A 60,948-nucleotide genomic window follows, 5' to 3' on the forward strand; every position below is an offset into this window, starting at 1 on the left:
GGTATTTATAAGGAATTTTTCTATAATTTAGCCTATTTTCTAATTAAACTAGTCGTTAACCCTGTGGTACTGCCATTCACAGAAGCACTATTAGCCTCTGTTACTGAAATTATTCCAATTTCTATGAGGAGTTTTCATGCTCTCTTGTTTGTTCTCTAACTCCTAAATATTTTTATTGTGTAACTCCCTTGCAGTAAATTCAACATGACAGGTTTATAAAAATTGACCTTTTAACTCCTGCTCGGAAGAAGGGACTTCCGTTGACCCGATCCATATGTAGAATGACATTACAAGACATCTTACTGAAGGCAATAGGATCTGATACAGTATATAATAGGTCAAAAGTTGTCGACTTCAGGGAGCATCAAAATAAGGTTAATATTTTCATCTTTTCTTTTGTTTTTGTGTATACAGAGTTTGAACTCGTCGAGAAGTTTATTTAGAAAGCATTAATATTGACTTATTATCTAAATAGGTAACTGTAATCCTTGGCGATGGAAGGGAGTACGAAGGTGATGTACTAGTTGGGGCTGATGGAATATGGTCGAAGGTACAGCTTCCTTCTTTCATTCTAAGTTTTATGATACTTAAAATGATGTTAGTGGACTTGTTATCATATTAGTTATATTTTTTATCGATGGCTTTTCGTAAATCAATCTATCATCTAGGTTCGTGCAAAACTATTTGGGTGGCAAGATGCTCAATATTCGAATTATACATGTTATAGCGGATCAGTAGACTATGTGCCTTCGTATATCAGCACAGTCGGGTGGGTTGTGATTTTTTTTCCTCCATCTATATTGGTTCCTCAAATTGTTATTTGATGACACTTATGGTTGTCTTATCTCCTTATTTGTTTGGAGGTATCGCGTGTTTGTGGGTTTCAACCAGTATTTTGTTGCTTGTGATATTGGATGTGGAAAGATGCAGTGGTATGGATTTCATAAGGAACCTCCAGGAAGTGCTGATCCTCCTACAGGCATTGTCTCTCTGCTAAACGTTTCTTTGCTTGCATATGTATGCTAGTGTTCTTTCATTAGTCCAGGCATTTTGTGCCTGAATGATCATAATTCTTTTATAAACCCCTATGCTTTCGCCCGGCATTTTTAGACTGTTTTTTAGTTTGTTGGATCTCTATTTAAATTGTCGATGGATTTTTACATCGATGTTCTTCACGTGAGAATTCTTTCACTTGGTGTATTTTGGCTTGGCTTTTGGAATGGTTTTTCTACTAGAAAGCGGCAGCAAGTTGTTTTTGCAAACAAATTGTCAGGACTTCTTCTGTGGTCCGGATATCAAAGGAGCAAATGCAAAAGAAGCAGCTCTAATTTGAACTTTTGGAAGCTTCGCTTCTACTGCAGCTGAATGCTGTTGAGGAGATTCTAATGAAAAAGAGTCTAGTGCTTTTTCCACAACTTTACTAAACGGTGCTGTAGAAGCTTCAGCTAGGGCTAGAAAGGATCTTGTTGCTGTGTAGAAATGTACAAAAATGCAGAAGCTCTCATGCTTGGCAATTATGACTTAATTACCACCACTGACATAAAGACACTTCTTCGTGATTGTCCAATCATAAATATCTGATTGAAGTGTGTAATGATGAAATTGTAGCATTAATAGATCTGTCTTGCAGTTGTAGACCTTTTCTTTTCAAATTGAATAAGAAAGTTGGCATCATTTTATAGCTAATGAAGAAACAGGCAATGGTTTGTAAAACCTCTAATTACAAAACTGGAAACCATCTTATCTTTTGTTGATGTTCTTAATTTGAAAACGGAAGCTTCTCTTTCATTAATCGTGTATAAACAAAGTTTAAAGTTTTTTTTTTTAAGGAAACCATCCTTTCAAAGATCACCATTTTTATGTATATTTTAGTGCAATTTTTTTTTTAATATATCTGTAAGTACCAGCAACTATAGTCTATAAACCTTCTGAATTTCATGCTAAAATCATCTCCAGTGCATGTTATTTTCTGCTCTATCCGATCTTTCTCTCTTTTGCTTCACGGTGAATGCGGTATCCTCTTGGGCACTCTGATGTGAAAGTTACCATATTGTTCAGGCAAAAGGAAAAGGCTTCTAGAACTATACGAAGGTTGGTGCAGTGAGGTGGTCGCTCTAATTTCACGGACTTCTGAATCTATGATATTGCGGAGAGACTTGTATGACAGAGACATGATCTATACTTGGGGAAGAGGGCGCATTACGCTTGTAGGTGATGCAGCCCATGCCATGCAGCCTGCTCTTGGCCAGAGTGGTTGCATGGCCATTGAGGTATTATTTATTTTCTTTTAACTTTCGTTGCTCTACAGAGCATTTTGCCTACTTGGAAGAAAGAATTTGCAGGATTGTTATCAGCTTGTACTTGAACTTGAGAAAGCTTATGTCAAATGTGATTGTCATGATAAACATGCGGATGAAATTGCCTTAGCAATTGCAAGGTATTCTTTTCTTGCTCATAGAAACCTTCCACATGGAACAATTTACTCAAAAGGACAAACAGTTTTCACAGGTATGAGAGGAAAAGGATACTTAGAGTTGGTATAGTGCATGCGGTGACACGGATGGCTGCCAGAATGTCCTCTACATACCGACCCTATTTGGATTTCGGGCCAGGATGCCTATCGGTAGGTCGGTAGGTCTTCCAATTTATGCTGTTGGAGTCGGCTATATATGCGTCGATCTTAGATAGCTTCTTACGATGCATTCCTTCGATTAAGGGGAACATCATTTCTGTTCTTGCAGTTTCTCACAAATCTGAGAATACCAAATCCAGCTATTTATGGAGCACAATTCGTTGTCGGACATATTATCATGCCTATTGTTATGACTTGGATGCTGAATGGCCATGGGTAAGTTTACCTTCCTAGAGCATGCTTGTTAGTTATCAATTATTCACAAGGCTATAATTAGCATTAGTTCACAAGCAGTTCCCCCAATTTTTCGGGAGAAACTTGATATGTTGGTACTTCTTGTTTAGATTTAGTTATGTTAAAAGAGAGCCTAAGCATGATTCCTGCAGCTAAACAGGCGTCGCACATCCATGAAAGATTTTATTGGTGTGATTATTTGCCCTATCTAACAGGGTCTGGTGATTGGGGCTCAGCGGTAGCAGAAGCGTTGATATCAGCAATGAGGAATAGATAAGAATAACAACATTCCTCTGCAAATCAATTGGTAAGTGATTGCCAATATATCGAAAAAAGCTATATTGACGCATGTAATGTAATTGTGCATGCACTGGTTCTGCCCTAGCCTACCTTCCTGCCTACCCCCCTGTATGTTATGGTGAGCGCAGGCTTCTTTTGTTTATTTATTTTTCTTTTCATGCTGAGCTCATTAAGTTATTTTAGCTGGTTACGTAACAATTTTATCAATTTTAAAGATTCTCATGAAGATTTGATCGACAATCGATAGTTGGTAGGTAATTCAAAACCATCAAATTAACTTGAATCTCAAATTCAACTGACAGAAATAATTTAAATCAAAGTTGAGGAGTGCAATAAGACGGTAAAATTGATTGATCTAGTTTCAGCAGGGGTGTTCGTACGTTTCTTCCCATATTTCTAAACACAAAAGATTCAATTTCCTGCAGTACCTTCCGATTATAGTTCCCTTCGAACGATAATTTGCAGCAAGAACCAAAACTTAGGAAACACAAACTGTATATGCTATATTTACAGCGTGATTATACTGCTGCAACAAACCTTAACTATATTCAAACTCAAAAATGGAAAAAGAAAAACAAACCTTAATGAAGTAACAACCATAATCTAGCACGTATCGACAAAAGCATCTCGTTCCTACCCCTAACATCTCATCCCGCTCATTTCGCGTTCCGGCGCCCTTCATCCTTCCCCAACTCGGGTCTCACCACCTCTCCGGAATTCTCCGGGGACTTCCTATTGCCCTGCCGATCCCAATTTTCCCTATTTCCCGACCCAGCCGGCAGCAAAGGCGGAGGAACTCCACCCTTACCACTGATGTCGGCAATGCCGGAGACCCTGCCTGCCACGACCGGAGCCATCTTCCGGTCGATGAATTTCGCATGTAGCTCCTCTAGGGATTGTCTCAGTGACCCGTGCTCCACCTGCAGCACCTCCAGCTGCCGCTTCACTGCCTCCGGAGCGTCGGATGGTGCAGTGTCAGCCTCAGAAGCCCTCTTCTTCTCCTTCTCCTTCTCCTTCTCCTTGCCTCTGTCCATCGCGTGCTCAATCGAGATCTTGTTCAGGACGAGGAGCGGGAGCTTGCTCAGCGACGTCCCTGTCATGGGAGCCCTCCTGCCGTCATCCGTGAGCACCGATCGGAGCTCGGGAGGCACCCTCACCCCCCACTGTAATTTCAATGCAGTCTCCCTCCGCAGCGGGAGGACGCTTCTCGCGATAACCTCCATTCCAGAAAACAGTCCGCCGATCCAGCCAATACCGCTGCGCCGATCGTTGGCCGGAAACTCACCGATTGCCTTCTTACCGGAATTGGAACTGAACCCGTTCTCAAGTGGCTGGTAGTCGACGATCGGCAGCTTGCCTGCTCCCTCACCGTTCGTAGTCGCCCCGAGGGCAACGGGGGAGGAGCTGGACCGAAAGGACTTCGTGATGGCGAAGTCGCCGAACCGGGGCTTGAAGAGGACGGAGAAGCTGGGGCCGGCGCCGCCGCGGCCGAGGGGGCTGAACTCGGCGGTCATGGCCATGGGAGCGGCGGCGGAGGGCCTGGTCTTGAGGACGAGGGAGAAGGGTCTCCAGGGATCGGTGGGGCGGTACGAGACGCGGAGGGAGGGGCCGAAGTCGAAGGCGGTGGCGAGGTCGACGCGCAGCTCCCCGGTGTCGCCGACGGCCAAGCCGGAGACTAAGGGGAGGCCGAGGACGCTGATGGGGACCTTGGTGCGCACCAGAGGGTTCTTCTCCTCTCGGAATTTGATCGACGCCTTCATGGCTCGCGCGCTTCCTCCCTCTCTTTCTCTCTCTCTCTCTGTATTTTCCCCCATAGGGTTTCGCTCCCCCGGCCTCTGAGTTCGAAGACCCTAGGCAGGTGGAAGAAGACACGGGAGTACGGAATTTTGAGAGGGAGCTTGAATTCCAACTAGGGTTAGGGTTTCACACAATTTTTTGGTGGAGGGAGACGGTGATTTTCGCGCGGTACGCTGTACGTTTGGAATTATTACTAGGATAGATTCGGAGGAGAGAGACGACGCGGAACTATATAGGGGACGTATCAGCCGGACCCTTTGATCTTTAAAGAAAATTTAGAATGCATAAATATCCAGTTATCCAATCAAATTATTATTTACAGATTTATTTATTCATTCTATCATAATTATTAAAAAAATATTTTCATTATATTTTTTTATTTAAAAAAATGGATATAATTGATTATTAATAGATGATGATATATTGTAACTGATATATTATATACTAGAATCTTTTTATTTTTCAACAAAATTACCATGAGATCTGGTTTTATACCAAGGCATGTTCTGGGCCTGGCCCTGTCTAGGTTAGGCTTAATATTCGGCTCAGGAGAGCTCAGCCTTTCTAAACCTATTTGAGCCGAACCCGATCCAAAATAGCTGTTTCTTGGGCCCAATCAACCAAATATGGTAACGCTGAGCTTGTTTGATTTTTCTCGGACCTTTTATTTGATATATCCTGGTGAACTAGGCCGGGCTTAATCAACCGTAAAAAAAAAATCAATGCATGGCCGTGCTAGTTGAGCCTAATATCTTTGGGCCTGATATAATTACTATACTTTAATACGTTTTACATCGTTCTTGATTTTTTTTTTTTTTTTGGAGATTAATTGACTCGAAGTATGAGTAAACTCGAGTGGTTTAATAAACAAGCCACCCCACTCCGTCGTCCATTACTGGAGATAGAATTATAAAGCTAGAGATGTGAAACAATATTTATATTTTTGAACTCGGAACCTCGGATACTGACGCTCAATCTCTTAGTATAAACAATTAGACTTCGAATTTGAGACCTCGAATACTGACAATAAAGTTATTAGTATGATGCGCTAGTTACAGTTGGTACCATCTCAATCCTTAATGTTAGCCATTTGTTTTGATTCATCCTTGCCAGCGCAGATTGATCTGGATCCAGAATTAAAAATGTTTTAATTGAGTTTCTGACGTTTCCTGCTCGATTATAATTTCTTTCTTTAATAATTTTCTAATATGAGTATGTGACGAGACAAAATATCCGTACTAAGTGGCCATCTAGGTGCCGCAATTGAACTTTTGAAATCTTCGTTAGTGGGATTTGTCGCTTTTGTGCGCGACATACATCATGCATGGTGGGTTTGCCTTTTGTTGTCCGGAGTGAGTGGCTTACAGCCATGCACTCCACTAGTCCGACGCAGCGAGTCTTCAAATTCTCTTGCAGTACTGCTGCTGTTGGACCCAAACGTAGAAAAGGCAACGATTAACAAAAAAGTTGGTGGCCTCGCTGGGCCACCTCCATTAGCAGGCCTATGTCTTAGTCTACAAAATTCTGTCACCCACTGAGACTTAGATTTCACCATCCTTATCCGTTCCGGTTATAGTGTTGAACTACTACACTATAAATAGAATAGTATATATTACGCATAGTAAATTTTACATATAATAAATTTATAGTAGATATTATTTTATTATTATTTCGCTTGTTATAATCTATTGTTTCTAGGGCTGTCAAATGAGCGAGCCGGCTCGCGTTCGGCTCGATATTTAGCCCGCTCGAGCTCAACTCAAAATTATAGTATTACTCGGCTGGCTCGAATTAGACTCGAAATACGAATTTAGTTAAAATTTGGCTAATATTGCTCGCCCATCAAAACAAACCCAATAGGTAAACAAAATGACAAAATTTTACTAAATTTACACATTCTCTCTCTTTCTTTTAGAACTCTAAATCTCTAATCTCTTTCTCTCTCTTTTTTTTCTCTGTCTCTCAGCCCAAGAGACTAGGTAAAAGCCCACGAGTTACCAAATAACAGCACGTGCCTGCCGTTGTCTATCTTGCCATTAGTTGTGTACTTGGAAAAATATACATAATATTTTTTAGGTAAAACATTATTGTTTACACAAAATTTTGATTTTAGTTATATATGATTGGATAGTTTAATTCAATAATTGGTTGTATAATTTTTTTTTGACCGCATAAATAAGAAAAGAATAATATGAAAGGCAAAAGAGAAGATATGCGAGGCGGAAAATGTTAGATATTTAATTCATAAGTTATTTTCTTTCGTATTATAATACCGTATTTTATATAATTATTTTGTATTTTGAACTATTAGATATATTTTTGTATCAAATTATAAACAAATGTTTTATACAGAATAAACTATTGATCGTACAATATTGAGAATTTCAAACCGCTTATTTAGGACTTGAGCTCGCTCGAATCGAAATTAAGCTCGCTCGAGTTCGAATCGAATTAATTTTAAGTCAAACTTAAATCTAAATTTAGACTCGCAATTAATTTCAAGTCGAATTTGAGCCGAGATCAGCTCATTTGAGCTCAGCTTGTTTCCGTGGGAAATTCGAGTTAAGTTAGGCAAATTATTAATTGCGTAATGATGCCGTGTCAAACCAGCTCAGCGAGACGTGAAAGAGAGGCGTCCAGTTAATTCAGTCACTATTTGAGTTAGGTAAACAACATCAGCAACGTTCTGGATTGTTCTACTACTTTCTAAACAGTACAATGAATCTGTTTAAAGTCGAAGATTACGGTACCGACCGTCTCTAGAGCAAGTAACAAAGAGTTTGATGGTTGGTACTCGAGACCTAAGTTCGAATCAGAATTGATTCACATTTTCAGTTAAATTTATTTCTAAAAAAGCGGGATAGCGTGCTATCTATCTCTCTCAAAAAAAAAAAAAAAGAAAAAAGAAAAAAAAGAAGTAGAAGATTACGGTGGGAGTGGTAGTAACAGTTTTCGTTATTGTCGCAACAGGTATTCTTTTGAATCTAATTAATTATGTTAAAGAAAAAAAAAATCAGATATGAGATAATGAGATAAATTCAAGTCGCATGGATAAAGAAATCTTTCATAATAGATTAAGATTATAATTGCTAAACGTCATACAAAATTATCCGCATAAATTGTTCAAATACTATCGGATATATATTCAAATGGTGTTGCTCACGTAAATCATTCAGATACTATCATGTATATATGTCGTTCATTTTACTCATCTATAATATTTCGAAAATATCAAATATTTTTTTATTTGCAATAACAAATTTGTTATAACCTAATCCATTTGGATTAGGAATTTCTAAGTGACTGTATATTATTGTTAATGGAATATTCAGAATTTCCATGAGTATATCAAAATGGCAAAACCTTCTATAACCCCGGCCATATGGTATTATCAAATTTCTACTCTTTGAGGTTTGTGATGATTTCATAATTTTAACAACACCTCTTATAATATTTTATTTTTAGTTAAATAATAGTAATTTGAATATTTTATATGAAAAATATTAAGGGTTTTTAAAATATATAAACTGTGAGATTCTCCCAAAAAAGCTATTGTGACTAGTACGTATCAACAAGGTTTAATTAATTACACTCTATTGCACTGTAATTTTATTTTATTTTTTTACATTATTGTTGATATATCTATTTATTTCAGACAAAATTTAACAATTTTATTACAATACAATAGTTAAGTAGTAGAAAAATATAAAATAAATTTTCATGATAGACTCCTTGAAAGCCTCTATTAATTTTTATTAATTATTTTATTTTATATATTTTATTATTATTCATGTCATAGTAAGTTAAATATATATTTTTTCTGCCTTTTTAACGAGTTTTTTTTTAATAAATTTTATATAAAATTACAGACTTATTATTTATTGTGTAGGGACTAAAAAGAAAAGATAGTTGGATGGTATCTTTGAATAAAATAGTACAATATTATAGAAAGCTAAAAAAATATGTAACTATAGTGCAATACACGGCATATTTATTTCTCGATAAAATAGATACAAATACATTAATATACACTTTAATTTCTCAAAAAAAAATATACACTTTATATAAGAGGATGTACATCTTATATCTTTTTATTTTAAAAAATCTGTAGATTATACATACATGCACAAAAATATTGCTCTAAACTAATACAGATTGAATTGAATGAAACTATAGATAGTGTATTATCTTTTCTCACAGAAAAAAGAAAAATAATAAGAATAATTTAAAAATAAAAAACAGATTGCGTATTGAATTAAATATTATTATCATTATCATTATCATTATCATTCATATATTAATACGAGCAATCAAGATTGCGTATTGAATTAAATATTATTATCATTATCATTATTATTCATACATTAATATGAGCCCTTTTCATAATAAAAATATGAAGGATTTTTTAAATATATGAACTGTGAGATTCTCAAAAAAAAAAAAAAGAAAAAAAGAAAAAAGCTATTTGAGACCAGTATCAATAAGGCTTAGGCTTAGTTTGGTATTGAGGTCTATCTAACGCTATTCAATAAAATGAAGTTGTGAAACAAGCATATAGGGATATGCTTCTGCGTTCTCCAGTGGGATCGCAGAAAATATAGCGTAACCGACTCATCGCGATATGCGCAATATTTCGTACGGAGCACGTAACGCAATCTCCCCGCAATCCCAAACGAAGCCTTAATTAATTATTTAATTACACTCTATTGCACTGTAACTTTATTTTATTTTTTTAATATTATTGTTGATATATTAACAATTTTATTATAATACACTAGTAGAAAAATATAAAATAAATTTTCATAGTAGACTCATTGAAAGCCTCTATTAATTTTTATTAATTATTTTAATTATTTTTATTTTATATATTTTTATTATCATTCATGTCATACAGTCATAATAAGTTAAATATATGTTCTGCCTTTTTAACGAGTATTTTTTAATAAATTTTATATAAAATTACGGACTTATTATTTATAGTGTAGGGATTAAAAAGAAAAGATAGTTGAATGGTATCTTTTAATAAGAATAGTACAATATCATAGAAAGCTAAAAAAAAATGTAACTATAGTATAATATACCGCATATTTATTTCTCTATAAAATAGATGCAAATACATTAGAGGAAACTAATATACACTTTATATACGAGGATGTACATCTTATATCTTTTTATTTTAAAATCTGTAGATTATATATACATGCACAAATAATATTGCTCCAAACTAAAACAGATTGAATTGAATGAAACTATAGATAGTATATTATGTTTTCTCAAAAAAAAAATATAAATAATAAAAATAATTTTTAAAAAAAAAACAGATCGCGTATTGAATTAAATATTATTATTATTATCATTATCATTATCATTATTCATTCATACATTAATACGAGTCCTTTTCAAATCAGCTGTTGCGGTCAACCAAGTGGGCCCGGTCTCACGGAGTTCCCGCTTCGCACGCGAACCCGATTCACGTAAAGCTGGCTCGGAGTTCACACCACACAATTGTATTTGCCCTTCACGGGCTGGGCTGGACTCAACCGCGCCCAGCTGGTGCGGCTCACACACGTGGCGGATGCTGACCCAACAAACTCGGATCTGGGTAACCGCTTTTCCTGCTGGTTCGCTCTCGCCTGCCACGTGGCAATATCCTTTTCCCTCGGAAGCGAACGTTTCTCTCTCCAAGGAACTCCGAACTCCAACATGATTTTACTCCTCGCCAATAAATACCCCAACACCCCCTCGCCCCCTGCTTAACAAACTATAAGCCCTCGCGAAAATCTCGTTCCGCTTCGTCGAGGAAACCCTAGGAGGAGGAAGAAGAAGAAGAAGAAGAGGGAGAGGAGGAGAGGTGTAGGCTGTGAGGAAAACGGATTGTGAAGGAGGAGGAGGAGGAAAAGGAGGAGAGAGAGACGAAGAGCCCCTCGCTCCCCCTGTAAATGTCTAAAGGGTTTGGGGAGGATCGAAGTGGTCGGTCGGTGGCGCACGAGGTGACGCCGACTTCGTTCCTTACGGCTCTCTCCGCTCCCTCGCCGGAAATCCGCGGCGGCGACGACGCTCGTGATCGATCCGGAGGGTTCATCAAAGAAGGTAATTGGAATTGATGTGAATATATCTTGTACGATCGTAAACTCGGAATCTCAACGATGGTTGTGCGAGCAAAGATGATGCATACGTGCATGCAGAGATGATGCATATTTGATGATAATAGGATGCAGCTTTGTCTCTTTTTGATTCACAAAATAAGTTTTTTATTGCTCCGATAAATTAATTTATGGATGCAGGTGATTTTTTTTTTTTTTTTTTTTGGGTTAATGATGATCGATGGTGAGAATAATCCGGAGTCGGGTTTTACTGCAATATCTACTACTTGATGAACATACATATGTGCCGTTCTTACAGTTTTGAACTAAATCATAGATGGTTGTGCAAGGGAACATACGATTACTCGCAGTAGGATATGCAAATAAGCTTTTGAAATCTACCTGTGCCTGTGAAGAACTTGTTTGATTAGATTTTTCTTTTTATCTGACCGACAAGTGTTTTGTCTGTCAGGGTAATCTTCTGGGCTAGTCGACCTGATAAATCAGGGAATATTGTTCAAACACTTGCTTGTCAGAAGAAGGTGAACAGGAACAATGGCAAGGAAGGTTAGTAAATATAACTTTACTTACAAATATGTTATTGCTATATTCATTACTACTATCATCAATGATCCAATACTTGTTGTACTCATTACTATGACTCTGTAGAAGTAAGCGATATTATATAGTTTAATATTTGCTATAACAAACATCAACCTGCTGATGGGATTTTGATGCCTTGAAAGTGGTAATAACAATCACTCTGGATTTTAATTTGATCCGGATTTGTAGTCTTTTTCTCAGCAGATTAGGATTAATTTATTTATTAGATTAGAAAAGATTTTATTATTCGAATAATTTGTAGATTAGGAATATCTTTGATTTATCGTTTCCACGTTTGGTTTTCTTGTCATACTAAAGCTATTACATAAATTTTAGGGCTATAAATAAGAGACTTTTCTTTTTCATATTAAATGGTCAATTTAATTGAGTTTTTCATAATAGCTTCTAGCGTAGGCTAAATTAGAAGCGGAGGTTCTTCCTTTTTTCCTGACAGCGTGGAGATGTCCGATAAAGACATTAAGTCTATCAATGGGTGTCAGAGCGATTTTAGAGGTGGTGGATCTTTTCAAGTTGCTGTCTATCTATGAAAACAGGCCATTTCTGTACATTATAGATTTGTTACCTGTATGTACCTTTTGACATACAGGAGTTTTAAGATGGATTGGAACTGTCGTCTCTGTAAATGTGGCCTTTCTTGTTTGTTAGATATTACTTTCAGGTGTTTGAGAAGGTTAAAAAACCTTCATTTCATGTGATAATGGATTGGAAGTATTGTCTCTATCGATGTGCCCTTTCATGTTTGTTAGATATTACTTTCAAATGTTTGAGAAACTAAAAACCAAGAAACAAGTTTAGATGGGAAGCGCCTTCTTAAAATAGTAGAAGTGAAGGTGACCTTTTCCTGTCAATATTATTTTGTGTCTAGCTGAAACTGTTTTTGTCATTTGAGTCATTTGCATGAACCAACTTTTGCTGATAATGGAAAATAACAAGTGAGAAGGCACATGTGTTCTTTTATTTTGTTTCTTTTTTTTGAGAGAGAGAAAGGTAGCATGCTATCCACTTCGTTTATTTTTTTAAAAAAATTTGAACTTAGCTAGAAATATGAAACAGCTAGGCTTCAAACTTAAAAACTTTGGGTACCAATCATCAAACCCTTTTACCACCTGTGCTAGGGACCGTCGTTTTTTTTTTTTTTTCACACTCACTTTTCTTTAAAAAAAATCTTACCTTTTTATTCAAGCTCTAAAACTATTACATGTCATATTGATAAAGCTTATGAATAATGAAGACTATTGCTGATGTTTACTGCATCACAAACTTATGTTATTTGAAATGTCTTCATAAAGATGAGATGCCACTTCTGATTTCTTTTCAGACTTTCTCATGTTTTGTTTTTGTTTATTATCATTATCTCTATGAGATAGGTGGAAGGCAAAGTTGCTGAGAACTCCATCGATACAGTGATATCTCCCATAACAGAAGATGAGTCGCTGGATAGAAATGGAAACCCTGTAATCAAAGCAAGAACTGGAGGATGGAACTCTGCTGTCTTATTGCTAGGTAAACTTTGCTTTTATCTGCATTTTTCGTCCCTTTTATATGAACTCGTTTTTAAGTACATTGAGAACAGTAGTTTCTAGGTCTTAAATTAAATTTCGTTTCTTTGCCAACAATATTTTCCCTCCCAATTAGGTCAATCCTAATGAAAACCAGAAAGCAATATTGTGATAAAACTCTTTTGGAGTGCTAAATCCTGGAACTAATAATGCAGGACTGCCTTTTTCATGTTTCTCTATTTATCGGGAGGGTAGAGGAGAATCCATGATTATCATGACGACAAAGTCAAATGTAATCTTTTTTCACAATAACTGATAGTGATTATTATCACTCTTCTTCCTAATATTGTTGTCTTTAAAGTTTAATCTGTCACTGGTTATTTTGCAAGCGCCTTGCAACAATTAGTCTGGAGTGCATATTCATGCAGCTGATTTGGAGTTCAAAGGACTCTTCATGAGGAGATGATGGTTGGATGGCAGAGCACCTTGCTGCATAAGGTTGACTTGCAGTATGGGAGGTTTTAGTAATAGTTCAGGTTTTTCGCCGAGTTGTTCCTCCAGTTATGTTTAAATTGAATTTATGGGGAACTCATGTTTATTAATGCGCTTGGTTGCTTAGCCAATTTTACTAATAGTTTCTATTATATCATACCCGCTCATTATTGAGAACATTGTTTATGTTACAGAGATGTCTACTATTCTTTTCTGTCCTTCTTAAGGTACTGCTCGCTTGCTCTTAGTTTTTCCTTCTGGGTTATTACTGAATCATAATTTGCTTCCGATGCAGTGAACTATGGACTTGCAACACTTGCATTTTTTGGGGTTGGTGTGAATCTAGTTGTCTTCCTAAGAAGAGTACTTCATCAAGAAACTGCCGTTGCGGCAAATAACATAAGCAAGTGGACAGGCACCGTATACATATTCTCACTCATTGGAGCATTTCTCAGTGATTCTTACTGGGGACGATACTTAACCTGCACCATTTTCCAGATAATATATGTTGTGGTACGAATTAGGATGCATCAGAAATCTTTGTCATAACTCGATTGTTTATTTTTCATAATTCTTGACTATTGTTTTCTTATATGATTTGAACAGGGTTTGGCGACCTTATCTCTTGCTTCTTGGTTTTTATTGGTGAAGCCATCTGGATGTGGTGATGGAAAAGTGCTATGTGATCCACCATCAACAAGCGGAACTGCGATCTTCTACTTATCAATTTACATGATTGCCTTTGGAAATGGTGGATATCAGCCCTCTATTGCCACATTCGGATCGGACCAGTTTGATGAAATGGATCCCGCAGAAAGGCACTCGAAGATATCTTTCTTCAGCTATTTCTACTTTGCTCTGAATGCTGGCTCTCTATTTTCCAACACAATCTTGGTATATTTTGAGGATGAAGGGAAGTGGGTGATTGGGTTTTGGGTTTCAACTGCTTCAGCTGCTTTGGCCTTGTTGTTCTTCTTGTTCGGGACCCCCAGTTATAGGTACTTAAAGCCGAGCGGTAACCCATTGACACGTATAGCTCAAGTCTTTGTTGCTTCTCTCCAAAAGTGGGAGGTTGAGCCACCAAGCAAGGGTGAAATGCTCTATGAAGTCGAGGGGAATGAGTCTACCATTGCTGGGAGTAGGAAGATTCTTCACAGCGATGAACTCAGGTTCGTCTTCTGAAAGTACACTTCTGATGCAATTTGAATTTAAACACACTAAAAATTAGATGAAATGTCTAAAGATAATTCCTATTAATGATAAATTGTAGGTTCCTCGACAAGGCTGCAACCCTCACCGAGGAAGACTATAGAGAGAACATGGAAAATCCATGGAAATTATGCACGGTTACCCAAGTAGAAGAGGTTAAATGCGTGCTTAAAATGCTTCCTATATGGCTTTGCACTATCATCTATTCAGTGGTCTTCACTCAGATGGCCTCTTTATTCGTCGAACAGGGGACCACAATGAAGACTCATGTTGGCTCCTTCCACATTCCACCTGCGAGCATGTCTGTCTTTGACATCCTCAGCGTCCTTGCCTTCATTGGTATTTACCGCCGGATCGTCGTGCCGGTGATGCGCCGGCTCTCTGGAAACCCTAAGGGTTTAACAGAGCTCCAGCGTATGGGTGTTGGGCTGGTAATTGGGATGTTAGCCATGGTAGTTGCGGGAGTGCTCGAGATAGAGCGGCTTAAAAGGGTCAGTGTGCCTAACATGCCGAGCTCGCTCAGTATTTTGTGGCAGATCCCCCAGTATGCCCTAATTGGGACATCAGAGGTTTTTATGTATGTCGGACAGCTAGAGTTCTTCAGTGGGCAGGCACCCGATGGGGTCAAGAGCTTTGGGAGCTCTCTCTGCATGGCTTCAATTTCTCTCGGGAATTATGTGAGCATTGTGTTGGTTACAATTATCACAAGTGTGACTGCTACGTCCCAGAGGCCCGGCTGGATACCTGGGAACCTCAATTCAGGCCACCTTGATAGGTTTTACTTCCTTCTTGCGGCACTATCATTCATTGATTTTGTGGCCTACGTGATGTGTGCGATGTGGTACAAGGGCATCAAGTTTGCTGCCACTGAGGAGGACGAAGAGAATATTCTGAACCAAGTCTAGGCAATAATTAATAAGAATTAGGTGATAATGAAGTTGAATAAGAGATCTTCGAGTTTCTGCAGGGCGTCATATTTAAGAACTTTCGAGTAGAGAATAGAGTGAACAACCATTCTTTATGTAGAAATTCAGTTTATCTTATATTTCTTTGGACTGAAGCTTTATCTTTAGAATTTTATCTTAATGGTACTGCATTGGTTTGGTGGGAAGATGTTTCTTCTGTTCATAATCAATTGTTTTAGTGATGTAATTAAGTTGTGTAGCAAATCCATCAGGCGAGAGCCGCTATATTTCTGTCCTGATGGGCATGTGATTTTTTTTTTTTTTTTTTTAACCCTTCTTGTGCAGTATATCTATAGAACAAAGGTGACGATATTGTTTGGCAATTCTTCTGCTGATATATTACTAGCTGAGTAATATTGGCCGTCTTACAGTATTGATGGATATAAAACTTAACACTTAAGGATCTTTATGATTTATATTTTTTTAACTTGTCAAAAAATATAATAAAATCTGAAAAAATTGTTTCAAATTTTTAGATATCGGAGTGTTAAGTTTGCACCTATAAAAGGTGTACGAATAGTATTTTTCTTAAGTTTGCACCTATAAAAGGTGTACGAATAGTATTTTTCTTAAAAGAACGGAAAATTTAAGAACGGAAAATAGGCCCGTGCTCTAAATATACAGGGAGAGAGAGAATTGAGTTGGTGCATGTTGATTTTTGGCTCTTAAATTAAAAAATATATAATTAGGATGATAATAATTATTTAAAATTGAGTAAGTGTTTGATTGAATAATATGATCTAAAAAGTAAAAATGATACAAAATTTATAACCATCGAGTACTATTTGGTGCTTTTAAAAATATCATACTTGTACTCCATATATAATTCAAAAGTCAAAAATCAACCAGCACTAGTAACTTTCTAAAAATTAGCAGTATAGAAGCTCAATACTCTCTCTCTCTCTCTCTCTCTCTCTCTCTCTCTCTCTAGATATATAGGCGTGCTTCCACGATAATTATGCTATGCCTTGATAGGAAGGTTCCTGCAGCACGACGGTGGTAAAAACTCGAGTACAATCTTCAAAAAAAACATCCAAAAAAAATATAAAAGATAAGATGAATCGGACCGGATAGTCAGGACCATGCGCTGCCGCATTCCTGACCTGACTCGTGTTTAGTGGAGGGTACCACTCTCCTTATTACTTCAATAATTAACTCGAAAATGATGGAGTGAATTATAAGTTTTCAATGTAAAACTAAATTTATATATAATGTCATACATGAACTCTTAGATAAAATTCATTTGTGCAGAAAACTCAAAAGCCAAAATGAAAGTTTTAAAGCACCATAAATAAATAAATTCCAACATATTTTACTTTCTTAAATTCAAAAATTATTTTTTTTTCAAATGTACTACAAAAAAAAAAAAAAAAAAAAAAACACACACACTAGGATACATAATTTACGCCTAAGTAGACACTCATCACCAATAAATTGCATGGAAACTAAAACACTGCTGAAAGTAGTGGACCCATCAATAGTCCATTTATCCGCGCGCGAAACAAAAATACCAGAATTACAGCACAGACGACACTAGTCCACGCCGCGTGAAATTCCACTGCCAAGAATTTTCACTGTAACGACATCGTCCGAATCGTGCAGCATAAGCATAAGTCCTACCTGAAAATAGTAAATTAAATAATCACAAACTTTTCGGAAGGTGCAGCGCCTTCTCAATATGATTGTCGGATCCACAAGGAAAACAAGTTTATTCAAACACCGATTATTATTTCATTATAATTCAGCACAGTCACGAGTCCCGACATACAAATAATAGTAATTAAAACGACACGTACAGAGCCAGAAGAGAAATAGAAACCACCGCAGAAGAGCTTAAAATAAAAGGACGTACTCGATCGATATATGTATATATATATAGCTAGCAAACTAGAGCCGAATTATATATACTGCTCTAGAAAGCCGATCCGGTGCCGGTGCCGGTGCCGGTGCCGGTCTCGTAGCCGGTGGTGTGCGGCGGGCGGCCGCCCACTGCCGTCTGCTGGCCAGTCGGGTACCCGCCCGCTGCCGTCTGCTGCTCACCCGGGTGCCCGCCGGTGGCCGCCGTCTGCTGGCCACTCGGGTAGCCGGCGACGCCTGCGGTGGAGGGGTGTTGCCTCTCCGCGGCGTGCTGCTGTATCGCCGCCTGCTTGTCCGCCTCCGCCGCCCGCCTCCTCTCCTCCTTCCGCTCCTCCGCCGCCAACTTCTGCCCCGGATCCCGCGTCTTCATCTTCTCCACCTGCACATGCATATACATCACACCATGCATAAAATTAGGATCTGTTGCAAGTCGCTGAGAAATAGGCGGCTCATTAATTAGTGTTATCATTAATTATCGGATGGATTTGATCGATCCCCATGCACCTTTTCCTCTACGACGGCTTTGGTCTTCTCCATGCCGGACCTGTTCGAGGCGTCCAAGTTCTTCGCCTTCTCCTTCATCGACTGCATCCTTGCTTAATTAGCGACACGCACTCTACCCCTTCGATCTCTCCGTACTAATCTTTTAAATATCTCAAGGAAATTAACAAAATGATCTGGAGCTGCCGCAGGTGGTAGGCAAGCTTACTGCTTATATAGAGTTTGGAGGGAGAACGACACGTTGCCGCGTGGAAGGGCACGCTGGCGATGCTTTCGGCGCTCGAGCTAGGTGGCGGACACGCAGCCCGCGAGGCAAAAAAAGAAAAAAATAAAATGCCGAGGTGCGAGACATCGACGCGTCCGCGCTCCGGAAGGTTCGACCCATGCGCCTATGCGGCGGCATGGCGTGGTGAAGCGTACACCACGCCACGTTGCCCACCGCGATTCGTGCTGGATAAGCTTCCGACCTGGTGTCGTCTTTCCTGAGAGCTTTGGGCCTAAATTCTATCCTACTACGCTCAGAATGGGCCATGATTTGGTATGTTGGGACTCAGATGCTGCATTTCCATCGGGGGCCCAAGTAGATTTCATATGTCGTTTTGCTTCATCTTTTACGTGAGCATAACCAGGCCCGGAGCCCAAAAGCTTTTGCAAGGAAACCGCCGTTTTCTTTTGTTTGAAACTGATGGCAGCAGCGGGCCCCTGAATCCATCTGCACCACCACTTAAGCTTAATTATAAACGTCCATGGATATATATATATATATAGTCGATATATATAAATATTTTTTGAAATAAACAACTGCTTTACATTGTTTTATATGAAAACCAATCTCTTAGCCTTATCTACTTTCCTGCCATTTTAATTTATCTTACCAACTGTTGAAGCAAATAATTAACCAGCAGATAAAGGGGAGGTTCGTCGTGGTTCCCCTACAACTGTGGAACGACCTTTTCAAATTCAGTGTGCATATATAACTTCTATTTCTTTTCTGCTCATTTTCAAGCAATTCACGCATATGGTGTTACGGTAATTAAACGCAACGTACGTGCAAAGAGCAATGATCTATCATGTAGTTTTGAGTGGAATGTACGTTGTAGAACTTTTTAAATTTCAAACAGGACATTAAATCTAACATCTAAATTATATAACCACTAGCTAGTTGTCTTTTTTTTTTTTTTTTTTTTTTTTTCTGGAGAAAACGGTAGCACGCTACCTGCTTCATTCAACGAATAGGTAGTTGTCATTATATAATTTCTTACAATGTCTAGAACCACTTTTGGGTGATTTCTTGAAAACTTTTATCAACTGTACGATAACTTAATTTGAAAATAAAACTGCTGAGCAGAAGAAAGAATCATTACAAGTATATAGGTTATGTGTCACAGTGGTGACAAAGAGAGGTTCATTAGGAGAGGCTCCATTGAGTTGCACCTGTCCCTGGCCAAGCTTAACTAGACGCATTAAACTTATGAGCTCGCTTTTGGCCCAAACCTAACCTACCAGACTATATTTCCTTGCTTAACGTACAATAATATCATTACTACTTGTGAGTCTCTTATAGCATGTAAACTCTCTTTGTCGTTTCAACAGTTAAAGCAATGCAAGCAAATGAATTACTTAAAAACGAGAAGGGCGTTTCAAAGCTCACAACAACATTAATGTAATAATGGGTCCTCCTCGGCACGTATACAAGCATTCTTTGTCTCTTTAGCTCATTATCACGAAATTTGTCGGGGGTTTCTGAGCATGTCTGTTACAACTCACTGCTGCAATGTCACTGCAATGCATGCCAAGCGTGCAGAGGGATTTCTCTTTTGAATTAAGTGCATCCACTCAAAGCACCTCTCTCTCTCTCACGCGCGCGCGCGCGCACATGCACATACATGTTGCCTCACGACTGTTGCTGAGTTCATCTTTCTTATGAATGAAACAGTTAGCTTGTTATTCCTTTTTACAAAGAAAGAATATATATCTCACTCATCCCCTTTAAGGACTTCATCTAAGTTCCCGCTCACCTCTCTCTCTCACTCTCTCTCTCTTGCTCGCTCTTGCTCTCTTACTCGCTTACTCACAAAAATCTATCTAAATATTTTGAGTTACTAAATGTTACATCTTTCCTGTAGTGGAAAATACTTGCTTTAAGTGGAAAGGGAAAATGGATTATAGGGCAACAAGTGGAAACTTCAAAATCTTAGCGAACAGATTAATTTGGCCTGTTAGATTTGCTCGTTGCTTGATCGATAACGACAAGCTTCTAATAAACGAAGTTAACGACTAACACGTTCAATAAGGTTCTTATATGTGAATATTTAGAAGTCTGTAAAACAATTTTTTTAGTTTCATTTTTTTTTTTTTTGGGTGCAGTTTTGTCATTAAAGAATAGCACACAAATATATATGTATATACATGCATGCATGTTGCAACTATAAGTTTCTAATGTGATGTGAATTTAGAATGCACGAACCAGCTAATCCATGTAGCTTCTCAAGTTAAAGAAATAAAAACTTTCTGTGTATTCCTCCTCTTGCATTAGTATTAGACTGTTGACTATAAATAGAACACCAAATTATTGATAGTTTAAATAGAACCATTTGCATTAAAAGTTGAAACAGACACACACATGAACACATAAACATTAATCCTAAAACTACTTGCATCTAATTTTACGGCACATTAGGTGACTCCAAAATAAACACTAAGTCCATATGTAGAACATCTTAAAACTAAGACACAAACATTAAACAACGCAAAAACATATTGAAAAATGGAACCATTGACTCAATTATCATAGTTCGCGACCTGGTGCCTGATTGAATATGAATGAATTCACACCAAAGCCGAACTCACCATTGTTTCATTTATTATTATGAAGCCTAGATGCATATTTTATGCCTTTTTCTTGGGTGATTGAGTCTCACGCTCGGATTCTTCATCATTTTCCTTTGCAAGGTCACCCTGATTATTCATAGGTTCCTTCCCCTTGGAGGCTTGACTGCTGTTAACATCCCCTCCAGTAGTGTTCTTGGCCACCTTTGAAGCATCGAAGTTCTTTGAAGGATTGATCACAACACCTTTCCCTCTCTCGTAACTGAAAAAAGGGAAATGTAGAGTGGCTCTGGGCTTCTTGAACAGTGTTTGCGGCACTACATTGGGCACCTTCCTAGTCTTGCTGTGGGAGCTCATATGCCCTCCGTAAGCTTGCGCAGTAGGGAAATGGACTCGGCACGTGCGACAAGTGAAGGCGGCATTGTTCTCCTGCGATCCCGGAACAGGATATGAGAGAGGCTGGTTCATAGTTGTGTGGACAATAATGCTGCTGCTTGTAGAGTTGAGAAGATTTGTAGAATCCGGGAAGGGAAAAGAGTTGAAGCTGTTGTAGTATTGATTGTTCGAGGGCCAGGTCATATTCGTACCGCTACTAAGTTGGTTCCTGAGTTGCGGATTGGTAGTTGCTTCCCCTAAAAGATGAGTCATGCTTTGGTTTGTATGAACTGTCGGCAGAGGGAGACTCGAAACGGGGAAGAGAGGGGAGATTGGCGCAAAAGAAGGATTGGTGGAGTTCAACGGAGGGCTATACATTGATTCAACTAGCTCAAGTTCGGCTTGACGAACAGCCCTTTCATCTCCTTCAAGCAAGGACATGAAAGAGTAATTAGGGTTTCGGGTATTGGGTACCAAATCATGAGTGGAGGGATAAACTGGTTGCTGGTAGTTCCCCATGAGGGATTGCATGTAAGTGTTGCCGATCGTCGACAGAGGAAGAGGAGGAGGAGGAGGAGGAGGAAGCGAAAGGAGAGGTGGTGGTAGGGGAAGGCATTCGGGAAAGGCGCGTAACGTCGAATTTTGCATATTACTGGTAGGCATTATCACTTCATGAAGAGGAGTGAGAAGTGATTCTGAAGAGTAGTTCGAATCCGTGCCTTCATTTGGAGGAAGGTTTGGATCCATGGCGGCAACGGCGGTAATAGTGGTAAGGGGAAGAGGAGGGCGGAGAAGAGGAGAGCTTACATATAATGCTAAGAGAAATGCTAAAGAGGGGGAACAATGTGTGACGCAAGGTTGGTGAGGAGATAGCGGGGGGGGGGGGGGGGGGATATAAGGGTGTATTCTCTGACACAAAGGGGTGTAGGGATATCCAGGTGGTGTAAAACAAAGGCAACCATTGTAAGTTGACATGCATTTCTTGCAGGGGTGTGTTTGAATTAGGCAACTTTGTTTAGAACCCGAGATTTCTATTTTGGGGCTCCTACGCAGGAATTTTATCTAAAGTTACATGAGAAAAGTAGTTTTTTTTTTACTTCTTTATGTGTTGTTCTCTTTTGATATTTTCATGGCATAAAAAGGAAATGTAAGTGGAGAAAAAGATATATATATTTGTACATCAAGTATAGGCTCAGTATGTTGTACGTTTAAGTATTAGCTTATAAGAGACCATTGAAATTTCAAAATTGGCTAACTAAAATGCATTTACTTCAATTTCTTCCTCAAGCCAAAAGGCACTTTTTTATTCTTCAAATCTTTTATTCAACATGAAATTATTTTTTTTTGGAATATTTGCATGTAAATCTATCATAGATTTTCTCACTATCTCACTGAATTTCTGATTTTTTTTTTTTTTCTGTTGTGTCTCCAAAGTGGTACCATATCTTCTTATGGTATGCATTAACTACAAATTGGATTAAGATAAAAAGATCGAAAAATGAGTTAGGCATCATGAGCAATTGAGAAGGGCCATTTGCGGACCCCACTCTCTTGTTTGCATTATATATATACACTATATTCTCTATCTCTGGAAAAAATACGAATGTTTTAAATATAGTCTTATATTTCTTTAATTATCATTAAAAGATACGCTTTCCTAGTAAGCGTTTGGCAACGTCTTTTCTAAAGCAGAAGAACATCTCCTTTAATTTACAAACACCTTTTTCATGGTATGTCAAATATAGACAACACAAGCCACGTCCTCTCATACACCTCACAACAACCACCAAGCAAGTATCACTTTACTGAACTATTTTCAAATTTGAATTGAAGATGAACAAATGACAGGTGTGTCTCAGTTCATGCAAGTATATACATAAGTACTTGCCTGTCTTATATGAAAAGTTATTTCCTCCCTAACGTCACCCATTGCATTAATATTGCATTAATTTGCATATATATGGGGTTAACACTTGATTTTGAGATATCTCTTGGAATGGAACTGAGGAGTGTTTTTTTTACTTTTTCATAAAAAAAAAGATAAGCATTTTGTTGAAATTAATGAAAATAATTTTCTACACCAATATACAAAACTCTTACCATAATTTGTGAACATATTTTCACAGTTAAAGTTGAATAATTTTCTTATCGAGAACTTAAAAGTTGATTACTATACACTTATCCCTACACAAATTAAGCGGAGAAAAATGAAAAATAAAGAAGCCATAAAGTATTACTGTTTTCGGCATTCATGGCCAATAATCAATTGCAAATTTATTTAATTTCTAAGGCAAAATTTGTGCATCGCATGGTTTTATAAATATCCGTTCTAATAATCTCACGTCGGGAGATGGTGGAAAGTATTACAAGTGTATTAGGATGTCCACATATACTAGTATTAGTCACTTACTTTTATGTTTATATATATCCTAATTAAATCTATCCTATTTTTACACAGTTACTAGTCCATTAACTGTCAATGAACAAAAGGTATTATGCTAAAACTCGGAATGACTGTTATAGCCCTTTTCTTTTATTTTCCTACACAAACAATTAACCATTCAATGTTAGCAGATATCTTAACAATAATAAAATCTTGATGTGGTCACTTAAGTCGAATTTTAAGTAGAGTTAACCAAGCTATAACCTCAGTCAAAAAATATATATATAGTGCAACATATGAGCAATATATACACAAACAACCATTCAATATTAGTAGATATCTTAACAATAATAAAATCTTGATGTGGCCACTTAAGTCGATTTTTAAGTTAGAGTTAACCAAGCTGCAACCTCAGTCAAAAAATATAAATATAGTGCGACATATGAGCAATATATAAAACCTAGTGCGAACGTATACATTTGGGCGCAAAGCTTTCTTTATTCAGGTGTATGACTGAGTTCAAAATTCCAACTCTCTCCATGGAGATTGTTAAATACGTCCTAGACGTACTCAATAGTCAAAAATCCTCAATCTTTCATTAAGGATCATTCCATTAATTACCTCTACTATCTTGTACAAAATATAGATTCGGTCTAGAAAAGCTAGCTTTTTTGATGAATAGGAGATCAGTATATAAGGAAGAGCCTCTCGAATATGTATTTTTGGAATGTTTAACTTGAGAATATGGTTCGTCCATTTTTCAAACGACTGAGAATTGGTGAGGGGCGATCCGACAACCGAGATGTGCATTTGTACACTTGAGCATGTGCCTACCTGTTGTTGCCCCCTCGCAAGCGAATAGAGAATTGTTAATTAGTTACCATCAATATCTCATTGAGCAATGATCAACGCTGTTGGCCGCCAACGACCTTCGTTGTTAAAAAAGATTCCAGTAACTTACTGCCATGCCAACACAATGCAATAGAAGACACGCTGGCCGGCCTGCCATTTTGCTTTTCTTACTTCCTAGTTGAAATATATTAGTTAACCTTTCTACCAATGTTAAGTAGGGATTTATCCAAAATTCTTGTACGTAGATTGACTTATTGTCGTTTTCGAGAGTGTAATTCCTTGTAGATCGACTTAATGTCGTTTTCGACAGTGTAATCACTACTACAAAATCATCATTTAGCGTCATTTACTCTGCAGCATTTATCTAAATGATGCTAATTAATATATTTAACGGCATTACTTGATAATTGCCGCTAAATTTAATAGTTTAACAGCATTTTACTATTAATGCTGCAAAATAACATAAATTAGCAGCATAAATTAGTAAATGCCGCTAATGTTGCCGGCATTTTCTAAAAAATGATGCTAAATGCAATAAAATAGCAGCATTTATTGCTAAATGCCGTCATTAAACAATATATAATTATTAATATATCTCATTTTCTACTTAACTTTAAAATTTTTAAATTAAAGTTTGAAAATTTAGAATTTGAATTTTAAAAATGTGAAACTTATAATTTAAAAACTTAGAACTTATAATCTAAAATTTTAGATTTTAAATTNCGAAATTCTGTGGCTTATCATAGACTGAAGGTTCATTAATTATGCTTTTATAATCAACACCACATAACTGTTATAATGATCTTTTGATTAAGTTTCAAGAATATACCTAATTCATTTTCCTAATGAATGAAGCAGGTAGCTTGCAACCTATTTCTCAAAAAAAAAAAAAAAAGTTTCGAGAATATAAATCTCAACATAGACATATTTGCACCAATACATCTAAAAATTCAAATTCTTGTCTATAGTTTTAAAAACAACTCGTATCCGTATATATCCCACTCAACTTTCCCCTCCTGTTATATATGCTACAGAAATAGTAAAAACTTGTGAAATGCCCATAACCCCTATTCGATGCCTTTAAATATTGGCAGGTACACTTAGAAGCATGCCATTTCTATTCATTCGCACCATTGCTCTTGAATAAAGTGGACGACTATGCAACCGGTGATCATGATCGTAGCCCGAGTCTTTTAGTTTGAGGAACCATAGTTTAATTTAGACTTTCCAATAATATATGCTCAACATTGTGGATTGTCAATTAGGATCCCCAATAATTAAAAAGAAATTGCAGGTATGAACACCCTCCTACTACTTATGCAAGTGCATGCGCATGCATATTGTATCTCAAAAGAAACAACTGAACAACATCGAAAACATTCACTACTACATAAGAAAAGGATAAAAAATTGATATATTATGAAAGATAGAGATGCCACCACTACCCTAATTAAGTTCAATTATCTCAAACAGGTTGAGAAAGACCAAAGCATAAGACGCTTCACTTGCTAATATGACTAAGAAACCAAACTCGATCACTAGGACATCTGCAACTAAAAAGATAAAGGACATGACACCAATTACAAATGTAGGCTCAAGTCTAACCCTTTTGCTTTGGCTTCTTCCTCCTCGCCAGCTCCAATATTTGTCTCCGCCATTGTCGGACCACCAATAACATTAGGCAGAAGAAGGTTAGCCTCTTTGTAGCCTCCACTGTGCTCTGTAACTAGCGGGTGCCGCATACTTTCTCCGTCAGGATATGACTTCATTAGCGGCGCAAAACCCTTCAGTATTTCACAACTCTTATCACTTTTGTCGATGGCTTTGAAGTTCCCAGTTGTAGACCCTGAGCTAATAGCGAGAGGTGCATTTCTAGTGATCCCCCTACGTTCATAAAGGATATCCTCAATACGTCTTTTTCCCTTACGGTCGACATGGACATCAGGTAGGGTTATGTAGTTCCCTGTTCTAAGGTCTGAGTCAATAACAAGAGGTGCATTTTGAGTTATAACCTTAGGTTCATAAGGGGTACTCTCAGCAGCTCTTTCTACCTCACGATCATGGCCGTCGAGTAAGGTCGGAGGATGTATAACACTATTATGGATAGTAGGAACCAGCCTGGGTGAAGGAAAAAACATGCTCTCAGTAAAGTTACTAGGATTAGGGTTTGGAGGTGCAGGAATGTTATTAACCGCTGCGGCCTGGGCCGGCCTGGCGATCGCAGATCGGATGATGGAGCGAATGCTCGGGCGGTAACTATATCTCGGGGACGATCGTATCTGCTGCAGTAACCCGCGTGCAACACCGCGACGATAGCCCTGTGGTGGCTTGTAAATGCAAGTTGATGTGAAAGGAGTGAGATCGACAGTCGGAGGGTCCAACATAGCCATGTCAGGCTGCCGTTGTGCATTAGCCGACCCTTGATCGGCCGTCGTATTTTCAGACCTCCTGCTCATAGTGTGGGCATTATGGTGGCCGGCAAAAGCATACCGGTTGCCAAAAGTTTGGCTACAATACCAGCAAACGCTGGGGGGTTCATTATACTCATGTAGTGCACCGAATGCGGATACGGATGGCCTCGCAGCCGAGGAGCTTGAGACCGATGATTGAGGGGAGGGAGGAGGGCCCTCCATAGAGGAGAAGAGGTGGGGTGAAGAAGAGAATTGAGATATAAGTGCTGAGAGGAGACTTGGTGTGAGAAGGATGGTGTCTAGGGTACCTGCAGCGGAGTTTTTATAGGAGATGGGGAGTGAGGTTTTAGCTAGTACTGTTGCTGGAGATTCCCAAGTAGGAACTATCCTTTTTTTTTCTTTTTTTTTTTTTGAGGGATAGGTAGCATGCTACTCCCCTCGTTTATTTTATTTAGAAATAAATTTAGCTGAAAATATGAATCAATTAGGATTCAAACTTGGGTCTCGGATACCAACCACCGAGCCCTTTGCCACTTGTTTTAGGGACAGTCTATCAAAAATAAGTTTGGAACAACCAAAGCATCAATTTTGAGTAAACTATTTTCTTTTTTATAAGCATACTAGATATATAATTTTTAAGTAAATTTACTGATTTACAAACCATGCTATAAATTAGTGAAGTGATATAAACAACATTAATTACCTAGAGGAAATTAACATTTCTCTTTATTCTTTTTTTTAATTAAGAGAGATCAGAAGGATAACATATTATTCGTTTTATTTTTTTTAAAAAAAATAAAATTTAATTGAAAATATGAAGCAATTAGACTTCGAATTTAGGACCTCGAATATCGATCATCATGCACTTTGCCATTTTTCTTATTTTGATAGATGATTTTTTTGATTTTATTTTATTTTTATATGTTGAAAGGTCTTCCTACGAATATATGAGTTAATAAAAAATTACCATATTATGTATGTTAATATATCAATAACAAGTAAGAGGAGTATTTTGAATGGCCTAGGGCAAAACGCAGGTAAAAAAAAAAAAAAAAAAAAAAAAAAAGGGNACATCAGTTTTAATTAAAGTAATGAAACGTAAAACGTTCGACCTGCAGCCAGGAGGGGTTGTTGGGATGGGAAACGTGTGCTAAGCGAGGAATTCTACACTGTCACACTTGCACCACGTCATCAATAACAAGCCAATCACATTCCTTCTTTTCAAACAAAAGTACAATAAAAATACTTTTTTACAATCATGATAGGACATATATTCTTAAAAGGATTAATTTGATTGGTTTGTTACGCCACGTCACTAATATACCCGTTGCATTCTAGAATTTTTCGTGCTAAGCCGTTAAGCAGCCAATGGCGTCGAGCCTTTCTAGTCTTCAGAGAGTCAAACACGGGTGCTCCTGCACCAGAAATTAAAGGGCTGCTACGTACGCGTTTCATGTGTGGTACTACTTGTTCTGGTGCGTATGCGTATATACAACCAAATGAAAAAGCTGGTACTGCCACATGCAACTGAAGAGTACTGGGTAAGAGATAAAAAACACTACCACAAAATATGTATTAGACACTGCTTTTTTTTTTATAATATTTTATTTTATTTTTTAATATTTGATACGTGTCGATACCATAATTAAGCGTTATAAATAAACATATTTTTATCAAATACTGATAAAAATTTTTCAACGCTATATTAAAATATCGATATATTTATTCCGATATATTTACTTTCGCAAACATCGAGATTATTCTTACTGACGTTTTAATTAAAGCGTCACTAGTTATTATTTAAAATACTTTTAAGTGTAAGATTACTTAAATTTATGCTTGTTTTGTTGTCTATTAGTACTCTGGCCAAAGTGGACGGGCCCATTTGGGTATGTGCATTGTGTGAGGTGCCCATTAATTTCTGTATATAACTTAACTCTGTAATCTCATGTACGCGCATTGAATAAGAAGATTCACTGAGAGAGATTTCTCTCATTTATAACTTGTTACACAAATTATATTGATCAACGTTTTTATTTCTTTCAAAGGTAACGAACTAGGCCTGATAGGCCATACTTCTCTTTACTGCTTTTCATGTTCGCCGTTAAAATATAACTTGCGTGTTTTATCTTTAAACAAGCTACCGCCAACCCCATCACCACCATCACCCGAAAAAAGAAATTAAATAAAAAATAATAACGAATCCGTCTAGGATCTTGATAGATCATCCTGCTGCTGTTTTAGGAAGTACAATAAACTGACATTGTTTTCTACTCATAAGTATGAGAAGCTGCGTGAAATTTTGTCCTTACCGCGATCATCATCTCTATGATTTGTTAAACTACGGTGCAATGTTCTAATAAGTATATAATAATTTGATGGACTTCATATGCGCATGACTCTTAAAATTTGGAGAAATTTTGTAGGTACCTGGCCTATAAATTTGGCAATATCATGACTACCGCGTTGTAATTACACCACCATGAGACAGTACAAATTTCTCCAACATAAAAATGAAGCCCTAGGCCGCAAGGAATCATCCTTGCATGGAGACCTCCAGTGAAGGAAAAATTATGTAATGCATTGGTTATATTAATGACGTAACATCCCCAATCATTCAAATGGATCTTTCTAAATTAATCCGTCGTATTTTTGTTATATTTTTTTTTAACAAAAAAAAATATATAATTAACTTGTTATTGCTAATATGATACAAATATGACACAGTAAACTTTTTCCTCGTGGAACCCACTGTCATCCAAATTCAACTCATTAATGCTTTTTAAAAGCTAAGGGTATGTTTGGCCTGACTTTGTTAGAGCTTGACGAGAGGTGAGGCTCTATGCTGTAGGCTCCATGTTAGTTGTCATCAACCTCTTAGGTGTGCATGCAACAATATTGCATGGCTTTACAAAGGTTCTAAATAAGATTTAGAATAGGAAAAAAAAAAAAATACAAGATTCTTAGCTCTTCCAAAACCTATTATTGAGTAGAGAGCTTCATAGCACAATAAAGTTCACAATAACATGCTTCTATCTAGGCAAAACAAACACGAGAAATGCAACTTTGACAACACTATGAAAGGAAATAATAGCCTGCATTACACAACACTCTTTTAAGTTTTATGTTTGAGCGGGATTCCACAGGAGGTGCCTTATGCAAGCAGCTTGGTATGAGCTGAACCAGCTAAAGGTGCAAATTCAAGTCCAAGCTAGGAGGAGTAGCTGAAGAAGCCATCGGATGAGAACCCAGAGCGTCCAGAAGGTTCAGAGTAACTCCATCACCATCGTTTCGTCCAAGCAGAGGCGGCAGGTCTGATCCAGCAGCAATCGATACACATTGAAGAGGCAACAAGTCCTTAACTGTAGCACCCAGCATATAACTTTGCACAGGGTTCGCGATAGCAGCATTTCCTGCAGTTGTTAAACTTACAACACCACGGTTCAGACAACTCAAGGGAAGGGGTAAATTAACACCAGGGTGAAACTCCCCAGCCATCTCTTCCTCATGGCGTGGACCATTGAAAGGAAAAGTAGGCGATGAGTTGCCTGCAAGACCTGAACGAAGTTGGTGATGTGGCCTCTCATATACAATGCCCTTTCCTTTTGTATCCATTGTTAAGTTAACCCTAGGTGCAAAATGACTTGGCGACATAGGGTTATTGGGGTTATGTGATGGTTGTGCCAAAGTAGGTCTCTCGATCAGGCTAGGATGGGATTCGAGGTGATTCTGGCAATATGGTTGTGGAGTTGGTGTCGGTGTTTCGGTCAAGTTAGGAGGGGAATGCACATCTTGGGGCAGATTAAAGTGGCTATTGTGACTTCGATCATATGGCGTCTGGGCTGCTATAGCCCCTTGCATCAAGCTTGGCAGGGCTTGCATATCTTGTGTTGGAGCAAAGTTGCCGGTGCTTCCTAAAAGGCGGCTACGGTGAAACTGAAGTTGCGCTAACATTGCCCTATGTACCCAATTGGACTGGGCATTAACAGGTGAGGCTTGACGGCGTGCATGCGGTGCAGAAGAACTCCTCTCTAGGCGGTGAGCATTCTGGTGGCCGCCTAAGGCACGGCCGTTGCGGAATGTTTGACCGCAAGTGGTGCACAAATAAGGATGGGTGGTCACCCTATCAGCCCTGGTCTGAGACACTCTCCTACCAGTCCTCCTACGCCTTATCATAGAGGCCATGGAGCCAGCGGACGGAGGGGAGGATGGGCGAGGAGGCCTCGAGGAAGATGGGCCTTTCATCTTTTCAAGGGCAAGGACGACAAGCAAGATTGTTTGATATCAAAGATTATGTTGTCAGGGAATTTGGTGGTAGGAAAGGGGTACTTATAGGAGGTTGGATAGTCGAAAAAGTTGTCTTATTGGGAGTTAGTAAATCTTCAGGAGGAATCCACAAAAATTTGCTATTATCCCTACTGCATCAGTGGAGGAAGGAAAATATTTTTGATTGGCGGAGAGACTACTAAGCTTTTCCTAGTAAAGATTCATTTGTTTTGTCTCTCTCTCTCTCTCTCCCGCTATATATATATAAACGAATACTCTACAATCTCAGCATATTAATTGCAAGAATCCACAGCAAAAATCTAGTCATTCATGACTTGCTTTTCTTACCTGCTCTTCTATTTTCCTTCTTGTAAAATGAGAAATAGATATTTCATGCAATTAGGTGGTTAAGATCATTGCATTACAAAAAAAATAAATAGTTTGCACGATGAGATCATCAATTTACAGAATTAACAGTAGGAGATAGAAAGTCATTAAACGTGATTTGCTTTCCCTTACCAGACTTTTCATGTGTATTTTCCTCGTCGGAAAAAAAACTATGCAGCCATTTTACAAACAGAGTCAAATAATTAATTGCTTCAAATTTATGTTCACATTTTTTTTACTCGAAAGTGGATAAATATGTTTTTGGTAGGGAGAACTGCACAAACTCAAAATTTATGGCAGTTTCACTGCAAACTGTAGCTAGAGATTCACAACATAAAAAATCTTAATTGTGAGTTAATACTTACCTTACGAAGTTTTGCTGGTATCCAGAATGTGCCATATGATATTCACCCACAGCTGAAGTTGTTTATATGCCGATGCTTAATAGTCGTTGCAGCTACCTGCGTTCAGTATGTAAACTGTTTGGAAGTAAAAGGGCAAGTGTTATGAATGTAATGTTCAATAACTAGAGTGAATTTTTCAAACTATGACAAACAAATATAGTTCTACAATGCAGCGCCAAAATTTATTAAGTGTATCCATCCTATTCTTAAAACCTCCTGAACTCGGAAAAAATTAAAAACAGGAAATACACTCAAAAGAACGACACTGCAGAAAACGACAAGTTCAATTTAGGAATCATATCTTTCTGCCAGAAGAAGCAAGGAATGCAGGTTCTGCATCCAAGATTGGCATTTGATCATGAGGGTCTTATGGAGAAAGCAATGACATATGTAGGACGCGCTTTACATGGAAGTTGCAACTTGCAACCATCTGGCATGTCTATCAAAGTGTCTAACCATGAATTTACAGTATTTGTGTCCTCTTTGTCGTACTGTAGTACTTTATAACACCAGGAGTTAAGCGACCTGGAGTATCCCAATGAAAACAGTTTAGTATCTGATTACTATATAGGGGTTAGTGCTTATGAGTCGGAAATCAGAAGTGCAAGCTAAAAGCCTAAAACTACTGTTTGTCTATCTACTATGATGTTTCCATCGCCATGCTTTCCATACACAGCATCACACCGAAGCAACAAAGTTAAGTTCTTCAAGGCCTTCGCCCAGCAACATTCAGCAGAATATGGAATTTATAGTTGAATCATATACTCATATACATGCATATGTCTCATATCTACTAAACATTTATCAGATCACCAGAAGTTTAACTTCTGCAGCACAAGATTTGGATGTGCATTCATGTGCTTTAGGACATAATATTTTGTGATATTATCTTTATTTTCCACAAATTTTGGTCCCCAAACTTTAAAATCATGCAATTGAAGGATGTTTGAAAAGTGAAAAAGAAAAATTCCAAATCACTCACCCCGTTGGACTCTATAAGGGCTAATTTGAGAAAAATGAAGGCTTTGATGGCAACTTTACCATCTTGATACCTCTCCCCATGGCAACTAAATTGAACAATTCACTTTGGCTTATCAAGCATCCTGCACGATGAATTATGATGGTCAGCTTATCAAATTGAAAATATTTTAGCTTGCAAGAGCAGAGGATTAATGATGTTGAAACGAAACATTAAGTTTTAAAAAAGGAATTATCAACATATCTTTAGGACATATTTTGTTCTAACACTAACAAAGAGGCAAGCCCAGCATGCAGACTCTAAACCCCTTTAGCTAGAGAGAGACAGTGAAATTGGGGCTTGCAAAATAGAATCTCATTAATCCCTGCTATAATCATAAAAACAGTAACTGTTTTTGTGTCAACTCTTGCCTTTTTTTTTTTTTTTCCTGAGCATTCGGAAGGAGGGATAATTAAAAGCCAATGAAGGAGAATAAGAAAGGAGAGGGTGAGAGTCTTTTGCATCCTACGAAAACTCTATAGACTTGGAACTCGTAACATGCACTGCATTATCCTGCAGCAGCACACACATGATACTGCTTTACTGCTCAATTATTATGCTTAAACTGTTAAACAACAGCACCATGCCAAGTAATTAGTCAAAAACTTCTCAGCATGTGGCTTTAGATTAATCACGAATTATCATCCCTCCTTGGCTATACCTGTTTTCATTGACACCGTTCTACGATGACAATGGCTAGAATCCTAAGAGACAATATAACAAACAGTTTACAGGCAAAAGAAGCAGCTGAGAAACAACCAACCCTGACAGCTAATCGTCCGCAACAATAAAACGAAAAACAAAAAAAACAAAATCTGAAATTCCAAGCCATCAACAACAAACATCTTCGAAAATCCCACAAGCTCATTGCCAGATTCCAATAAAAGCACAAAAAAGGGATCAAATTGACACCACCGTCACGGGAGTAGTAGAGTTATACCGCAGTTCAGAAAAATTTACATATGTATCATTACTAGGGATTACTAGGGTTTTGAGAACCGAACGAAATTGAACAATTGCGGTCTCGGTCTAATCCGACGACGGTTTGGCTTCGTCCCCTTCCTCCGGTGAGGAGGAGGGATTCGCGGCGGGTGCGTCGTCGGGGTCGCGGTTGGGGTCGGAGCGGGCGATGGAGCCGCGGATGCCGTCGAGGAAGGGCTTGAACGCCGTCTCCACGGTCAGCCACGCCAACACCAGCCCCCCCGCCACCACCAACGCCGTCTTCAGGGCGCCGCCCTCGCGATCGCCCCCTCCTCCTCCCTTCGCCATCTCCCCCTCACCACTGCTCGACGCTTCGCTCTCCTTTTACCCCAAGGGAGAAATTGGGGAATGGCGACGCGTGGTTGATGTTTTTTATTCGGTTTGGAAGAAAAAATTTCCAACATACAACAAAAGTTATACTTCCGACTAATCAATTTTTTTTAAAAAAAATTTACACATCACATTATATTTGTTTAAAAAAACATTTTTATTATTATTTTTTTAAAATATGATAAGTTAGAAAAATATAATATGGTATAGATGTTAAATAATGGACTTTCTCGGATGCACACTCTTTAATTAAGAATTATAGAAAGAAGAATTTGATTTATCCTCGCACCTAAAAGAAAAGGAGGAAAATGAAAAAGAATCGAATGTCCACCGCTCCAGTCAATTATAAGCTATTAACGTGTCAAATACGCAGGTGAGAGTGGGTTTCGTAACAGACGAAATTGCGCTGCTGTCTCCTAATTTCTGAATTTGAAGCAACTGACTTGACTTTTCGAACTGTAATGAATGGCTTGTTTTGTTCCTCCTCTTCTTGCGCAACTTCCGTACCAAGCACGGGCCTTCGTCCCGTTTGGTCACTCGTTCGGGCGGACTACAACCGACAACAGTGTCGAGCAGAAGCATGTTTAGGGCTTGCAACCATTTTGAAGCTCCGCCTAATAATAATAGGTTTGAAGCCCGCGCTTTTGCGTAAAGTGCCGGCCATATACTCGGGCATCCAACTTCCAAAATTTGAAATTGTTTCATTGCGCCGTGGGAGGATTATTGTTTTTTTATTTTTTTATTTTTATTTTTTGAGAAATAGATAGTATGCTATCCGCTTTGTTTATTTCATTTAGAAATAAACTTAGCTAGAAATGTGAATCAATTAGGATTCGAACTTGGGTCTCGAATACCAACCACCGTGGAAGGATTATTATTTGTGCAAATTCATGGGTTTGTTGGGTTGGACTAATATTTCAGCAATTATGTTTGAGTAATGTTATCTGCACATTCAAGCAGTCAGTATAATTCTTATATTCTACCGATCTATGAATTAATAATTTTTTATTAGTTTTATTAATTTATTTTTAAAATATATTTAAAATCTAAAATGTATGAATAAATCGTTGAAAGCTTTACATTTTATTTTTGAGTGTACATGTCGCATTTCTTTTGTGGTTTACTACACATTGTACCAGAATGCTGTCGATACTCCATAGCTTCACATCATCACATGTGAGCTCGTTTCTAGATCTCATGCATTTGAAAGACTGATCAGTTATGCAAGTGTGTGCGTGTTTTTTCCTATGAAGCAAGTGATTAGTTTTGCTACTTACGATTCTTGAATCTAAGTGTTTTTTTTATTTTTTAGAGATATGTAGCACGTTACCTACTTTATTTATTTCATTTAAAAATAAATTTAATTGAAAATATGAATCAACTAGCATTCGAACTTGAGAAAAAGCCTTTTGCGAACTAAGATTCTTGAATCTAAGTTGGAACAATAAAATACAGATTTAGAAGAGCAATTAGTAAAGGGGACATTGGCCCATGGTTAGGGCGGCAGAGTTCCTCCTGAGTTATACTGCATAAAACTACACTTTATCACTACGAGAGATTTCTCCTTTTCTTTACCGAGAAATGCTATTTACGAAACTTAACAAAATTATTGTTATCAGTCCTTTGGTAAATAATTCTGCCTGAAAAATAAAATTTCTCTAGAAGACCTAATTCTGCCAAATAAACCGTAATGTGCGCACAACAAGACTTACGCATGAACACGGTCACATTCCAGTGGCTCACCATTTATTAGCCGTCGGTACAGCCATCCAGGCACAACATTGATGGTCAAGATTGTAGATGCGAGAATTGTAAGGGATGCGTCGCATTCCAACTCTTATATGCAAGAATGCATAACCTAGACGCTTTTCTTTTAGCCACACACGATCGTATTTATAATTTATTAACATTTTCTGTTCGAACCGACTATTTCTATCGCAAGTAATAAAGAATTTATTGATTGATATCCAAAATATTAAGTTCGAAACCTAATTAATTTATATTTTCAGCATAAGAAGTTTTTTTTTAAAAAAAATAAACAAAAATAGTAGTACGCTATATTTCTCTCCAAAAATATATATATATTTTCTGTTCGACTAAATTTATTAGATCGGTTGGAGCTGTGTTTCTTGGACCACCCACCCACGTTGCGGAGTGTAACATGCTACCTATTTTTCTGGTGGCTCGATGTGATATTGGAGCGGACCCTCTCCACACAATTTTGGCTCCAACCACGGGAATCAATTGCCAAGAACTTGATGGGATCTTTTCACCTATCACGACGCTTGGCTTGGCAACTAAAATAAATCTAGTAAATTAGTGATGGAGAATAATGAGGTTGTAGTCTCTCCGAACATATATAGATCAAACTGGAATGCGAGATCAGTGGTTTCCTTTTCCTTTCGTGATCGATGAGTTAAGATCTTTAGATTTTGTGCACAGAAACTTATAGCAAGTTGCCGTTAATGTTTACCGGAGGATATGAGTAGCTACAATTTCATAATACTATTGAAAGAGAATATTTAATTACATTGCACGGTCTGCTTAATAACTTAAAAGAATTGAAAAAAATAAAAAATAGAAATAGATTACATTACATTTCTAGGATTGATAGCAGATAACAGTACTCTTGAGCGTCTCAGAGTTGTAGATCTGTTGGAGTGCGGTCGAAGTTTCCTCCCTGGTATCAGTTCTCAATATATAGATCACTTAATAATAACCAAAATACGACGATCGACGAATAATAAATTATCTGGCGCATAATTTCTAGCCAACCATCCGTCCCTTCGATTCGAACACCATTAATTAATTTCCATCCCCAGAAAAGCAGATTAAAAAAAAAAAAAAAAAACGAACAAAAATATCTGAATCTGAAGATCACCCATGCATGCTTCAAACTAGGCGTGCTCCAATTAATTCTTTCCCGCACTCATTGTTCGAGCTGCTTGGCATTGTCGAAATTCTGCACGTAGTTGATGGCATCGTACCTGAATTTCTGCGTGGTCGGCAGCTTATCGGATCCGACGAGCTTCCGAACCTCGGAGCGCAGTTTGTAGAAGATGTGGCGCAAGCTACCTTTGCTCTGGCGGCCGAGGACTGCAGTCTCCTCCTCGTTCATCTCGAGGTCGCCGGCGAAGGCCGGCTTCCGCGAGAGGATCCAACGCCAGCCCAGATCCCACCAGCGCCGTATCGGAGCGGCCGTGAAGCCGAAGCCGAAGCCGCCGAGGACGGAGGGCATGGACTTGGACCTCCGGAAGGCCCATTCGGTAGAGGCCGAGGATATGGGCTGGATCTTGACCGAGAAGGAGGAGATCCGCTTCCTAAGGCCTATGAGGTGGGTGTCCTTTTGGGCGCCTTGAGAAATTGGGAGGTCGTCTTTGAGTGGCATGCTCGGAAAGAACCTTCTCTTTTGGATGCTCTCCAGGAAGGTGGCCATGCTAATCTAATGAAGCAGCACAAAGAGATCTAGAGAGATGAAACAAGGAGAGAGGGAGAGAGAGAGAGAGAGGTGACTCCTCCACCTCCTCTGCTCCTTTTGTTGTTAGGAGGAGAAGAGGGGGAGCAGAGAGAGCAGCGACATAATGGTTCACAGCCTTGGACAGGCTGGTTTTATTGGTGTATGGAGTCGGGTGGGGGGCCATGAAGTGTTTTAGAGTTTCTTCTTTTGTTTTACCATTCTTTTTTTTTCTTTTTTTTCTTTTTTTTTGATGATTTTAAACCCATTTCCTAATAACGCACCGGTGGAATTTTTGTGGCAATTTCTCAACTAGCTAGCTCATGGTGGCCCTTGATAGGTTGGCCTAAGCCTCGTGTATTGACTTAAATTGATCAGTATTTTGCTCCGCGGACTGATCATTCCTAGAGCAAGTGGCAAAGAGCTTGGTGATTGGTATTCGAAACCCAAGTTCAAATCCTAGTTGATTCACATTTCTAGCTAAATTTATTTCTAAATGAAATAAACGAAACGGGTAGCTGTTACCTATCTCTAAAAAAAAAAATATTATACTCCGCGGCGGAAGATTAGGTTGGATTGAGTCACATTCGAAATGACGTGATAGTTAGTTGAGTCAAGTCATATTCGAAGTAGCGTGAGGCTGATTAAATCGAATTACAATCGAGATTCGTTAACGTTATACACTTTAAATGAATTGATTATATATTTCTAACCGTTCGAGTTTTTGGAATTAATAATTAGTGTCAACAATCCGACGTCATGCATCAAGTTGCATGCTGTCCTATTTTAAAGCTTACCTATGGTTCATAAAGCATTGTAAAGTAAACTGGTTTTGAAATTTGGTAGGAAGGCTCAATCAAGGTTGTCCGATCAACATTGGTTAATCAAACTCACTGAATTGAGCAAGCACCAGTGAATATTGGTGTGCTTCACCAATGTTGATCATGTAATTCTGGTCCTAAATTGGTTTCTGGTTGCTATCATTAGCCAGTGTTGGGCATACATCTCTTTAAAATGTTTAATTTTCAATTGCCTTTGACTATTTCACATTCACATGCATGAGATCATCGTGGGAGGAATCGCTCAGCTGGCAAAGCATATTTTATGGAAAAATAAAAAAGAAAAAAAAAGAGGGAAAAGAAAATATCTGAGGGCTCATGAAATGCGGATATTATATGTTGAAAAATAGAGATGCGGTTGAAACATTCAGGTATTGTGTATTGGCTTGTTGTAATTGACTATGTTTTCCAGCTTTTAGAACCTATTCGCTTTTGATTCCTCAACCTACTCATTGAACTGTATTCTCCAAAATTTGTCCTCGTTATAAATATTTATATTTATATTTCTGTAGAAAATTAAGTCTCATCTCTCTAGAAAAATTTTTAAAAAAATTTTAAAGAAAGAGAGAGAATTGTAGGTGAATCTAAACAAGTAGGATCAGCATTTTTCTTTTTCTTTTTTTTTTTTTTACGATCAATCAAATCGAGGTAAATATATATCATCGCTAATAAAAGAAGGCATGCATGCAAACATGATGGCCATTTCCTTCTTTTTTGGAAATTGTGTTAAGTATAAAAATATATGAACTCCGTTCTTTATTATCTTAAATTTTTAAAGTATAAATTGTTTCACATGGTGTTAGAGTAGAAAGTTCTGAGTTCGAGTCACGTCAGAATTCTAACACTATTAATTTTCTTTCATTTAATTCAAGTCCACGTCATAAGTCCTACAAGAAGTTTAAATATAAAAATATATGAACATCGTTTTTTAATAACTTTAACTTTTAAAATACAACGGTTATTTCACAGATTGAACATGTTTCCTCATGCAACAACTTTAACAAATTTTTTTTTTCTCTCTTTGGGAGTGTGTCATTATTATTTTATTATGAGAGAATGGTAGTTCTCCATTTTGCTTTTTTTTTTTTTATATAAGATAGATTTAATTAAAAATATAAAATAATTAGACTTCAAATTTGTAATCTCGAATATTAATTATTAAATCGTTTATGCCTTGCGCTAGAAACCTCAGTGTGTTTTCTTTTTTTTTTTTTAATTAAGATCTCACAGATAATATACTTCGTTGTACACTAACCACGGGAAAATAGGAGGGCGAATGAGTTGGTGCGTTTGTGACGGTGGGCCTTGAAGAGCTGTCGGCTGGAAAGTCCGCTTCCAAGAACATCTCCCCTCATCAGCCTCGTCTCTAATTCTTTCTTCTCCTTTTGCTTCTTCTCGCCGACACCTCCTGCATTTAATAAAAATAGAATAGGAAAAAGAAAAGAAAAAAGGGTTGTTAGGAAGAGGGGCCCATCAGTCTCCCACGTGTAAGAAGATGAGTGGCCAACAATTTGGTGGCGGTGATGGTGTTTAACCGGCCCTAACAAGGGTGCAGTTTTTTTTTTTTTTTTTTTTACAGTTCTATCTAGTGTTGGTGTAAAAAGTTTGGTTAATTATCAATCGAATAGGTCATTTAAAAAGACAAGGTTCGTCACAACGATTAACCGAGCCAGTGGTTGAGATTTATTTTGCCTAGACCATTAAATCGAACAATGCATAGAAATTTTCTACTCGCACGATCTGCAGAGTTTCGCTTCATCGATTGTGAGGTGTTATGTGCAGTTGTTTGACATTATACTTACATAAGCTAACAAGCACTATGGGTTGGTGACATAGTAGGTCCGTCCTTAAAGATCTTATTAATGTGGCCTGAAAAGGTCTGTGATGATTTGCATCACATCATCCCAAATGAGAATATCATTGCAATTTGTGAGTCTTCTCTGCTGTTAGGGTGGTTATGTCAAGTTACTGGGGCCCATTAATGGATTGTTTGAAGGCTTTGGAATTTTTAGTACATTACACCACAGATAAGGGTTGATCTGCCTTGATTCCTACGTTTAACATGGATTTATGCTCACCTGCTGCTAATTCACTCGTTCTCCGTCAGTGCTCAACCCTGCAACACAAGTTCCCGCTTTTTCTAAAATCTTAACCCTCTCATTCTCTCTAATCTCGACTCTACTTCTCTTTCTATTTCTTTAATTATGCTCTCTCTTTCTAATCTATATTATCTCTCTCTTTTTTCTAAAAAGATGTTGAAATTTCTTTATAGTATTATTTAAAATTAATTAAAAAAATAAATAAATTAATTATATATTTTTCGTAATCTTAAATAATATTAACTAAATAATATGGCCGTACGAACCAAATACCGAAATACTATATTCCTAATACAGGAAGGATATCATTTTACTCCAAGTAATCTTTCATAGTGCGAACCAAACGCGTCCTAAAAGTAAAGAAATATAAAGGACGGCAATGAGTTTCTGAGGGGATAGATTTCAATTTGATTTTGGACATGTTTTACGAGGGTTACAATAATTTCCAATAAAGCATTTTATCTAAGATAAGAGTAGTCACTCCTCTCTCTCTCTCTCTCTCTCTCTCTCTCTCTCTCTCTGTTTTCTTTTTCTTTTTTTTGAAGACCTTTAAGTTGTGTTGCTTCGCATGGGCGTGGACTGGGCTAGGCCAGAAGCCCTATGGTTAGTCTCATTGGCTAATTCGTCGATCGAGTTGGGCCTAGTCAAATTAGGTTTGTTGACTACGTTGTTGGGCCTATTTAAATCATTTGGGCTGCCGATGATATTTCAGGCAAGTGTGTGGAACTTCAATTGGAATATATATGCATAGCGTCATATTTTGTTACCACTCTCTACCTCTCTCTCATACGCGCGCCGATACAAAAGACACACAGTGAGATTACATGACAAGAGAAATGCAGAATCACCTCGTGCTTGTTGTATCATTTGTATGTTTTCATTTTGTATAGAGTTGTTCGCTTCGTATGAGATTTTTGTTTGATTGAGATAGTCACTCGATTGTCAAAACTTTTTTACATTAGAAAAGTCAGTTTTTAGTTACCACAGTTGTCTCTTTACTGAACAAGCAATCATTCTGTTTTCTACACTAAAAAAAAAAGAAAAAAAAAGAAAAAAAAAAAAAGAGAAAAGAGAAATGAATATTTCTAAAGAGTTAATTACCAAATAGTTGAATTTCAGGTATTTTCCAATAAATAAATCTAGTGACAGGTGCCCCTCCTTTTCAGGATAATCTGCCACCATTTGTGCTTTTTAGATGATTAATCAATCATTTCCTCATCCACTTTCTAAAATAGTGTACGGCAGTTGAATGATGGTAATTATTTGTTAGTTAGTATTTGAGGATTGCCGATATACCCTTCACAACTTTCCGGCTTTTATACTTATCCTTCAAAAATTATTGTGCGCAAATCTATCATTCTAAAATATCAAATTATTTCAAAAAAACTTTCAAAATTGGGTAGAAAAATAGAAACTTTCAATAAATTTATTTGAAATAAAATTAAACATGAAACTCGGTTACTTATTCAGGGGCACATAGGCAAGTACCTCTTATTTTTTTAAATGAGGTTGGTTTGTCTTCTTTTGTTTTTATTAGCAGGCTCAGTTGATAATAGATGCAGTACTCTCAACTCTAACTGCTACATTAGAACATGGTTAAAAATTTTTATGGAACCTATATGAAGAAATAGCACGTATCATTTCACTGCTGTTTGATCTGTCTTATACTTCCAGGTGGCAGGAGTTGAATTCAGCAATCGAGATACATGTGCTTTAAGATGATAAATAATTATCCACGAGCTTCAACCCAAAGGGTGTAAAATAAGAATCAAAGCTAATGCGTGCAAGATTAAAGTCCCCAACCAGCTTTAGATGTAGCTACACTGAGAAAATTATATTTATTTGTGTGCTGGATTAATACGGTCTTTATGGTTAAGGATGTGCTTTCAACTACAAAAACACGAAAAGATTAATTACTGGTGGGGCAAATCGAGTTCGGTGGTAGTCAATGAGGCAACTAAGATGGAAGTTTCTCCCAACTAAGGCTTTTGTTTTTGTTTTTGTAATATGAAGCCTGATTAATATCTGGGCCTAGAGCTCACAAGTTACTGCTACAGTTCCCCCAACATATATATTTTTAGTTGCTGCCAATTAAGTACCCACAAATTAAATGCAAAAAGGACCAAAATAAAAAGAACCGACGCAGCAGAAAGAGTTATGCATGGCTTGTAAAAAGATAATTGATAATGCTGGTCAATTATGACATCTAGAAGTCTAGAACTACATTAATTTGCTTTATCTGTTGACAAACTATCTGACACAATTCCCCAGTTTATTGAGTACCAAATAGCTTTTCAAGTTATTCAGCAAACAAAAATATCGCTAATCGTCCTTGAATTGTTGAAACAAAAAGCCAAATATTTGCAGCAGCAGTAGTTTCTTTGCTAAGCCAAAGAAGTTACAACTGCAGGTGCATAAAAAGAGGATTAAACTAAGTCATCCGGCAGCACTTTAAACTGAAGCCTCTACCTTCCTGACCAACCTACAGGCCTTGCTGTGCTTTAGCCAGAAGCCCCAAACAATTGAAGTGCTTATTTTCTTTCAAGCAACAAAGGTTGAAAAAGCTATATATAGGCCTGCCTCTTCTTTGCACCTCCCTCATTGGCAAACTTGATTTCTATAACTCTCATGGCATCAAAGCTCTTCTTTCTCTCTTTTCTGCTTTCCGTTACAGCTATCTGCTGTGCTGCCAGACAAAAATTCTCTCTCGCTGGCTTCTCCGAAGAGGATCTGAGATCCCCAAAGAATCTGAAAAATCTCTTTGAGAACTGGGCAGCGAAACACAGCAAAAACTATGCGAGCCCAGAGGAGAAACTGAGGAGGTTCGAAGTGTTCAGGGACAATGTGAGGCACATTCACGAGGGGAATAAAGAGAAGAGGAGCTACTGGCTCGGCCTCAACGAGTTTGCCGACATGAGCCATGAGGAGTTCAAGGGCAAGTATCTTGGCTTGAAGATGGGGAGAAGGGAAGTCGTGCGGAAGTCCTCGAAGTCGACCTTCATTTATCAGAATGCTTCTTTCCTCCCCAAGACGGTGGACTGGAGGAAGAAGGGAGCCGTGACGCCAGTGAAAAACCAAGGAGCGTGTGGTAAGAGCTCTCATTTATCAATATACACCACAATTCTTTTAGTACTCATACCACATTTATCAGCCATCGATTAGAATCGAAAACAAGCATTGATTAGAAATAAGTGAGCAACTTACATCTTTCTCTGTCAGAAGTTACACATCTCGCAGCATCCGAAGTCAACTTAAATCTTTCAAAGTAAGCCAAACGTTTATTTTTCAATTGTACAACTATCTATGTAGGGGGTTGCTGGGCTTTCTCGACGGTGGCAGCGGTCGAAGGAATAAACCAGATCGTAACAGGGAACTTGACGTCTCTATCCGAGCAGGAACTGATCGACTGCGACACAGTATTCAATGAAGGATGCAGCGGAGGTTTGATGGACTATGCTTTTGCATTCATCATTGCGAATGGCGGGGTCCACGCTGAGGATGACTACCCTTACCTCATGGAAGAAGGCACCTGCGAGGAGAAGAGGGTAAATTGAGCATAAACACTCACTCTTGTTCATGGTTTTTCTTTTTTTTTTCCCCACATATACACCCTTGCAAATATGCACAATTTCATTTGTATTTTCCTGTGTGATGCTGAGAACTTTATACTCAATAACTTTCCTTTGTCATGACATTTTAGAGTCGCGTTAAAGTCGTAAGCATCACCGGCTTTCAAGATGTGCCGGAGAACAATGAAGAGAGCCTGCTCAAAGCGGTGGCTCATCAGCCTGTAAGCGTTGCCATAGAGGCTTCTGGTAGTGACTTCCAATTCTACAAAGGGGTAAGGAGATTAATTACTAAGACACATAAACAAATTTGTACACTACGCGACTTAGAGTAATGCGAGGTGGTTGATTGCAGGGGATTTTTGATGGAACTTGTGGGACGGATCTGGATCATGCGGTGACGGCCGTTGGGTATGGGTCGTCGTACGCCCAAGATTACTTCATAATAAAGAACTCATGGGGAGCGGGATGGGGGGAGAATGGGTACATAAGGATGAGGAGGAACACAGGGAAACCTGAAGGGCTTTGCGGCATCAACAAGATGGCTTCTTATCCTATCAAATGGAAATTGATCAGTTGAACATCACATGCCTGAATTATTCAACAAAAATATTATATGATGTCTATGTAGATTTCTCCAGATAATTCAAATAATCTACGAATTGTGCATTGTCAATCGGAGTGTATATTACTTATCGGGACGAATGTTAGTTTGTGAGGAGAAACAAAAAAAGATTATGCTCAGATTTAATCTACACACGAGAACCATAGGCAGTCAGCACTTCGTAATATTCGCATAATGCCTCAATTAATTAATTAATCCAACAAATAAACCGATAAGAAACAATTGTCCTATAATTTTTTTTTTTCTTTTGCTCCCCCTTCTTTTGTTTTTTACATGTATACGTATGTACCTATCTTACAAGTCCGGAGAACGCCCACAAAGAGGCGAGTTGCTCCTATTCGACGGGCTCTTGGGCACCTCGTTCCCGGTAACAACGATGCCCATCACCACCTCCTCCGCGTTCCCACCATTCTCGTTCTCCCTGTGCGTGCTTCCTCCTCCCTCGTTCTCCTCCAACGACCTCATCTTCGTCTCCGGCGTAAACACATAGGTGTGCACCAAACCAACTACACAGACCCCCCCCAGTATGATCAGCGCGTACATCATCCCGATCCCCGGCTCGTAACCTTGCTGAATGTTGGCCCGGTTATTATCCTGCGATGCCCAGAGGAAACCGACGGCCCCGACAATCGCCCCGACCTTTCCGGAGGCGCCGGAGATGCCGTGGCAGGTGGACCGGAACCGGGCTGGGAAGAGCTCGGCGGGGAGGATGAAGGTGATGGTGTTGGGGCCGAAGTTGGAGAAGAAGAAGGTGAGGGCGTAGAGGACGATGAACCAGGCGTTGGTGTGGTCGTGCCAGTAGGCGTCGTAGGGGCCTGCAAGGGCGAAGAGGAAGACAGCCATGAAGGAGAACCCGAGCATCTGGATGGGGCGGCGGCCGATGCGGTCGATGAAGTACATCGTGGCGAAGTAACCCGGGATGGTGGAGGCGACCGCGATGATGGCCTGGAACTTGGCGACATTGTAGGCCTCCTGGTAGGCATTCACGTGGCTGGCGCGTTGGAACCAGGGCAGGTAGATTTGGGACTGGAATAAGGTGCTGCTGTAGTAGGGCACGTCCACAATGAACCACGCTGCCGCGCACGCGAACAGGTTGCGCCCATGGTAGCGCAGGAACTCGCGGGAGAAGAAGCCGTACGTCGATGTAGGGTGAGGAGGAGGTGGTGGCGGTGTTACCGAAGACGGAGAGTGGCGGAGTGCATCGGAGCCGTGGATGTCGAGGTCGAAGTCGCCCAGCACCCGCCCCATGTCGGCAGTGGCCTTCATCACGTCCTGCTCCACCAGAGCTGTGAACCTGCGCGGCAAGAGCAGATTTGAATGATTACCACGTAACCCGGCCGATTCAAATAGTTGGACAGGACATTCAAGGTTTCAGTTGGACCTGTTGAGAATTGCAGGACTAGTGCTTTGCCTGGGCACTCAATACACGAATCTACTGAACATGGTTTCGTCCGCATTGAACTCGGAAACAAGTTGAACGTGTATATACTCGAACAGTCCATTCAAAGAACTCAAAGTTGACTGGTGAGACTTGGATCTAATTAGCATTGCCTAACAACTACTCTGTTCCAAATGCTTTCGACACCTAGGTCTGCATTGTGTAATTAGCTTGTAAGAGGTGCCTAATTTTTTATGTTCTAGTGTGGATAATTTTACTCCGAGCAACGTGCAACTTGATGTAAAACTACAACTCCACAACTTGGCCTCTAGAAGGTCATCAGATTGTTCCATGTCCTGGGCTTCACAAAATAGACAAAGAAGGTATTCTTTACTAAAAGATTCCAATCACCTAAGTACTCAAAAAATTAAGCGTACTGACCACGAAAAGGCAGATGAGACCCCATATTCCAATAAATGTTCAGGATTTAAGTAATCAACTTAAGAACTTAAATAAGATGCGATGGCTCCTCCTAGGCTCCTATGGACAAACTTTTATTCGCCTAGACGGTATCACAAAAGAAGATTTCCGAAGCATCTTGCGATTCTCTGCATCCCTCGAGGACTGTTAGGGCATATTTGGTTCACCTATTTTAAACTATGGAATCAGAATGAAATTTATTGATTCCGATAGTTGTCGTTTGTTTTATACGAATCGGATTCCGATTTTCATTCCACTCCGGAATGGGAATGGCCGAATCCATTTATGATCTAATCCGGCTTTGAATTTTGAATTGGCCCATTCCAAAGTAAACTATTCAAAATTCTCTTTCACTAACACCTACTTTATCTTCCTTCATCACTCTCCTCTCTCTTAATCAAAAGCATCTTTTAAAAATTCTAAATTTCCATTCCGATTCCATTCCAATAATAAACCAAATATTTTTGGATGATTCGTCATTTCATTTTTCATTCCAAAGCAATCCAATTTTATTTCTCATTCCTATTTCAATCGTGAACCAAACATGTCCTTAAGAGTAGTTTCAACCAGTTAATCTGCAATGCTTTGATTAATCACCCTAAATTGAGTTATCGCTTCTCTTTTCAATGTTCTTTACTTCTTTTCTTTCTTTAGAGTAACTTAACTTGCTATCCAGTTATGATGATCAGCTATAACACATTTTAGCCGGTCTCTCCTCAAAAAGACCGAAAAAAGATAAATTTTACTACAAACAATATTAGAAGTTAATCCCTTAAATCTGATCCTGGTGCTATGCTTTGAGATAAAAGATGTTAACATCTGGAGCAGGGCACTTGCAGCTACCACACTGAAGAGGGAGGACAAATTTAGGCGAAAGGGAGGAAAAGGACTACAACTCTACAAGCACAAGGGGGCTCAATGCATTCATTACTCAGATGAATTAGCTAATAATGATAATTATTATATGCATTACCTGGCAGTCTCCGGCATGGCCATCCTCCAGTAGTAGGTCAGCGCCGCCGGTATGGCGCCTATCATGAGTATGAGCCTCCACGCGAGGTCGGCCGCCTCAGGCGTGCGTAGTGGACTGATGTCCTCAGGGTTTGTCGCCCGATTGAACGCGGCCATGACCGCCATCGTGACGGCGGAGCTGGCCAGGATCCCGAACCCCTGCATCGAGAACACGGCCGCGATGAACGACCCCCTCGTTCTCTTATTGGCGAATTCCGACATGATCGTGGCGGAGAGCGGGTAGTCCCCGCCGATGCCGATCCCGAGGAGGAAGCGGAAGAAGCAGAGGCTGCCGAGGACGCAGCCGCGGGTGCGGCATATGGAGAAGCCGCAGCCGAAGGAGCTGAAGACCATGAGGAGGAGGCAGAGGCCGTAGACGCGTCGGCGTCCGACCCGGTCGCCGAGCGCGCCAAAAACGAGCTGCCCAATCACGGTGCCGAGGAGGGCGATGGCGACGCTGGCGGAGACAACAACGGGAGGGGTCACGCCGGGGTCGCCGCCGATGGGCTCGTAGTAGATGCGGCCGATGAGCTTCATCACGGGGAGGATGCAGAAGAGGTCGTAGGAGTCGGTGAAGAGGCCCATCCCGGCGATGAGTATGGCCTTGAAATGGTAGAGCTGCGTGCGGGCGTGGTCCAGCGCCGTGAGCACCTTTAGAGACATTCTCTCGAACACTCGGTGAGCGCGATGAGTAGCTCCCAATTTTTGCCTCCGGGTGACGAAGCTAATGGAGCTGCGGCCGCAGAGCTATGATAGTTGGAATCGGATATAACTACCGTACATGCGATTGTGAGGGTGCGTTGACATGGCAGAATTGAATGAATGGGAAGCGAGGGTGAGCTTTCCTGGAATTAGTTAATTTTAGATTCCGGAGAAGATGCTTACTGAGATTTGGTCTCGGATTTGAGCGCATAGCGTTCTTTGTTCCAAGGCCGAGGTGAGGATCCAGTGGTTGGAGGGTGCTTCCAATATGGTGCAAGAGGGTTTATCGCGGGCCACGTGGAAGAAAGGAATGTGGCATGGATGAAGAACCACGTGAAAGGTGTTTGCCATTTTGGAGGCTGTGATGAGTTGTTGAATCAACCAACGGAAGACAAGTCAAAGTGATTAGATGACAGTATTGGTTTGCTATTGGGCAAAGACTTGGAGAAATGAGCCAAGGTCTTCCTCCTTTCTAGAGACTTGAAAATAAAGACTCGAAAAATATTATATTTTTCTCTTAAAAACTTAAATTATTAAAAAATAATATATTTATAAATTTTAATTAAATAAAAAATTTAAATAATGCTAAGAAACTTGCAGAATTAAATATTAAAAAAGCTACTCTCTTAAGGAAATTCAGAAAAAAATTAAATATTCAACACTCTTGTTTTAAGAGAAGTGTTGCATGTAAATATTAAAAATACTGTTTTTGATAGTTTAAGTTTTTCGAAAAAAAATAACTGCTTCATATAACTCAATAGTTATCACAACGATCTATAGCGTAAGTGATAAAGAACCTAATAGTTGGTGTTTCAGATCTCAAGTTCAAAATCTAATCACTTTATATTTCTAATTAAATTTATTTTTAAAAAATAAGAATAAAGCAAGTATTATACCACCGTTCGCTAATAGTTGAAAATTTTAGAAAAAAAAATAATTATTTCATATAATTCAACAGCTAATGTTGCCGCTCACTCCATATCATAGTTTGGGGTGCTTCATGCCAACACAATTATTCTAATTCTTTAAAGTTCAAAAATCATAAAATAAAAATATTCTGAAATCTTCTCAAATACTGAAAGTGTAACAATCTAGAGTGTCGATAGAAGGACAAAGACTAAGTAGAGAAGTATAATAATAAAGTAGAAAAAAATAAGAGAGCATGAACTGGGATCTTAACTACATCCATGAGGAGTTTAGTCCTTGAGAGGAAGGAATTACAGTATCTACGAAGTGAGAGGACGGAGGGATTTGGAGACTCTAAGTCAACGGATCGGGCAACGCCAGATGCATCAAAGCCCAACTTGAGGCCCACAATTCTCTTTATTTATTTCTTATTAACATTTACAGCTTAGTTCATATTTATCTGTTATTTACATTTTAGTACTATGTATTGAGGGGTACAAAAAGCAAGTTGTAAACATTTTACAGTATTAACCAAATGAATTAATACTTTCTCTCTCTTCTCTCGTAAACCTCTACTCTCTCTTACCCCCTTCTCTCTATTTCCTTTTTTTTTTTTTTTTTTTCCTTCTCTCCTGCTCTATCTATCATTCTTATCGGCGACTAAGACTAAAAAAATTCTCTAGCAGCTGCAAATAGTCTGGAATATTATAAAAAGATAGTGACATAATCTTTACAAAAAAAATAATTCGAATACTTTATCAAAGGCAACAATAAAAATATAGAACTACGATTTAAAGTACCTACGAATTTTCCAAATACTCAAAAGAGTATTAAAGCAATTGGGGGCTACTGGGCGGATGCATGCCCACATTTTCCGAGATTTACTTCCGGGTCCTGCCTTGGGTAGGTGAGTGTAAGACTGGGATGTGGAGTGGTTATTGCGGCCTACAGACCGGACTTTCAACCTTTCTAGTCGCTTAAAAAATCTAAACTTTTATTTTATATTAGTTATATATAAGTGCAAATATTGCATCTCATTCAACCTACAAATTCACATAAAATTATTTGAGTTTTTAGTGAAAAAAAATTAAACTAGTGAAAGAATATAGACTATATAATGTATAAAATATAAAATTTATATCTAATTTGTAAGTATACTGATAGAATTACTTGTTATCAAAAATATAAGGAAAAATATTAGTACTTTTGTTATTTTTGTTAGGACAGTCGAAGAGTATCATTGATTGTTGTGTCTTATCCTCTATTTTTTTCCTTGCTTTGTATGTAGTGCTTGTTGTACTGTAACAGAAGAATTTGTCTATGTTTTCTTGCGTTAGGACAAAATTAGTATTATCATCTAGTAACTTTGTAAGGAAAAGGTACCACATGATCCTAGTGATGTTATTTAAATAAGTGCGTGCGAGAATTAAGGTAGCGAACATGGTAATACTATAACAAATGTGGCGTGGATCAGTTCTTAAATGATATGTTCAATTATATTGAAGGCAATATCTTAACATTCACTGGTCCCATGGTCTAGTGGTCAGGACATTGGACTCTGAATCCAGTAACCCGAGTTCAAATCTCGGTGGGACCTTCTATTATTATTATTATTTTTTGTTATTCAAGTTGGATCTGCATTGGATATTTGGATATCACCTTAATTATCTTTTTAGTGATTCAAACTACATCTTTACTCGGTTCCAAATCAAACTGAATAATTGATATCACCTTGTTTATTTGTAGTTATTCAAACTGTATCTTTGTTTTCGTTCCAATAATTAAGCCGAACCATTAACACCCACTGGGAAATGGATTGCATATCACCTTATCCATTTTTTTAGTTATTCAAACTGTATCTTTACTTTGGTTCCAATTCAAACTGAATCATTAGAACCCACTAGGAAATGGATTTTATGTCACCTCATTTATTTCTCAGTTATTCAAGCTGTAATGCTGTATCTTTTACTTTGGTTCCAATTTCAATTCCAACTGAATCATTAACGCCCGATAGGAGAGGTATTGGATATCTGCAAATGCGGTTCATGACCACTAACTGATTGTTTTCATGAAAGAGCTAACTAATCGTTCTATGGTTCAAATTACTGTGAGTTTTTGTTGCTTTACCTCTACACCCTTATTAGCAGCTACAAATCCTACCTCTCACAAAAACCTTTGATTAGAACCACTACATCAGTACTTAACAAAAGCGTTTTTCAGTTTACAACTTAAAAAAAACTTTTTAATTGAACTTAAAAAAATTTCTAATGATAAAACATTCGTACTTTTTTTTTCTAATGATAAAAAAGTCGTATCATTTAAAATTATGTTGCATATTTTTTACTGAGTATTTACACGATCTTTCTTCCAATTTAACTAAGGATAGATTAGGAGTGAACACAAACATGATTTCCCATCGACCAGGGTTATTTTTCCCGGCCTTGCTTGACACACAATAAAAAAAAAAAAAATATTTATTTGGAAAATCAAATGAAGTACTATGAAAAGGAAAAACCAAAAGAAAAAAAAACTCTAAAGGAGAGAGGGAGAAAGAATGGAAGAGAGTTTTCTTTTTAATTTGGAGAATGTAGAGCCCAAATGGAACACGCAGCAGCATAGGTTTTGAAAGAGCAGGACGTGTAACGATGAGCACCGTCTATTTACCGGGCATGTAACTGTATCAGCCACCGGATTCCCTCACGCTGATACCTGACTATGCCCGGAACTTCCTCCCGTAAATCCAGATAAAATCAAAGTAAATAGAGGAAAAAAATGCATTAAGAAACCATTATTAAGGCGCAGAAAAAATTAACAGATGAGATTAAAAAAAAAATAAAACAATGATGTATCGAAAATATTAGAAAAAATAGAGAAATGAGAAAGGATGTGGGATCAAACACAAGAGCGGGATTCCCTAAGAGAAGGGGAAAATCCCACCCGGTCATATGATTCCATATGTTTCTTTAGCTGGCTATTTTCGCCTCTAAGGCGTACGGCTATATGCAGCACCGACGCCACCATTACCAGCGAAGAGAGAGAGAGAGAGAGAGAGAGAGAGAGAGAGAGAGACTAGGGTTTCATATTTGGGGCAGAGAGAGACGGCATAGGTAGTAGAACGACGCCTCCGCATCTTCCGCGTAAACTAGGGTTTCATCTTGGGGAGAAAGGACCATTGGAGGGCGCTTTTATAGGGAGAATTAAGAGGGTCGGGTTTGGACTTTGTATTTGTTAACTGGGTGGGCCGCAAATCTAAATGGGTAACCTATTATCAGGCCCGTAAAGCGTTTACCGCATAAGGATCTGATATGTGGACAAATCAAAGAGATTTAAATTAGAAAAAAATAAAAAGAAAAAGAAAATCAATCGTTTGACCAAGAAAGATAGAGGCAAGTATGTACATCATGAAACAGAGCCTCCAACTTGATCAGGCAAATATGTACATTTTTAAGTTTTTGATCATTTTGTTTTGAATTACTTTCGATAGCCAGATTGGAAATTGTATTACAATACTAGTGTTGAAGTTTACGATTTTGTACCTTTTTATAGCTAACAGAACAGCGGGTTCCATTTACAGTCAATTTTAAAATAATCATTAGTTTGATTGACAGAAACGATCCAGATAAAAATAAGTTACAAACTGAGAAGGTATTAGACATAAAAAATGTGATGATTTGTAGTTGAGCAGTCGCTACGCATCTTTATCAAAAATTACAAGTCAGAAACTTTGATTCCCTCTCTCCAACTAATACCTGTTCGGACTTGGGAACGTCATTTCTTCGCCTTTGAAAACCGCAGGCATCGGTACTTCTCACCACCGACGGTTATCTCGAGAGCTCCATCCTGGTTGTCCTGGCTCAATGCGGTGCCCATAAGGACACTCTTCTCCTTCTCTAAGTTCTCCCTCTCCATCTTTAGCCTTGCCTCTTGTCGCGCGATCTCAGCCTGCACAATGATAATTAGGTTGATATCTTCACAATTTTCAAAACGAGATATCTTCGCTGTTTACAACTACAGAGTACATATCTTTTTAGAGTTCATCCAATCCATACAGTTGAGTGGCCTAGAGATCCACTCGTGAGTCCCTGCTGTGTCTTAGTTTTCAATAATAATAAAGGAAATGCCAAAACATGAACCATTGTGAAGCTGAGTGCCTCTATCAAACTTCAAAGTTGTGTTCAAGTCATTTACAAGTCCCCTGCCTCGCTGATGTGATTCTTCTCATCCTCTTTACATTCGTATGAACTCAATTCGAAATAGTTGTACTGCTAACAATCAACGATTTAGGGATAGTTGTACTGCTTGTTTCTCGTGTTTATGGGTGGCTGTCTTGGCAAGCAGGGTCAAATTTCTCAATCGAAGGATCGTGGCAGCATTAAAACATTGTGAGAACTCGTATCTTCAACGTCAACTGCATCTGCGCATCTATGATTCGCATGATACTCTTGGAAAGTTTCATCAGAATAAGGGTTTATAGGCTTAGCATCAAACATGTGTGATGACGCTTTTCCTATAGATATGTGATGACATTTTTCCTACTCTATTAGAAAGAGTTTATCACTCTGCAGTTTCCAAAGCCCTGATAGGCAGAGAGGCAAGTTTGTTTGATACATAACTTGCAATTGTCATGCTCTGACTATATAAGCTGATATTCCACTCTTTCTTTTTTCTAAAAAAAAATGCTGTCTACAGACAACATACATTTTAGAACAACTCATAATGAGTATAGTCTTATAGAGGAAGAGATGTACTTTGACGAACTCGGACGACACCCAAACTTCTCACCAAAAGTATATAGCACCTCCTAAAGTCCTCTTGAATAATAACACCTAATTCAACCTCCATGTGTCATACGTTCAAAAGTTGAATTATTGGAATCTAAGGTCTTTCTCTTTTGCTGCCCATATACAGTACTCTCCTGCTTTGTCTACATTTTCTCATGCTCCTTACATATCTTAAAACCCTAACACGTGATTTTTCCTCTTCTATTACCCTATTATCCGTTAAAACACACGACAGAGAACCGAACGCAAATATAGTACGTTGGAGTTGGCCATTACCTTACGATACGAAATCAATGTAAATCGCAGGAGGAATCAAACAAAACCGTACGCAATCAAAATAAAAGGGCAACATTTCACTAGTAGGAAATTAACATAATATTGATTTGATGATAATAACGACACTTTCCCAGTAAAAAAGAAGGAAATTTTCACCTCGCGACGGGAGAGCTCGGCCTTCCAAGCGGCCTCGCGCTCGGCGACCTCGCGCTCGCGCTCCTGGATGTAGCTCTGCATCTCGCGCTCCTTCATGATGCGGTCCTGGATGTCGGCGTCCAGCGCCTCCTGCAGCTCCTTCACGAACCTATCCACCACCGACTTTATCCGCAGCGACATCGCACCACATCAATTCACCCTCCCCTCTTCTCCCTCCTCCGCTCAGATTCTGAGCGGTTTCTAATGGAGGAGATCTCCAGGGTTTTCCGGCGATCTTTTTCAGATTTGAGAGCTGAGACTTTTCGCTCCGATGGCCAACCTCTCGAGATCGGGTTTAACACCAACTCTCGCGAGAATCTATTCTTTTCCCCCTTCGACTCTTTTCGCCTCTAACAAAAGTTTTGGACGGGATTAAGTTTACCTGATTCGGGTGCAATTCGTATGTTGTTAGCCTTTTTTATAAATTCGATCTGGTCCAAAAATGGACGGATTAAGTCGGGTCAAGTGAAAATGAATAAGTTAGGCCCGTGACTTGAAACTAAGGAGCTGGAATATTACGAACCCCAACCAATCATAAAGTGCTTAGACCCAGCGGGCCGTATCAAGTAACTTCCTAATTTTGTTCATTCCTATTTTTTAGTATGATTTTGTGCGCAGAGACAATGGCCAGCATGATTGGCCCTACGTATTACGTAACGTTAGCTTAAACAGGACTTTTGAATTTTTTTAAACCCGCCATAATAGAATCAAACTAGACCTTCAAGAAGGTCCAAAAGCCCTCTCATTAAATCCCTCAATAACTTCCTCTTTGAACTCGCTAATTTTGAATTTCAGCTAAGCCAAATAATAAGCTGCGACAAGGCCATGCCAAACGTACGTGGAGATGACCAACCAATCTTGCATTTAGATAGTCGTGTTACCCATGCCCGCAGCGTTAGAGATTTTTTCCTCTATTTTTTTTTTTTTTCAATTTATATAAAGGGCATAGGTCAGCGCAGACTGGAGAAGTATAGAACTTGAGAAATACTAAACAGGAGTACAAACTGCTGCGGCAATCGCCCTGGCCTAAAAGATGAAAAACGGGAACTCATCAGGTGAGCAACTAAACTAGAACTACAATAAGATATCGGAGATCATAGGAGACAACAATATATATATATATATGAGTTCTGAGTCTTCTGACAATTCTGCAGCGTAACACATTAGTTTGTTCAAATAAGCCAAGTTGGTTGTGGCTATAGAGCATGGAGTCTATTCCTTGAGATGGAGAATCCCGTATGGAACAGCAAAACAAAATGATTCGACGACAGCATAGAAGATTTCAAATTTATCGTCTTCTGACCATACTGAATCAGAAGCTTTATGAAGTATTCACGAGCTGTGCTAATTATTTTAGTTATCATTATCCAAATGTTCACAAGGTTCGAGGTGCTGCTGATATACAAACAATCTCAGCACTCTCTCGTATATAGCTTCCCATTTCAGCTTGTTACGATGTGGCAACAAATCCTTTGTGTGCTATTGATTGATAGTAGAGGGAGTGTTGAATCTCACAATTCCGCCCTAGATTCTTCATCCTTGGCATGTTCGTTGTAAGAGGCCAAACCTCTGATGACGGACTCGTATATCTCTATACCTTTAATGTACTCATCTTTGTTCAAGAACTGCAAAAGAATGAAAAGGCTGCTTGTTAAACGCCAGCATTTATTCCCTCAAAAAGAAGAAAGAAAAAGGCATCTATTAACTATCTTTGCTGCTTGGTGATTCGTAGTTTCATACATAAACTGATAAAATAAGAGCACATGAAAATATAATGGCATAAAATCTAACCCAAAAGTGTGGAACAGCTGAGTTGAATTTAATTTCCAAAGATCAGAATTAGTTGGTGGCCAGATAGACCAGATGGACGGTGAACTAGTGACGTCATCGCTGGCTCATGTATTACTAAATTTAGCTATTTTTATCCCTCTATATCACTAAGAGAAAATCTATAGAACTGGGGAAAAAACATACAGGAATAAGAAAGGTAATAAGCAATGGCATAATAAGAACAAAGAAGCAGACCTCATTATGGTCATGGAGCAATATAGGTGTGTTTGCCATTGGTGAAAAACCAAACGCCGGGATCCCACGTTCTCGGAAATAGCGAGCATCAGTTGAGGCAGGAAATATCTCCGGCTTACCAAGTTTGACATTGGCTTTTCTGATGGCTTCTTCCAACATCGTCCACCATGGGTTGGAGTTATCAGCAGGAGTGATGACAGGCTTTCCGAACATGTCATACACAGAAACTTTCTGCTTAAACTGTCCAAGAAAAAGAAGCATGTTCAGGATATAGAGTCAAACACAAAAACATTTTAGATGAAAAAATGTTAACGTCATCATCTGAAAATTAGACGAATGAGCTTTGTAACGTACAGCAAAGAGTTTGCTGACATTTCCTTAGAATATGTTTATCCGCATACCGACCGTTTCTAGCGCAAGAGGCAAAGGGCTTGCTGGTTGGTATCTGAAGTCCCAAGTTCGAATCCTAGTTAATTTACATTTCTAGCTAAGATTATTTTTAAATGAAATAAACGAAGCGGGTAGCATGCTACCTTACCCACATCGAAAGATCAACTAATATACTAACAGATGAACTTTCTTTCCTGTAATGACTAAAAATCCACTAATATTTAATAGGTTATAGTGTATGGAGATTGGAGACCCATAATATATAGGACATTCTGAAATAGGCCCCTGAACTTCAAATTTTTTTTTTTATTGACACCACCTCAAATTTCAATTGTTTTGGCTTAAGTTATTCCCATCAAATAAAAGGGGATTATGGTGATTCTGTTAATTTTAGCGATTTTACTGACTTTTTAGCTGATGGAAATGTTGGTCTCATTAATTGTTAATAGCCAATGAAGGCATTAATTCATGAAATTCCTAGCAGGAATCGACTCCTACTGATTGTCAAAGTAAATAATTTGATTCCTCCTACTGATTGTCAAAGTAAATAATTTATTAGCATATATGCTCCATATCCCGCTTTTATCGACATTTGAGTTTTCACTCAACTATATTTTGTATCACTTACACAATTACATTCAGTGAAAATATAACAAGTCTTGCATCACAAGACCGATGGATGGACAATAAAAAATAATAATAATAATAGTAACAATAAGAGCAGCAAAATGAACTATTAACTCAAATCTCTCTAATTAAAATGAAGTTACAAATGAGATCAGGACCTTCCAAAGAACCGATGAATACTTGGTGTTATAACAAGCCCGGAGAGCACATACCTCAAATGTCATGTTACGCGAGGAAGGTGCCCACTCCTCTGCAATACGTCTCTCTAGTTCTTCAGGATTAGCATTAGGAGGGACTCGGACATCAAGTCCGACCTGTGCTTCAGATGGCTGCAGATTCATGACAAAACCCTGAAAGAAAAGTTTATAGGATGTACTAGTGAGATAAAAGGTGGCGCTGCACAACTAAAAATCTTTAATAGCATAGTGGTATTGCACAATTAAAATATTTAATAGTATCTCTAGAATTAAACAACTTAGAACTTCATGCTTAAAAAAAAAAAAAGAAGAACAAAAAAAGAAAAAGCCAAAGCGAACCACCCTCATAAACAAAAGCTACTATATATTAGAAAGAACAACAAAATAATAAACTTAAATTAACCTCTAGAAAAAGATGTAATCAACAAAAGGCAGAGAATGCAGGAAAAAGACCAATATATCTAGAGGGAATAAGAATATTGAAATTTGAGAATTAGCAAAAAAATCAAACAGCAATAACCAAATAAACTAATCAACGCATGAAACTTTTCTTACAGTGGGTGATGGCGTCCCAGCCTTCAAATACACCAAATTGACTGAGACAACTTCTCCCTCGGCCTTCACCCCGGCCTTCACCAGATCAAACTGCGCTGCCCTGAACCTCCTGATTATTTCAACGCTCTTCATCAAATTCTCCATGGCGCTCCCATCATATAGCTTCGCCCCATGCCCCGGTGCGCCACGCGCTTTAATGACGAGCCACCACGGGCACCTCTCCCCGTAGAACACCCTGTACTCCTCGCCAGGCGAGGCTAAACCCTCATCGAGCACCAGACCGACGTTCATCTCTTCAAACTTGGAGGATGACGCGAATGCCCCGGCACCATCCTTCCCTCCGATCTCCTCGTCGGGGACAAAGGAGAGGTAGATTGTGCGGTCAGGGGTGAATCCGGCAGCGCGGAGGCGGCGGATGGCCTCTAAGTACTGCATCCCTACGCACTTCATGTCCTGCCAGTGCATGGTACACAGGTAAGCCATTTGAATGGAAAGGGAGGTTAAACTGCAATAAATTTCAACTTCCTAGTCTCAGTTACAATAATTTACTCCCCTAAGCTTACTTTACATAAGAATTAAAAGGCTTCAACAAGCATACTATCCGAAAGAAGGGCATCAAGTGAGCAACATCATTAGGCCATCATTGCTTCGCTTAGTTAAGATAGAAACATTCAGGACTCAATTCTCAAAACTGAAACTATAAATAAGCAATCCAAATGAAAGTCAAAGTGAAATTCGGATCAAACTTCACGAACTACGTTTATAACTAAGGAAAATAATAATAATGAAAAAGGAAAAAGTCTATTGAATTTAGAGAGATGGAGAAGAGAAGAGAAGGATGGGAGGGGTAAAGGGGCGATTGGGGTGCCTGGGAGCCGCGGGCGAAGATGTGGCTGGAGGAGGAATCGAGGTGGGCGGAGAAGGGGGGGTGGGCCCACTTGAGGGGCTCGGCGGGGACGACGTCGGTGTGGGAGTTGAGGAGGAGGGAGGGGAGGGAGGGGCGGCGCCCGGGCCATCGGAGGAGGACGAGGGGCTTCCCGAGGGCGAACTCTAGCGTCTCCGCCTCCAGCCCGAGGGCGTCCGCCTCCGACCGGAGGAACGCCGCCGCGCCGGCGTAGTCGGGCTGCGGCTGGGCCGTGTCGCTCCGCGCCTCGGGCCCCGCCCACACCAGCAGCAGCTCCAGCTCCTCCGGCTCCTTCACCGGAAAACCCGCCGCCGCCTCCGCCTCCGCCTCCGGCGGCGCCGCCGCCACCGCCGCCGCGAGGAGGTAGAGGAGTACGGAGAGGCGAGTGAAAGGAGAAGAGAAGAGCCTGATGTTGTCTCTCGCCATTAATGTTCTCTCGTTTTCTCTGTATTTTGTGAACTGAGAGAGTCTGAAACAGATGGAATAGAAGGGGAAGAGGTCGCAGATTACAACCAATTATTTTTATTAACAAGCAGAGGTGAGGAGAAAGCGTAGTGGTTGGTGCAGACTGCAGATTTTGGAGCATCTTAGCCCCCGTTTGGTTCGGAGTTAAGAAAAAATAGCTATTCCAGGGATAGGGTTAAGTTCATGATTAAAATGGTGTTAAAATTTTTTTGTGTTTGGTTGGAGGTTGGAGTTAGTCTAGGATAATGAAAAACAGTGTTTGGTTGGAGTAGATGAGATAAGAAAATAATGATTGATAAAGAAGAAAAAGGTGAGGGCTCGGAATGCGTGCGGGGTTAAAGTTGGGAGGGGAAGGGGGAGGGGGAGGGGGAGTGGGGTTAGTAAATCCTACTAACCCGGTTTGGGGTGGGATTTACTAACCCCACCCCAAAAAAGTAGTGTTTGGGTATAAATTGAGAGTTAAGGGGTTATTCCACCCCTTAACCCCCAACCAAACGGTGGCTTAGGGATAAAAGAATAAAATAAAATAAAAAAAAATCAAGAGATCAGCGACGGGAAGGGGCGAGATGTAATATTAGTATAGATCCGACGGTTAAGATGAGATCAACTGTCGAATGGAGGGTCTGGATCGAGGCAAATCGATGCAATGGGAACTCCGCAGATGGTGAGGTATCCTTAAACCTCACCCATCTCAGCCGGAACTTTGCTGATCAGTTGGGTCTGCGCCCAATTCACTAAATTGGGCCGAGCGCCAGACCTACAGGTCCGGAAAAGGATCCGGGCCAGATTCCAGGTTTCGGATCCTTTCGAGTTGAAACGGCTAATCCTCATTTCATTTTCTACATACTGATATCTTTTGAATCGTTTGCTCTCGTGTGAGCTTCTGTCCTTTCATTTTTATTTTTTTTCCTTTTCCAGCCAGCTGAGTGGATTGCAACATTCTAAGCTCAATGTAAACCACCAAAGAAATTGGAAGGGAGATTAAGAGCTTATTACAGTCTAATGGGATGCACAGATCAGAGCAAGCAGCCAATGTCCTTTTTC

At 38.9% G+C, this 60,948-nt stretch overlaps 11 protein-coding genes and 1 non-coding gene across 21 annotated transcripts in view; 4 read left to right on the forward strand and 8 right to left on the reverse strand.

Moving 5' to 3' along the window:
* LOC109711849 (zeaxanthin epoxidase, chloroplastic-like) overlaps nt 1-3,406 on the forward strand; it is a 4,240-nt gene extending 834 nt beyond the window's left edge. Inside the window, exons 2-10 of one of the 6 annotated variants that reach the window (XM_020235155.1) lie at nt 212-374; nt 476-550; nt 669-769; nt 864-979; nt 2,059-2,270; nt 2,343-2,437; nt 2,500-2,627; nt 2,742-2,848; nt 3,019-3,406. In XM_020235155.1, coding sequence (XP_020090744.1) covers nt 212-374; nt 476-550; nt 669-769; nt 864-979; nt 2,059-2,270; nt 2,343-2,437; nt 2,500-2,627; nt 2,742-2,848; nt 3,019-3,078 — 1,057 coding nt within the window. In that variant the 3' untranslated portion in view covers nt 3,079-3,406. The remainder of the gene's footprint in view (nt 1-211; nt 375-475; nt 551-668; nt 770-863; nt 980-2,058; nt 2,271-2,342; nt 2,438-2,499; nt 2,628-2,741; nt 2,849-3,018) is intronic. The other 5 variants (XM_020235150.1, XM_020235153.1, XM_020235152.1 and 2 more) reach the window with 5 other exon arrangements.
* Nucleotides 3,625-5,229, reverse strand: LOC109711850. Its single transcript, XM_020235156.1, has one exon. The coding sequence runs from the start codon at nt 4,978-4,980 to the stop codon at nt 3,823-3,825; it is 1,158 nt and encodes a 385-aa protein (XP_020090745.1). The 5' UTR covers nt 4,981-5,229; the 3' UTR covers nt 3,625-3,822.
* LOC109711742 (protein NRT1/ PTR FAMILY 7.1) lies at nt 10,679-16,158 on the forward strand. 2 transcript variants are annotated; one of them, XM_020234938.1, is made up of 6 exons: nt 10,679-11,053; nt 11,519-11,613; nt 13,038-13,173; nt 13,957-14,174; nt 14,268-14,830; nt 14,932-16,158. In XM_020234938.1, exons 2-6 carry the CDS (start codon nt 11,602-11,604, stop codon nt 15,773-15,775), a joined length of 1,773 nt encoding a protein of 590 aa, XP_020090527.1. In that variant the 5' UTR covers nt 10,679-11,053; nt 11,519-11,601; the 3' UTR covers nt 15,776-16,158. The 2 variants fall into 2 exon arrangements, with proteins under 2 accessions (XP_020090527.1, XP_020090528.1); XM_020234939.1 differs by lacking the exons at nt 10,679-11,053; nt 11,519-11,613 and adding exons at nt 13,385-13,461; nt 13,559-13,705 and having other exon boundaries at nt 13,047-13,173.
* On the reverse strand, nt 17,515-18,427 carry LOC109711408 (protein LE25-like). Its single transcript, XM_020234422.1, has 2 exons — nt 18,197-18,427; nt 17,515-18,071 (listed from the first exon to the last, which is right to left on the reverse strand). The coding sequence occupies exons 1-2, from the start codon at nt 18,281-18,283 to the stop codon at nt 17,748-17,750; spliced, it is 411 nt and encodes a 136-aa protein (XP_020090011.1). The 5' UTR covers nt 18,284-18,427; the 3' UTR covers nt 17,515-17,747.
* LOC109711157 lies at nt 29,987-33,730 on the reverse strand. 3 transcript variants are annotated; one of them, XM_020234079.1, is made up of 2 exons: nt 33,083-33,730; nt 29,987-32,157 (listed from the first exon to the last, which is right to left on the reverse strand). In XM_020234079.1, exon 2 carries the CDS (start codon nt 31,286-31,288, stop codon nt 30,230-30,232), a length of 1,059 nt encoding a protein of 352 aa, XP_020089668.1. In that variant the 5' UTR covers nt 31,289-32,157; nt 33,083-33,730; the 3' UTR covers nt 29,987-30,229. The 3 variants fall into 3 exon arrangements, with proteins under 3 accessions (XP_020089668.1, XP_020089667.1, XP_020089666.1); XM_020234078.1 differs by having other exon boundaries at nt 29,987-32,175; XM_020234077.1 differs by having other exon boundaries at nt 29,987-32,625.
* On the reverse strand, nt 33,963-34,974 carry LOC109711160 (outer envelope membrane protein 7). The gene has a single exon (XM_020234081.1). It carries the CDS (start codon nt 34,385-34,387, stop codon nt 34,148-34,150), a length of 240 nt encoding a protein of 79 aa, XP_020089670.1. The 5' UTR covers nt 34,388-34,974; the 3' UTR covers nt 33,963-34,147.
* On the reverse strand, nt 36,912-38,078 carry LOC109711159. Its single transcript, XM_020234080.1, has one exon. The coding sequence runs from the start codon at nt 37,863-37,865 to the stop codon at nt 37,359-37,361; it is 507 nt and encodes a 168-aa protein (XP_020089669.1). The 5' UTR covers nt 37,866-38,078; the 3' UTR covers nt 36,912-37,358.
* LOC109711926 (cysteine protease XCP1-like) lies at nt 43,067-45,088 on the forward strand. Its single transcript, XM_020235300.1, has 4 exons — nt 43,067-43,909; nt 44,131-44,366; nt 44,522-44,662; nt 44,743-45,088. Exons 1-4 carry the CDS (start codon nt 43,450-43,452, stop codon nt 44,965-44,967), a joined length of 1,062 nt encoding a protein of 353 aa, XP_020090889.1. The 5' UTR covers nt 43,067-43,449; the 3' UTR covers nt 44,968-45,088.
* Nucleotides 44,537-49,019, reverse strand: LOC109711925 (probable inorganic phosphate transporter 1-10). Of its 2 annotated transcripts, XM_020235299.1 has the most exons (4): nt 47,844-49,019; nt 45,302-46,306; nt 44,903-44,941; nt 44,537-44,652 (listed from the first exon to the last, which is right to left on the reverse strand). In XM_020235299.1, exons 1-2 carry the CDS (start codon nt 48,542-48,544, stop codon nt 45,307-45,309), a joined length of 1,701 nt encoding a protein of 566 aa, XP_020090888.1. In that variant the 5' UTR covers nt 48,545-49,019; the 3' UTR covers nt 44,537-44,652; nt 44,903-44,941; nt 45,302-45,306. The 2 variants fall into 2 exon arrangements, with proteins under 2 accessions (XP_020090888.1, XP_020090887.1); XM_020235298.1 differs by lacking the exons at nt 44,537-44,652; nt 44,903-44,941 and having other exon boundaries at nt 45,170-46,306; nt 47,844-49,018.
* Nucleotides 51,015-51,086, forward strand: TRNAQ-CUG. Its single transcript has one exon. It is a non-coding gene; the product is annotated as a tRNA-Gln (tRNA).
* On the reverse strand, nt 53,068-55,139 carry LOC109711318. The gene is made up of 2 exons (XM_020234294.1): nt 54,703-55,139; nt 53,068-53,431 (listed from the first exon to the last, which is right to left on the reverse strand). The coding sequence occupies exons 1-2, from the start codon at nt 54,880-54,882 to the stop codon at nt 53,258-53,260; spliced, it is 354 nt and encodes a 117-aa protein (XP_020089883.1). The 5' UTR covers nt 54,883-55,139; the 3' UTR covers nt 53,068-53,257.
* On the reverse strand, nt 55,838-59,980 carry LOC109711903 (aminoacylase-1). The gene is made up of 5 exons (XM_020235264.1): nt 59,404-59,980; nt 58,536-58,988; nt 57,996-58,133; nt 56,767-57,006; nt 55,838-56,366 (listed from the first exon to the last, which is right to left on the reverse strand). The coding sequence occupies exons 1-5, from the start codon at nt 59,863-59,865 to the stop codon at nt 56,253-56,255; spliced, it is 1,407 nt and encodes a 468-aa protein (XP_020090853.1). The 5' UTR covers nt 59,866-59,980; the 3' UTR covers nt 55,838-56,252.

This window comes from Ananas comosus, linkage group 6 (assembly GCF_001540865.1).
Source record: "Ananas comosus cultivar F153 linkage group 6, ASM154086v1, whole genome shotgun sequence".
In the NCBI taxonomy this organism is placed as follows: domain Eukaryota; kingdom Viridiplantae; phylum Streptophyta; class Magnoliopsida; order Poales; family Bromeliaceae; genus Ananas; species Ananas comosus.

Coding starts and splice junctions, on each gene's coding strand:
- LOC109711926 (XM_020235300.1), top strand. CDS start 43,450: ATGGCATCAAAGCTCTTCTTTCTCTCTTTTCTGCTTTCCGTTACAGCT. Junction 44,367..44,521: donor GCACCTGCGAGGAGAAGAGG/GTAAATTGAGCA, acceptor ATGACATTTTAG/AGTCGCGTTAAAGTCGTAAG. Junction 44,663..44,742: donor ACTTCCAATTCTACAAAGGG/GTAAGGAGATTA, acceptor GGTTGATTGCAG/GGGATTTTTGATGGAACTTG.
- LOC109711850 (XM_020235156.1), bottom strand. CDS start 4,980: ATGGGGGAAAATACAGAGAGAGAGAGAGAAAGAGAGGGAGGAAGCGCG.
- LOC109711925 (XM_020235299.1), bottom strand. CDS start 48,544: ATGTCTCTAAAGGTGCTCACGGCGCTGGACCACGCCCGCACGCAGCTC. Junction 46,307..47,843: donor GCCATGCCGGAGACTGCCAG/GTAATGCATATA, acceptor CTTGCCGCGCAG/GTTCACAGCTCTGGTGGAGC.
- LOC109711903 (XM_020235264.1), bottom strand. CDS start 59,865: ATGGCGAGAGACAACATCAGGCTCTTCTCTTCTCCTTTCACTCGCCTC. Junction 58,989..59,403: donor TCTTCGCCCGCGGCTCCCAG/GCACCCCAATCG, acceptor ATGCACTGGCAG/GACATGAAGTGCGTAGGGAT. Junction 57,007..57,995: donor CGCGTAACATGACATTTGAG/GTATGTGCTCTC, acceptor TTTCTTGGACAG/TTTAAGCAGAAAGTTTCTGT.
- LOC109711160 (XM_020234081.1), bottom strand. CDS start 34,387: ATGGCGAAGGGAGGAGGAGGGGGCGATCGCGAGGGCGGCGCCCTGAAG.
- LOC109711159 (XM_020234080.1), bottom strand. CDS start 37,865: ATGGCCACCTTCCTGGAGAGCATCCAAAAGAGAAGGTTCTTTCCGAGC.
- LOC109711157 (XM_020234079.1), bottom strand. CDS start 31,288: ATGAAAGGCCCATCTTCCTCGAGGCCTCCTCGCCCATCCTCCCCTCCG.
- LOC109711408 (XM_020234422.1), bottom strand. CDS start 18,283: ATGCAGTCGATGAAGGAGAAGGCGAAGAACTTGGACGCCTCGAACAGG. Junction 18,072..18,196: donor AAGCCGTCGTAGAGGAAAAG/GTGCATGGGGAT, acceptor ATGCATGTGCAG/GTGGAGAAGATGAAGACGCG.
- LOC109711318 (XM_020234294.1), bottom strand. CDS start 54,882: ATGTCGCTGCGGATAAAGTCGGTGGTGGATAGGTTCGTGAAGGAGCTG. Junction 53,432..54,702: donor CCGAGCTCTCCCGTCGCGAG/GTGAAAATTTCC, acceptor ATCATTGTGCAG/GCTGAGATCGCGCGACAAGA.
- LOC109711742 (XM_020234938.1), top strand. Junction 14,175..14,267: donor TCCAGATAATATATGTTGTG/GTACGAATTAGG, acceptor TGATTTGAACAG/GGTTTGGCGACCTTATCTCT. Junction 14,831..14,931: donor CTTCACAGCGATGAACTCAG/GTTCGTCTTCTG, acceptor GATAAATTGTAG/GTTCCTCGACAAGGCTGCAA.